Consider the following 72,089-nt stretch of genomic DNA (forward strand, 5'->3'; position numbering starts at 1 on the left):
ACTTGTTGGCTTGTAAGAGGGGTCACATCTCTGACCCTCCCCAAGTTCCTGACATTATGTTGTAGAGCAGCGCTGCCTTGAGGCTCTTGCTCAGAATTTTCCTGGTGTTCTTGCACGTAAATTGTCTATATCAACTTTAGAATGAATCTAGTTTCAAAATAAAAAAATAAATAAAACCCATGAAACAAAACCTTGCATTTCTGTGAGGAGTGTGTTGATTCACACATCAATGTGGGGAGAATCGCTGGCTTCTCTGCTGCGGATTCCCTTTTCCTTCCCAAGGTCTGCCTTGTAATCCGGTTCTTTTTTTTTTTTTTTTAATATTTATTTATACAAGAACCGGGGTACAGGCCAGATGTGCAGGAGGGTGAGAGGACTCACCAGAGACAGAGCGGGGAACAGAACAGGCAGACTGACGAAATACACTGCTGAGGGGAGCAGCGGGCCAGACAGGGGAGGTCTGACACACGCCATGTGGGACCCTCGCCGGCAGGCCGGGATCAAACCAGCACTGCAGAGGCTGCGGACAGCTTCACAGCGCGGCGCTCAACTGCCTGTGCCACCATGGGAGGCCCGTAATCCGTTTCTTATCAACAGACACTTCAACTACTGCTCTTCCTAAAATCAAATCTTGAGTTTTGTTTTAGACACGTGGGGAAAAAGTAACCCTTGAAAGCCTTAGGATGAAAAGCACAGCGGCCAAAGCAGGTCTTGTCATAGCACAGAGGCTGGGCTCTGGATTAAGTGCTGGACCCCAGGGCTGTTGGGAGACCAGAGGGCCGAGTGTCTGGGGATCAGGCACAGTCAAGGCTCAGCAAGTGCTACTGATTGTTATTTCTTTTTTTTATAGCACTGATCTTTCACCTCATTTGGGCAGAAAAATTCCAGTTCTTGTCATTTTAATATGAACAAATCTGTATGAGGAAGAAGCTTGGGATAAATGTTACAATATGAAAAAATGATTTATTGTCCATCTTTCCAACATGGATTCATTAACTTGATGAATCTGGTTATGATCGTCTATAAATAAAATCCTCTCCCTCAAATGAATTTTTTAATTAAAAAACATTTTACATTAGTCATGGAGGCCACTACTTTATCATTCTTACAATTTACTGAGATGAAAGCTCTGCTTGTTCAGAAAGGGATAGTAATGGATGGTTTTATTCTGTACAGAGCCATGATGATAATTCTGAACCCTCTGTCCTTGCGTTTGGCTCTAAATTAAAACTGATAGAAGCCACAGCAACCTTCACAGTTTTCTTTTGTGTGTGTAAAAGATCTGGATTGTAGGCCAGAGGTGTGGGGGTGAGAGGATTCACCAGAGGCAGAGTGGGGAGCAGAACAGGTGGATCTGCGAAACACACTGCTGGGGGGAGCAGCGGGGAGACAGGAGAGGTCTGCCACACCATGTGGGTAGCTCCCTGGCTGGGGATGGAACTCAGGTGGCAGCTCAGGTCCTAGAGGTGACAGCACTGAGACTTAACCCTTGGGCCACAAGCGAGTCCCAGTCGTCTCAATTTGTAACTGGAATTGGGCTGTTTATGCTAAGATATATTTTTCAATTTTCATTATTTAAGTTGGATATAGGTAGTTTTCCCTTTGAGTTCATAATGAAGTCTGAATGATTTCCACGATAACAAGCGTTCCTTTTTAAGCCTAAATCTAAAATGCAAGGGGTGTCGTGAGTTAAGAACAAGCCACTTGGCATAGAACGTTTTCCAGAAGCAAGAGCAGAAATCCTATAGGCTGGTAGGGGCCAAGCAAAAGCCAGGTGAGATGTGAGGCTTGGTCTCCTAGCCCCTCAACACCTTCTATGCCCCCCTAATTCTGGTGGCTCCTTAAGACCCGTTCTAGCTAGGGAAACCACAAAGCCAGCTCACACGGTTGGTTAGCAGGGAGAAGACAACCTGAGGACCACGTTCCTCTGGAAGAAAGATGTTTTATGAGGCGTCTTGGAAAGGCCCTAGCTCAGAGTCAGCCAGGCGAGAGCTGTGTTTTCATCCATTCGGCCTCATTTCCTCCCTGCTCCACCCCACCCCGCCGCCCAATGCATACACTTTAAATAGTTGAGAAGGTAACAGAGTGCCAAAATCTGGAAAATTCCTCTCAAATGGACAAACTGAAAGGCGGTTAGTATCCTGAAATGTCAGGATCCTGAGCCAACTGCTTCTCTAAGAAGGTTCTAGCTGAAACCACTGTCCCTGTTTTATGCTCAAGAATCGGTTCCACAGGCCCTCAGGCGCACTCTCCACCCATCTCCAGCTGCTCGCCCGGAGGCTGGTCTGTGGGAGCTGCAGCCCTGGTCCCCTGGTTCCTGCTTCTGCCTGGGCGCTCGGTGCCGAGGTGGGAGGAGAGAGATGGGTATGCATGAGGTGGGAGGAGAGAGATGGGTATGCATCCAGCTTGCCCTGGGTGGCTGCAGCCCCCAGCCAGCACTCCCCCGGCCCGCAGCCTGGCTGCTGTGTAAGGTCTAGACTGGTGCCGAGTGCCTGTGCTCCCGGTTGGCTCACCAGCCTCACCCACACTCTTGCTTGTGGTCCCTTCATTAGGCATTACTCCTTTCCCCGGTCTGAAAGAACCATCTGTTTTCTTCCGGTGGCCTGTCTTTCATTCCCAGGGCTGCTGGGACAATGGCCACAGCCTGGTGGCTTACAACAGCAGAAACTGATTCTCTCACAACTATGGAGTCCGGGAGTGCAGTGCGGAGATGGCTGCAGCTGCCGGCAGGCCTGGGTCTCTCCCAGGCCCTGGGGACAGAGCTTCCAGGCATTTCTCTCAGGTTCTGCAGCTGCAGCCACCCTGGGCAGTTCCTTGGCTTCCAGAGGCACCCCCCATCTCTGCCCCCTCCCACGGGACCGTCTCCCTCTGCGTCTCTGTCTCTCTTCCCTAAGGGTGCCGGTCTCCTTGGGCTTGAGGCCACCCTTCTCCAGCCTGAGCTCATCACCTCCACAAAGGCCCTTTTCCCAGAAAAGGTCCCGTTCATTTGGACCAGGGGTTAAGACATCATTTTGTTTGCGGGGAGGAGGCACCATTCAACCCGCAGTAGCGCCTGCTGGATCTAGTGCCCTTCGGGCCTTTCTCTACCAGCTTCTCCTGCCCTCGCGTTCTCCTGTTGGATTTCCAGCTCCCTAGCGACATCTCTCGAAGCGCTGCTTTCTGTTCCAGTGCTGTTGGCCCCTGGGTGTGAGGGCACCTGCTGCCTTTGCCCTGTCCTGCTCTCTGATGAACGCCACCTCCCAGACCCCCAGGGTGCGCGTGGCAAGTCATGATCACGGTTGTTTGCACAGATGTGGTTGGCACGTGGTGTGTCACCAGCCGGAAGGGAAGGAATTTGGGGGAAGTCTCTTCCCTTCTCCCTTCCCTCCCTCCCCCTCCAGCGCATTAAGGGAGGACACATTGCCAGGGACACAGCCTATGCCCACAGGCGTCTGGGTTGAGAATGAGCAGGAACAACGGGCATGGAGACAAACCGGAAGGAATGAAAAGGGCAGCTGGATGGAGCAGCCCCGGAGGCCTCCTGTCCTCAGATGACCAGGTGCACAGGCCCAAACATGCTGGGCCACCCAAACCGGCGCAGGTGGGGGTGTCGGGGACTCTCAGCCCAGGACAAATACACCATTAGGATTGTTTCCTATCCCTAAGTAGGATAAGCAGATGGGGGGGGGGGGGATGAGAAACAAAAATAATAACTTTCTCGGTCTATATTCGAGGCTGCTGGCTCTCGGGGCTCAGTGTCAAGGGGTAACGTGTGTGACCCCCCGCTCCCTGGATCTCCGCGGCGGGTGTGAGCTGAGGGGATGCAGCGAACTGGCCATGGAGAGAACGGGAGGGGGGTGCCACCCCCTGCAGACCAGGCCCCACTCTGGGTTTGCGGAAAGCCGGTCCACACGCAGCACCTGGGTGAAGGCAGCTTTTCCACGCGTTGGAACAAACTGCCGTGACGCACGAGGGACAGGAAGCACGTGCAGGCCGCTGCAGGCGGCAACCAGGCCTTCTGGACAGAGACGAGGACAGAATGCAAATATCTACATCCTCGCCCTCCCTACGTTCACTAAATGACAATCATGATGGTGAAATATTGTTTTAAATGTATAAACCCACAAGAATTGGAAAGAAAGCAATATTGACAATTTTGGAAGCTGAAAAACAGAGGAGCAGTAAGTAGCTTAGCCGACTTCAGAAACCAGACAGAGTCTGTCATAGGGAAGCTGTAAAAACAACTCAAATGGCAGCACACCCCCATGCACACACGCACATGCATGCATGCACGCACACGCACACACACACACACCCAGGAATCCACAGCACCAGGTACCCTAGGAAGCAGAGGTAGAGGCGGCCACGAGTGGAATGGAAGCATTAAGCCCCCCCCCACCCCTACACACACACAGGCGGGTACTTCTGCCCCACAGCCTCAGTGGTGGTTTAGCCTTAGGATGAAGCCAAAGCGCAGGGCAGAGGGGACAGTGGGCACAGTGTGGCCCAGGGGGGTGGGGACACACATGGGGTGTGCCTGAAGGTTTGCACACCAGCCGCCCCTCCCCCAAGAGCCCCTCCCCGCTGAGTGCAGAAAGGTCACGCTTCTCCGAAGAGTCCCCACCGGCCGAAGGGAGGAATGTCTGAAAATGCCACCTTCTGGGTTTCTGCAGCCAAGCGGCTCATCCAGATGTCCCCACAGAGAGGACCACGGCCAGGCGCACAGAGCTCCGGCCGGCCCTCCCCGCCAGCTCGCCTTGCAATAGGAACGGCCAGCCAAGAGTCTCAAGACATTTGAGGAAATCTGTGACTTGAAAAACAGACGGAGAAACAAGCCAAAAAAAAAAAAAAAAGCAACTAAGAGGGGATTAAGGCGATGGGGAAGAGGCCCCTAAGTCCCCCAAGAGTCTACAGTGGGGGAGGAGCTGCTGCCTCTGGGAAATAAAAGGCGGGGGCTGTCTCAGAGACGGGGAGATTTTGGATTAAAGACACGCTGGCAGAGACGGCTGGCACCACATCACCTCTGGAAAATAAGTTGGGGACATCTCAAATGCAAAACAAAACAGAAAAAAGTAGAAAGGCTGGGAAAATGAGAGAGCGGGTCGAGGAACAACACCTAAACAGGAGGCTTCTAGAGAGAGCAGGGGGCGGGGGATGTTTTTAAAAATTCATGAAAATGGCCCAGAATCCAAGATCATCTGTTCACAGACTGGAAAGGGCCACGGAGTGTCCAGCAAAATGATGCAAATGGACCCTTCATGGAAAATGGCATGGAGGTTCTGCAGAAAACTGAGCCAAGGACGGCCACGTGATCCACCTAGTTCACTTCTGGATGTTTAGCTAAAGAGTAGCTGATGTGAAGAGGCACAGGGACCCCATGATGACCGGGCACTGTTTCCAACAGCCAAGTCATGTGAACAACCCAACCAGTGTCATGGGAGGACGGGGCGCAGGAGAGGTGGCGTACAGACAAGCAGAACACCGCTCAGCGGCTTCAAAGACAAAATCTTGCCATTTGCACAACATGGCTGGGCCTTGTGGGGATGACGCTCCGTGGAAGAAGGCAGGAGGAAAACCAGGTGGTGTGACCCCACCCGTCTGTGGGATGTAAAGGGGGAAATGAGGCAAAAGAAACAAAAAGTAAAAACAAACCTTTAGACGGACAACAGATTGCTGGTTACCAGAGGGGGGCAGAGGGACTGGACACTGGCTGGTGGGCAGGTGGGGTGCACACAGCTGCTGAAATGAGAACCAGCACAGGGGCAACCTTGACAGAGTTGCAAAGTGCTATTAACCTTGACAAGAAGATAAAGAAACGTGCCCCATTCGCGCAGAGAGTTCAGAATGACCTACTGGGTCTGGACGAACTTTTGGTTCTGGTGGGCGTGTGTGGGTTTCATGGACTCGAAGCTCTGGTGAGAAAAGCCCACTGGGGGCCTGGCCTCCATGCTGTAAAATAAACTTGAGGTTGCAGCTGGTGCTTTCAGAAGGGCATGGGACTGGCACGGCGCCCTCTCCCCTCTCTGCTGCCCGCCCCACACTGTAGGGTCCACCATTCTTTGATTTCCACCCCCATGGCAAGGAGACAGAAACGTCAGCCGCAGTCAAAGCCTTCATATGTACACTCTGGTCTCTACTATAGGCCACACCCAACTGAAGTGATTTTTTTCCCCATGGATTTGAACCTTCAGCTGGCGGCGGAAGCAGCAATGCCAACATCATGGTGAAGGGCTCCTCGGGCCCAAAGGGCCTCACGGCTCAGAGGTGGGGGCTTGGGATCAGATAGAGGGGCCCAAGAGAAGAGGGACTTGCTGGGCTCAGCAGAACTCCTGGAGAGAATTCCAGCAAATGAGGGGATGTTCTGGCCTTGCAGTGATTGTCCCAGGCAGAGCCGGAGAGCCTGACTCAGGCCAGGAGGGAATCTTGTTTTCTACTCTACTTTGCAACAAAATGGGCTCCAAGCAGGGCCTTTGCACATCCTAGCCACGCTCCTGTGCAGAGGCTCTGAGACGAGGAAGGAAAGGCACAGTGACATGGCTTCATCCCTTGCTTGATAAAATGATCGACGCATGTCTGGGCAGGAGCTCCAGGTGCCTCTGAGCAGGCTCCTGAGGAGACCATCCTCCTACCCCCAACACATTTTTTTTTTTCTAGAGCAAAACCAACACATGTTTTCCCAAATAAATACACATCTGCATTCCCATAGCTCCTTTTGGCGGCAGCACCAGGAAATCCAGGCCTCGCCTGGACAGTACAGAGAAGCACACACATGTCACATCCCAGCAGTGTCACCAGACTTAATGCTCCAGAGACTGCACTGCATTCCCCCAGTAGATACTGATGTGGGTGGGTGGGGGGCCAGAGGCCCAACTTAAAATTCATGGTTTTATTAACAGCTCGGTCTGAGCCATCTATGCTGTTACGATGCTATGTTACTTCAATAAAAAAAAAAAAAAAAAAAGACAGGTTTCTCTAATAAGGATAGTGTTTCTGGAGATGTCCATAGTTTTAAAAAAATGAAGTGCATGGTTGAAACATCTGTTTTCAGTGACCCACACTGCTTCTCCATCACATGCTGGATCTGAAGTCGTTGTTCTGGAAAAGCTCGAGCATCAATCCTCGCGTCTGCATCTTGACTTGGGTTCCTATGGGGCTTTCTGCCAGACCCAGGGCCCCAGTTTTCAGCCTTGGTTGCTTGTTAAAATCCCTGGGAACATTTTACCAAAACCCATCTTGCCTAGCTTCACCTACAGTTCTGACTGCAGTGGTCGAGACTGGGAAGTAGAGTCCTCGAGATTCTGATGTTGAGAACAACAACTCTGGCAGCTTCCCAAACACACAAGGCAAAACCAGGGTTCCAGCATAGCTCCCAGGACCCTACATGGTCTATCTGAGTCTCCCTCTCCCATGTCCCTGCTCAGCACACTCTAGACACTGGGGTGTCTTTGCTGTTCTCAAACATTCTAGGTACCATAGCACCATCTCAGGCATTTTATCTTGTTAGGACCCCTTCCAGAATATTCTTCCTCAAAGAGGCACTTACCTTGCTTCCTTACTGCTCAAATGTCACCTCCTCCCAGAAGCCCTCCATGGCCATCCTATCTAGAACACCTACCTTTACCACTTTTTGTCCCCTTACTCGTTAATTTTTGCTTCCGAGCACTTACTAGCACCTGACAGTTGTTAAATATTTTAGTTTATTTTGGCCCACATCCGGGCCTGGAAAACAGTACAAGCTTAGTAAATATTTGTTGAATGAATAAACGAGTGCGTGAGGGTATGTGTAAAACAATGCAAACTCTACATGCAGAAAGTGTTCCTAAATCTGAGTTTCTTTTCCAAATCACGCGTGGCTTGCAGCCAGCCAGGAAAACACAATTCCTGCTGGAATTTGTATCTAAGTCCCAGACAGAACGGAAGCCCACTCACGCCAGAACCGAGTGGGCTATCCGACAAGGCCTGCTGATATCTACGCATGAAAAGTCCCCGCTAAGAAAGGCACTTCTGACGCCAGCACAGCCTGTCGTCAGGGCTGCTGTTCCCAGGCGCGTGCTCTCCTGCCACCTTGTGGCTAAAGCAGCAACTCCCTGACCAGGCGCCACCCCCAGGCTGCTCCATGGGGGAGTCGAGGGCCGCCGGCCTGTCCGGAGCTCTTTGGCAAAGCACCTGTGGTCATCTGAGCAGGCCCTGGCCGCCCCGGCTCTCAGGATCCCAGTTTTCAGCAACAGGAAGCAACCGGGGTGACTGCTGGTTTGGCAGCTTCTGCAGGAGAGGCGGCTGAGCAGCCTCCCGAGAGCCCGACCCTGTGTGACCTTTGTCCTCCTCCGACGTGGCCTCACCCTGAGCCAGTCCCGGGAAACCCTATATCTAGTCTGGACGATCAGTGAATGCTCCTGAATGCCGTGCGGGCAGGCTGGCCCTCCGGGGCCTCCTGGCGTGTCACCCAGGGGAGCAGGGAGCAGGGAGCACCTCTCTCTGAGCACGAGAGCTGGGGAGGCAGTAACGAGCACCAGCATTTTGGGGCCACTTAATGCGCACCGGGGCCACAAGCTTCACCCACCGGCTTCCAAGCCGAGGCGGCCAGAACCCGAGCCCCTCAGAACCCTCCCCCCTGACGGCAGGGACAGCGGGTCCCTGCGTCGTCCTCAGCTGGGGAGCCCAGCCCCAGCCCAGCCCCGCAGAGGGGCTCATTGCTCACAGTTCTGGAGGCTGGAGGTCCAAGCCCAGAGGCTGCAGGGTTGCTGTCAGGTGAGGCCTCTTCCTGGCTTCCAGATGTTGGGCTTCTTGCTGTCGGGGGGGGGGGGGGGGGACATGGAGGGGGTGGGAGGGTGACCGAGAATGAGCCGGAGCCCTGTCCTTTTCTGCAGTTAAACCCTGAGAACCCTGAGGCCTTTCAGGGACTGGACGCCTGTGCCCAGCCGGTAACCAAGAGGGCGGAGGGAGCTTGGGTTTCCCACGTCCCAGCTGTGCTTCCTCTTTGCTCGTTTTCTCTGGACCTCGCCTCACAACACAGCAAAGCTTCCGGTGGAGAAGCCACATGGGTGTTAAAAGTAGAAAGAGCAGGTCCATTGTGGGGTTGTTCATGCCCCCCCCCCCCCGCCCCGTTTAGTTCCTAATCTCAGGGCAGTTTCGAGCCGTCCCCACGTGTCATCCAGGCCCAGCGCGCAGGCCGCTCCTGGTCAGCAGGGGAGGCCCTTCTGCCCCTGCTGCCCTCCTGCCCGGCCTCTAACCCTGCCCACCCCCTTCCCGTCCGCAGCTGCGCCGCGTGTTCTGAGCCCCGAGGTCTCCCCCGGGTGCTGTCCGGCTCGGGGCTCCTCAGGAAGGCACGAGAGCTTGACTCCTGTCAGCGCTGTCTTGCAGCGGTGCAGGCGACACCGGGCAGCCGCTGAGTCGGGTCTGCCCTTCCCTGCACTGTCACAGCCATTTCCTTCTGTCGGGAGCAAACTAGGACCCCGTTCTCCCTGGGTGTGGGCTCCCCGTGAGCGCGCAGAGCCCCAGGAAAGCCGCCTTCAAGCTGGGCTTTGCCTCTCGCTAGTTGTGGGGACACAGGCAAGTTCCTCAGGTGCAGCAGCCTCAGTTTCCTCCTCCGCAGCCCCAGGAGCTGGTTACCCTTGCCCGTGGGGCTTTTACTGCGTGTTTACCAGGTACATGGCAGGCCGGGGTGCCAGGGGGGCGGGAGGCTGGTAGGCCTCCCAGCCCCCAGCAAGTCTTCACTCCGTCTGGGCTCTCCGGCCTTCTCCGGTGGTCTCCGCTGCTCTGCTCTCCTCCTACCGTTTGCTCTTCTCGTGGTTCTGCTCTCCCTGCTGGCATCCCCGTGACGCCGCCCTCATAAGCCCAGCCTCTCAGCCCAGGTGTACCCGCTTGTGCACGCCCACACCCCACTCCAGGTGCCGCCATCAGGCCTGCATTCAGGCCCGCAGGGTTCCGTCATCCATCCTGATGGCGGGAGGGCAGAGAAGCCTGAACTTCACAGCCCTTTCTTATGTTTCTTGTCTCAACCCTTCCAGAAATTCTCTGGAGGAGGAGGGGCTTGTGTGTGTGCACACATGGGTGCACGCACGCTTACGCCAGGGGGGCCCGCCTTGGGCCTTAACATGTACTGCACATACATGGGTTGTGACTTTAAAAGCAGAGACAGGTGACAGGGGAGCCTGGTGGTTAGCACACAGGTCTTCCTCTTGCTCACAAAAGTTTGGGTTCAAATCCTGCCACAGTCAATGGCTGGGTACATGGTCATGGGAAAATTATTTCAGCTGGTTATTCCTCAGTTTTCTCATCTCTCCAATGGGGATAGTAAGACCTTCGTTGGTGGTGTTACAAGGATTCAACGGAATTAACCCATACTGTCAGTAGGAGAGAGGTGGGGCCACAGGGGTAGGTGCAAGGCTCAGGAGCCAGGTTGTGGGGTGAGCTTGGGGGATTACCTTGTTTCTCCATCCGCTTTCCCAGCTGTGGGTAATTTAGAAGCCAAACGAGTAATCCCTCAGAGCTAGTCTTTCATACTTGGGGGTGTTAATCCAGCACATTTATTCTTTTTTTAAGATTTATTTTTATTTATTTATACAAGCACTGGGTACAGTCAGAAGTGCCAGAGGGTGAGAGAATTCACCAGAGCCAGAGCGGGAAGCAGAGCAGGCAGAAGGACCGAAGTACACTGCTGAGGGGAGCAGCGGGCGGCAGGAGAGGTCTGCGCGCCATGTGGGACCCTCCTCCGGCGGCCGGGGAGCAGCCGGGGGTCGAACCAGTGCTCTAGAGGCTGTGGGCAGCTTCACAACCCAGCGCTCAACCGCTGCGCCATCGGGGAGGCCCAATCCAGCACATTTAAATCATTGTTCAGTTGTCTTGCCTCTTGCCTCTCAGTCCTGCTCAACTGAGGTTTCATTTGGCACTTAGAGGCTAAATGGAGCGAAGGACGGGCACACAAGAGAGTTTTCGGCCGAGGGAGGGAGAGCCAGGAGGGCATTGTCCACCCGTGATGGCCAAGCCTCTGGAGACAGAGGCAAGGTGGGGGTGGAAACGCTTGGAGAAAGACGGTGGAGGGCTTGGTCAAGGGGAGGGAAATAGGAGTCTCAGGACCTGACTTTTCTTTTGCCTTTGACTGGCAAGTCAGAGTGGATGCGCTGGAAAAAATTCAGTGATGCTGTTTGGATTAGAACGAGCAGAGAGAAAGGAGGTATGTCCAGAGAAAAAGAGCCCCCAGGTTCACTTATCTGTGCAATATAAATGAACAAAAACCATATACTGGCAAAGCACAGCAAACACCATTGTTAGACTTTGTGAAAAGAAGACAGTTACCCAAAGAAACTGGGGAGGGGTGTGGGTAAGGGGGGGAGAGAGAGAGGATAGGGCATTGGAATGGGAGGTTTGGTGGAGGGTGAGGGAAGCGTGTGCACATATAGGAGTGAAAATGTGCCCCCAAAGTTATAGAGACATGTGACAAGTTAATTAAAAAAGGAGCTCCCTGGACCCCAGTTAAGGAAGGCAGACTCAATTTTAAGTGTAGAAAAGGTGATCAGCAAGGCGTGCTCATTGCATTTGTATTTCTCACTCTGGTCTTTGGTCCATGCACCCACCCATGCATGCAGCCACCCATGCATGCATACAGCCATCCATCCATGCATGCACCCACCCATGCAGGCACATATCCATGCATGCAGCCACCCATGCATGCAGCCACCCATGCATGCAGCCACCCATCCATGCACCCATCCATGCATGCATGCATTCTCCAGTCCACAAAGCACTTAGAAGTCTAATATGGGCAGGTCCTCTTCATCCAGGAGCCAGTTTCAATATTCAGAGCTGCACACAAGTTTATCTAAGACCTGTTGCCTGTTTTTATAGGCATACCAAAGTCAAATCTTCACTCTGGGTGGGCTACCTGGAATGGTTGAATGAGAACTGTGTGTAGGATAGAATTAGGCATGGAATGTTTGGGATGTTTTTGGGAGAATTTTTATTAGGCAGAAAAATGCTCATGAATATTGAGAAAAACACTTTGGCCATAAAATTGCACATGGAGGGCCTTCCCTGGTGGTACAGCGGTTGAGTGCTGGGCTATGAAGCTGCCCACGGCCTCTGCAGTGCCGGTTCCATCCCTGACCGCTGGCGAGGGTCCCACATGGCGTGACAGACCTCCCCTGCCGCGCCCGCTGCTCCCCTCAGCAGTGTATTTCATCAGTCTGCCTGTTCTGTTCCCCACTCTGGCTCTGGTGAATCCTCTCACCCTCCCGCGCTTCTGTACCCAGTGCTTATATATATAAAAAAAAATAATAATTAAAAAAAAATTGCAGGGCCTCCCCTGGTGGCGCAGTGGTTGAGCGCTGGGTTGAGAGGCTCTGCAGCACCAGTTCGATCCCTGGCAACCAGCGAGGATCCCACAAAAAAAAAAAAAAAAAAAAAAAAAAAAAAAAAAATGCACATGGAAAGATCCCAGTCATAAAAGACCAAAGTAGATATAACATCTCTCTGGGAAAACAGGACCAGGAGGAAACCAACCTTAATATTTGGTATTGTATGTGGGTATGGCTTTTACTCACACTTCTATCAAATTCTGATGAAATTTTAATGAGCGTGGATAGCTTTGATAATGAGGAAATGCGTTAAAGATTTCTTACCCTCTCCAAAGACACTGACGTTTAACTTTTTAAATAAGACTTTATTTCATACCATCAAGATTTCCAAGATCATTACTGGCCTTTTACCTGAGTGGCTTTTTGAGTGACAAAATTTAACAAGAGGTAGGGACTGAAAGAAACAACAAAAAAGTTAAGTGTCAGTTAATAGGAACTGGCACCTATTAGATAGACACCATTGCAAAGCCTGTCAATTCCCTTTCCACCTCGGCTCCTGCCTCATTTAACATTGTTTTCCTGTGGTGCCAGGATGCAAACCATATGGAACTTGCAAAAAATTATGTTCATCAAAAAGAACTTCATTTGTGTGGTAGGAAAGGAGAGAGTTTTGGTGCACAGTGAGTGTTGTCTAAGTGTGTGTGCTTTAAATTACATTTTTCTTTAAAAAGACAAAAAGCCTTCTAGAGTTTTAGGATCATTGCTGGCTACTTCGAAAATAGCGGTTTTGGTTTGGGTCACCATTCTGAAGTCTTCCATCCAGCCCAGTCCTACCACCACGGGGCAGAAGTCAGGCCGTGCCTGGGCCTCTCCGTCCTCCACCGGCCATCTGAATTCACATCTGTGTCTGTGCCTGTGCCGTGGCGTCACCCGCCATGTCATGTGGATCAACCATTTCCTGCTGCTTCTTCTTTTCTTCCTCGTCAAACTGGGCTTCTATCTCTGCTGGGTTGATGTAAGTGTAGTATCGAGCCATGATGGCGAATATCACGCAGACCACCAGGAGCAGGGCGGCAAACAGAACGTACTCGGCCCACTTGGAAGGAACCAGAGTCAGGGCAAGAAAAGAAAACCAGAATGCAGAGGTTATCAGAATGCACGTGTTGCATGTCCATTTTCTTGCTTTGTTCTGAGGGAAGGTGTGTGGATAGGAAACTGGTGGGTATTTGGGGCTAGGACAGAATGGCCAATCATTGTCCCACACAGAATGGCCAACTTTCCTTGAATGCTTAAGTACAAAAAGAACATTTTTCTAGTAGCAGGAGGATACAGAAATGTCAGGTTTAGGGCATATGAGAGAGAGAATATTGCTCACACCCAAGTTCCAGCATGCAGCTGGTCTCTGGAAGGATAGGGACCAAGAGGACACCAGGAAATACTCTTGAAAGAAAAGAATGTGCTGGATGGTTTGAAGTTAAGACTCACATGTTATCCTATAGCAAAATTGAGGCCATGAGCACTCTGGCTAATTGGACCCCTTGCGGGGTAAGTAATGAAACCAAAGGGGTGAGGGACAACTCCCTTGGGAGATGGATATGCTGGTCAGTTGAAGGAGACAGTTTCAGATTCATAAACGCCCTCATTTTATTTTAGCTGGAAAGGTGACAACAACTGTTAGAATGGCTTGAATAGGTACCATGGAACTTTCTGGATCACATGTCTAGCTCGGGGCCATTAAGCTGCATTCATGGAAGCTAGGAGAGCTCTATTCTTTGATGGTGAACTACATTAAGGTGTCAGTATGCTCACCAAATCTGGTTATTTTGGTTGTCCATTTCCATCTATAAGACCAAATTGCAATAAGAATCTGGACATGCTTGCCCTTAAGACCATTTGGTAACTACCCAATCTGCGAGGACTGGCCATCAGTTGAGATGACTGTGCAGGCCCTGACAGCTAGGGAGGGTCACCATGGTGACGACAGGATGAGCAAAGGGCTGTGCAACCTCCTTTTCACCCATACCTGCTCACTGAACTGGCCTGCTCCCGCCACAATCAGCACAATGATGTTGCCGATGGCCACGGTCAACAGCCACCCTGCTTGAAGCACTGACTTCATGTTGGAAGGAGCCTGAGGAAGCAAGAGACACAGAGAATCCCAATCTAGAGCTCAGCTTTGGGGCAGGAGGACACAACTCACAAGGCAGCTCACTAAGCAGACCACCTGCAAATGCACGTTACAGGTCAGGCTGGATTAAAGGTATGAAGGGTAATCTCTGGGCTACCCAGCCACCCGAAGTCTTGTGTGGGACGAGCATACACTCTCCACATACTTGTAAAGTTACTATCTCCTTGAAATAGATCTTCAGATGAACTGATTCTATTTTTCCCAATAGAGCTTCCAAGCAAAGCAATCCAGCCAGCTATGCTCCCCCCGGCCCCCAAGTGGAGGCTGTTCTCTGGCTATAAGTTTGCTCTTCTGTGACCTTCTGTGACCAAAATCTCTCTTCAAAGCTCTGTCACTTGTATTATAGCTGTGTCCTTCAGGAGACTGGGAGGTCAGCTCTGAATGGGATGGTCTCCCTCAGTTACAAGCTTCACTGGAGAACTTGGAGGTCCTGGACATTGTGGGAATATGAGGACCCTAATTTGAGAAAATAGTGGGGGCTCCAGGGAGACCTCAACTGAGCCCTCATGATCATGAGGACACAGAGCTAGAAAGGAGCGCTGTTCTGAACAGCCCACACCATGTGGTTATTCCAGAATATAGAATCCACTCACCACACCTCCCTCATTAACAGCCATCAATAGTTTTTCCTGCTCAGGACTTTAACTCTCCCATGTACAGCTGACACAGACTCAAGCTAAACAGAGTAATGTTCTCGGGACAAAACTCAGAAATCTTGCTTGCTGGTTGACACCATAATGCTTTCTAGAATTTTTAAAAATTTTAAATACATGGCTAACCCCCTATTTAACTGAAGTCCCAGCAGCATTTTCTGAAGCCAGGGGAATAGAGGAGAGATGATAAAAGCAATAAACAAGAAACCTGAGAATATGAGAACTCCAATCCGGTGACGGAGAAAACCACTTCGCCGCAGGTCATGAGGAAATACTGGGGGATTTGCAGAAATATGCTCACTTTGTTGGGGCTCATATCTTCTAGCACTTGCAGCTCAGGGCAGTTGTCACTCTAGACCAATAAAGCCAGTGTGAGAAGAAGAAATGAAAATTGAGACTCTTCTAGTCAGGCACGCTGAGTTTGGACTGCTAGGATCACATCTTGTGACTTTTTTAAAAAAAAGATTTATTTATGCATACAAAAACTGGGGTACAGGCCAGAGGTATGGGGGGTGAGAGGATTCACCAGGGACAGAGTGGGGAGCAGAACAGGCAGATCTACTGAAATACACTGCCGAGGGGAGCAGCAGGTGAGACAGGAGAGGTCTGCTGCACCATGTGGGTGACCTCCCTGGTGAGGGATCGAACTCTTGCCAAGGTGGCTGCAATAGCTTGATAGTGCTGAGACTTTAACCCCTGAGCCACCAGGGAAGCCCACATCCTGTGATTTATCAAGAGCACACGTGGAGCGCAAATATGCAATGTCACGTTTCTGTTGGCGATGGGCGGCTCTTGGTGGGGTTTGAAATATGTCCATTCATATTTTCCTTTTAAATAAGAGAGTAGGCGGAAGTCAGATTTGCTTACAGCGTTGCCACCCCAGTCTGTTTAATTTTATTCTACTGGTGAATTTAAGTTAATGATAACTTTAAGAATCAGTGGTGAACTGGATGAATTCTAAGCCCGTTTAAAATGCAGGTCTTAATATTACTCTAGTTAAATCATGACTCTATCAGCATTTGGGGAGGATGCATATCAGCATTTGGGGAGTAGAACCTCAGATCAACAATGACACAGAATGAATCACCAACCTTACTTCTGATGACGTAGGTATATGCACTACCGTATAGAAGGCTGTCCGTTTTGAAACTAATATCACAGTGTGGTGGAAACGTTTTGCTTATTGTGATGTTTTTACTATGAAAAGAAAGAATAATATGTGTTAACATTCTTGGCGGGAAAAGCTGCAATTTATCATTTAAAGAAAAAGAGTTGAAATCCTTGCACTCGGGAGCAGTAGCTAGTAGAGATACTTACACACCAGAACGGAAAAATTTATATTTGCTGGAGTTGTAACTGGTGATATCAGCATAAACTTCTCCATCCACTGTGACATTCAAGGTCTCAGCTAAAGTATTTACAAATCTGAAACAGAAAATCATCTGTCTTGTCACTGGATGATAAGATGATTTGCTCTCAGCCACAGCACATGCACCTGAACTTGGGCCAGGCTCCTTTCAAAAGGAACTGAAGATGTTTACAGATTTTTTTCCATCACAAAGGCACAGAGTAAGCAAGTCTGGCTCTGACGCCATCACCCACTCATGAGAACACACGGGGAAGGATTTATCCAATACAATGCCAGGAGCCCTATGCTTTTAATTTTGACAGGAATCGCACTAAACTTCTCGATCACTTCAGGGAGGATTCACGTCTTTACGGCATTAAGTCTTGCAATCAATGAACACAGCATGTCTCTACATTGCTTAGCTTTTGATTGATTGATTGATTTCTTTCATAAGACTTTTGTAGTCTGCGGCCTTCAAATCCCATATATATTTTGTTATGTTTACAACTAGTATTTCATCTTTTTTCGAGCTGTAGTAATTGGTGTGGTGTTAAAATGACAGTTTCCAATCATTCACTGCTAGTAGATAGAAATAGGGTGGGTGTTACACTGTTGGCTTTCTATCCTGCGACCTTTCCAAACTCACTTATTGATTCCATGAGCTCTTTTGGTCTAGTTCTTGCAACTTTCTCTGCAGACAACTGTGTCATCTGTGAGTGGGGTAGTTTTATTTCTTCCCTTCCAAGCTAGGTGCTTTTACTTCTCTTTGTTGTTTCATTGCATCAAGAAGGACATGGACTAACATAGAGAGAGTGGACAATCTTATCTTGCTCCTGATCTTAGGGGGAACACATTTAGATTTTCATCATCAAGTATAATGTCAATTTGGGTTTTCTTAGATGTTCTTTTCAGAGTAAGGGAGTTCCCTTAGATTTTTACTTTGCTGAGCGTTTTTATCAAGAGGAGATGCTGAATTTTACATCGAATGCTTTTTGTGTATTTAAGGAGATGATGCTATGAATTTTCCTCTTAAGCGTACCAACATGATGGATTTACATTGATTCATTATTTTTGAATATCGAATCACCTTTCATTCTTGGACTATACCTCGTATGCTCATTTTATTCCCTTGTTACAGTTGGATTCTACTCTGGGGATGAATTACTTCTATAAGAAGTGGTTATAGCTTGAGTTTTAAAAAAATAAACATACCTGATTCCATTTTTTCCATCTGGTGGCTTGCTGTTAAGTCCATCATTTATCTTTGAAAAGAAAACATTTTCAAGACTAATTGATTAAAATAATTAATTGATTAAAATGTTTAGAGGAACACTTCGACTCTGCGAAGGACAATGATGCTGGTATTTATCCTGGCGCTGAGGACCATGATGACTGCATCCGAAGGGCATCACTCTTTGGCCCTGATTGTCACTGAAGTTAAAATGAACTCCTACCACTGGTTATACTTGCTGCTCGGAGATTCCACAGAGCACTGATCTCAAAGAACTTAGAACGAGCTACTCAACAGCTCTCTGATTACCCACAGGACCTCAAAGTCTTCATTCTATATTGTAGTTGTATAGAAGCTCACTTAAATTCAACTCACAGACTTCCAACTACCTCTTCACTTACTCCACAGCATCTTTACAGGCTGAATGATATCTAGATACCTATATATTTGTCACAAAATATGCTTTTTATAGCTTTTCTCTGATATATACTATATATATTTTTAGAACTGCTCTAATTTTCTAATTACTCATTTCAAAATTTTAAATGAATACAATTAAAGATATATTTAAAGCTTTATCTCAAAAAGTCCCTAAAAGTATACATGTCTACTTTCTGTATCTTTCTACACTTTCTACAGCTGTACACACACACACACACACACACACACACACACACACACACCCAGGTCACACCATGCCCAGATGTTCTTTTAAAATTTTTTTAAATTAAAATGACAAGTCCCCTCTTTCAACCAAATTTTATTAGAAGTCGAATGACTTGTGTCCTTGAGTTGCAGAAGGAAATAATTTTGAGGATTCTCTAATATAATACTGCATAGTAGTAAAGAAAAGTCAGACTACTAGAAGGTCCAGCATCACAAATATAATAGGTATCCGGGTTACTTACCACTCGGTAGTTATTGGTGTTCCAGAGTAGAAGAGTATGGCGTTGGCCATTTGCAAATTGGTAATTGATTGGAGTGGCTGGCGTTTGACCAGAAGAAATGCTTATACCTGTCAGTTTGTTTGCATCAAAAGTCATATAATCAGGTGTCTAGAACGAGGGAAAGAGGTCATAGTCAGTGCCAGAGTCTTGTTCTGCACTGTGTCAGTGAACATTTCATGGATTACAATTTGAATTTCAAGTTCCCATTCATTCACATGAAAAATGCCTTCAGGGGCCCTAGCATTGGTTTGTCTCAGTTTGTCCCCCGTGGATAAAGTTGTTTAGGACACCTTGGAAAGGCGCTTCTCATATGGCATTTTACTTGCGCTTCATTTGATGAAGACGGATGTTACGGAAATCATTTCACCACTGGGCCAAGCAGCATTCCTGCTGGAAATCTACAGTGGGCAGCCCCAGAGTATGTGTCTGACCAGCTATAAGGATGTGGTTCTCAGTGATGCCTGGCTAGGAATGAGACTAGTTCCACTGAAATATCTGGCTTGGGTACCAAGGTTCCAGAATTTTAAAAGCTCCCTGAGTGATTCTAATAGGGCTCAGGCCAATGACCATTCTACTGGCGTTTCCAATCTTGGTGCTATTGACATTTGGACCAGATCATTCTCTGTTGTGGGGGCATCCCTGGCCTCTAAATAAGACACCAACAGCACACTCCCAGTTGTCTCCAGAGGTTGCCAAGTGTCCGCTGAGGCACAAAGTGGCCCCTGGTGGAGAGCCACAGACCCAGAACCTGACTATCTAAAGCTAGGTAAGTGGCGGCACCAGCCTTGCTAATAAGGCAACATTTCAGACCTACTGATCAGGAATCTGCATTTTACAAGCTCCCCAGGTGATTTGTGTGTGCCTGAGAGGTGGAGGCACGTGGGTCCAGAGTGAAGGCCGAGAGACAGAGGTCAGGACACTGACATTTCACTGTTGGGCTCATCCTGGAACTGATCTAAGGACCAGGAAGATCAGTTTCTCCAAATCCTGTTACAACTCAGGCCAGAAGATGAAAAAGGAAGTTGCATCTCCTTCTACTTACTCGAAAACTGCTGTTAACCGTCACTAACTTGTCAGGAAAAGACACGTTCATTGGATAGTTTCCTACATTCAACACGTTAATTTGGACTTGGTTTGGTTTGGCGAAGACTGGAAGGGTTTTCTGAGCAAAATAAAAGGAAATTGGTGGTAAGGGTTTTAGCACATATTGAAAATACTCTTCAACATGGTGCTGGAGTCATTGCCCCAGCCCCAGCCCTGGGTGCACGCCAAACAGGCACCATGGAGCTTCTGATGGTCCACCTCATGGTGTAGAAGATGATGTTTGTACAGAGCATGGAAGTGACCTGAAAGCAGCTGCTCCAGGCCAAAGGATGGCAGGTTCTGACATCCTAATATCTGACACCCTGATATCTGGGGGGGGTCAGAGTAACCGCTGGCTCCTGAGGGCTGCCCTCCCCCAATGCTGTGCCATGGAACTTGGAGAGCCCAGGGCTCAGGCCTGCACACAGTGCTTGAATCATCCTTTCACAATTGCTGTATGCCCGCCCATCTCCACCCCGTCATGGGGGTCTGCCTTTGCCTTACGATGCCCGCTCTCACACCCCAGTCTCACTGAAACAATCCATCTCTCTCTTAGCCCCACAGCTCACCCTCCACAAAACTAGCTGCATTCAAGAGATAGTGGGTCCACCACACAGCAGCATTATTCACAACAACCCAGAGGTGGAACCACTCAAATCTCCACCCGCCGATGATTGAGTAAGCAAAACGGTGTCCACACCCCGGAATAGTCTTCATCTTTACAAAGGAAGAGACTTCAACGCCAGCCACAACATGGACGGACGTAAGGCCTGATGCTCAGTGAAAGGGGTCAGACACAAAAGAAGAAATATTGTCTGATTCCAGCTACCAGAGGTGCCCAGTGCAGCCCTGTCTACAGCTACAGGAAGCACAAGGGTGGCTGCAGGATCTGGGCAGCAAGGATGGGGGGAGTGGGGCTTAGCTTTGCAAGATGAAAGCTTCCTGGAGACCAATGGGAACAGACTCAGCATCATGAACTGTACACTCAGAGGTGGCTGAGACGTTAAATTTTATATTATGTGTATTCTGCCACAGTGAAACATTTTAAAAAAGAAATTAAGAGGCGAGGGAGCAAGAGAGACAGAAACAGAGAAAGTGACATGGGGGGGCAGAGGGGGAAGGGGAGAGAGAGGTGGGGGACATGAAGAGGCTGACAGAGGAAGAGGGAGGAGGGAAAGGAAGAAAGGCAGAGAGACAGAGAAGGAGAGAGCAAGAGGGAGTAGTTCCCTGTGTCTTGCGCCTGATCTAGGAGTAGGGACCTGAGGAATCTATTCACCCCACTGTGGATCCAACAAATCTGTTAGCTTGGGGACTAAGTACCACTCGAGACATTAGAACACAAAGGCACCTTCCAAAGACCATTCACACATATTTGAAGTACTGCCTACTGTGAGTGTGAGCTTTTGGAACCAGATTGCCTATGAGATAGAAAAGGAACACGTTCCAGAAACTTCCCGTCCCTTATAAACACTGTATTACAATGGAAGGTCAACTGCATGGAGCTCTGCTCTAACTGAGTGCACCCAGGCGAGCCTCTGCAGCCTTGGCAGTGGCAGCTGGAGAGGACTACTTTGCCCCAGGAGCACATCACCCGTAACTCCAGGATTTAGTCTAGTGGCCAAGACCCAGTATTCCCTGCGCGCCTACAGTCCTGCACTTCTGAACACTGTGGCTGAGCCACTGGAAAAAGCCCTGGGGAATTTGAAGGGCACTCACGTCAACTTCCATCTGCACAAATGTGGTAGCCACAAAGGCCATGGACGCCAGGAACATCCCCACTACCATCTTCCTCAAAGGGCTGAGGGAGCAAGAGAGAGCGTGAGGGTCAGCCAGTCTCCAGCCAACCAGCTGGTGATGATTCCCCAGAGGTCATCCAGTCCCACCATCCCCAAGACCAGGTGCTCCCCAACACATGGATAGAAAGCCATTTTTTCTCTTATTCCAGAACCAGACTGAGGAGGTTAAAGGGGACACTTTCTCATTTGCAGGTTTACATTTAATTTCGAGAAACTATGGTTCGAGCAAAATGTTGTTTAGAGTTAACATTTCTATCATCAGAGCGATGAGAGCGCCTCCATTAGGGGCTTTTTCAAGTTGCCATAATAACAATTTTTTCAAGGTCAAATTTTCAGAAACCTGGGCACAGAGACAAGGAATTCAAATACCTGTTTTTAAAAACTCCATCGGGGAGAAGGCATGGAGGGGAGGGGGTCAGAGACACAAAGGGGAGGGCAGCTGCAAAGCCCTAGGACTCCCGAAGTCTGACCCTGACCCCCAACCACCGTCACTTACGTAAAATTGAAGCATTTGGCGATCAGAGGGTACACCACAGCATCCACAATGGGGACCAAGATGACAATCAGGACGGCATTAGCGGTCTGCAGAGAAATGGCAGGTGCTGTCAAGGCTGTCTCAAGGCCACCTTGACCTCTGAGAGCTACTTAAATATTTTCTCCTACCTGCATTTGATCCGGCTGGATTTCAATACTTCCCTAAAAAGAGGGGGGGAAAATCTCATTGATGTTTCCATAGATGATAAATGGGGGCTGGGGGTGGGAGAGTCATGACAGGGAAGGCAAAAAGGCACAGAAGGATTAAAATAGAGGGACCAGGGAAGGCCAAATATCTGGATTCCCGAACTTACGACTTTCCCGTTCATAGTAGTTGCCTGCAGCGTCCATCTTGAGCCCTTAAAAACAAACAAGTTGGCTGCATCACTTGGGAACATGGATTTCAAACATGTTACAAGTCAATGCTGAGCCTTTTCCAAACCAGCAATGACTTCTGAGTTGTCACAGGCTTTAAGCATTTTGTAAACATCAGCTTAACCTCCCATTTCCACCATCATATTGGATTAAACCAAGCCACTTGCATTTCTGCCATACAAATGAATCCAATATACCACACCTCCTTGAAAACAAACTACAAATTACCTCTCTGAGATCAAGTTGTCCATATGAAATACAAAAAAAAAAAAAAAAAAAGCATTTCTAGAAGCACTGACATCACCTGCAAGGTGAAAGCAGCTTCACTCCTACAGATATTTTATTTTTCTCGGCATCAAAGTTTCCAGAACATTAACATTGTTAAGAGCCATTTCAACAGCCCAATCTGTCCTAAAATGGAATTCCACTGAAAGGGTATTGGGGGCCTCCCTGCTGGCGCACTGTGAAGCTGTCTGCAGCCTCTGCAGCACGAGTTCGATCCCTGACCAGGGAGCTACCCACATGGTGCAGCAGACCTCTCCTGACTCGCCCGCTGCTCCCCTCAGCAGTGCATTTCAGTCAGTCTGTTTGTTCTGTTCCCCACTCTGTCTCTGGTGAATCCTTTCACCCCTCCACTTCTAGCCTGTACTCCAGTTCTTATATGCATAAATAAATAAATCTTTAAAAAAAAAAGGGTAGCCCAGCTATGGTCAACCTATTTTAGAGCAAAAGATGACTCAGGATGATCCGGTGAGAATGATTATTTCCCTGGGGGACTAAACACGATCAATCACCACCATGGGGGGATGATGTAAAAGTCACGAAATACATTGCCAAGTAAGTTCTTAACCTCTGCCAGTCACTGGTATCGGTGAGGTTGCATCCTCACAGACTTATCCGGCTTATAACCCTCCAAGGGGTAAAGGGATGACCACCAGGCCACCCAGCTAAAAGGTGATGATTGTATTTCCAGCATAATCCTATACCAATAGCCAGTTTCCAGCCAACACGCCAAACTGCTTCCCTGCTCCTTAAGATGCTGCTTTAAATTCCTTATTTACAAAGAAGGAGATATGTGTGTGCTCATTTCACCCCAAGAGATGGCTTACTCTTACAATAATCCTTCCTGCACCATCAAACCACATGTGTTTGTCCATTTGTCTTAAAACTCCAGTTTCCAAAAGAAACAATATCTCTGGCTACTGACTCTTAAGCATTCAGCTTTTGAACCTTATTTTTAAGAATTCCAGGGCACGCCTCTATGGACCTCAAGCCAACGATCTGGCTCTGGATCCCTGCTCAGGGGAACATGGTTCTAGCGGTGTCACTCAGATCCCTGGCTGGCGCTGCTAGCGTCTTCCAGTTCAGAGTGGAAGGTGGAATCCCCTTCGTTGAAATGTTGTGGACCCCATAGGGGACCATACACCCATCTGCCAGGACGTGCCAGTGGGAAAATGACCTCTGCCTCCTTAGTTTTCATTGGCAAGAGTCCGGGCTACTTGGATGGAACCTTGCCCAAGCCTCCTTTCCTTGACCCTACTTCATTGTTTTGTTACAGAAATGTGGAGAGAACCATCTAGAGTTTGGTTTTTATTGTTAAAAGAACACAATGATCTAACAATGATCAAATAAATGAACTATAAAAATGAAACTGGGAAGAACATTTTTAGGAGTGAAATGCTAAGTAGGGTTTAAAGACAAACAGACACAAAGCTTGACCTTACCTGCTGATCAAATAAGGCCCAGAACATCGGGAGTGGAATGTACAGGAACAGCACCCTGGTAACCATCTTAATTTGGGCGATAAGCCGAGCCTATGATTGGGGTGGGAGAAGACAATTCAGCCCTGCCGTGTCACGCATGGTGGTCAGCAGTGTCAGGCAGTAGAGCAGACCCATATGCATCTAGAGACAAGCTGGGAGGTGATGAATGTCCCAAACACCCACCACTGGTTTCTTTAGACAACACTTAAATTGTGAACTATTTAAAATATGAGTAAATTGGGCCTCCCTGGCGGTGCAAGGGGTTAAGCACCACACTGTGAAGCAATCCACAGCCTCTGCAGCACGAGTTTGATCCCCAGCCGGCCAGGGAGCAACCCACATGGTGCGGCAGACCTTTCCTGACTCGCCTAGTGCACCCCTCAGCAGTATATTTCGGTCAGTCTGCCTGTTCTGTTCCCCACTCTGTCTCTGGTGGATCCTCTCACTCCCCACCTCTCTGGCCTGTACCCCAGCTTTTGTATGCATAAATAAATAAATCTTTTTTAAAAAAAATAAATAAAATATGAGTAAATCATCAGTTTTAGAGGTAAACGCCTCCAGTTTAAATAATTCCACTTCATGTGACTCCCACCACCATCACCACCTCCTCTCTTCAAACTAGTTCTGTGATCACAACTACATGTAATTGATGGCAGGTGATTCCAAATGAAAAACCAAGAGAAAATGGGGCCTCCCTGGTGGCGCAGGCAGTTGAGCCAACACTGTGAAGCTGTCCACAGTCTCTGTAGTGCCAGTTCGATCCCCGCTGACCTCAGAGCAACCCACATGGCGAGCAGACCTCTCCTGTCTCACCCGCTGCTCCCCTCAGCAGTGTATCTCAGTCAGTCTGCCTGTTCTGCTCCCCACTCTGTCTCTGGTGAATCCTCTCACCCCTGCACCTCTGGCCTGTACCCCAGTTCTTGCAATAATAAATAAATAAATCTTTAAAAAAATATTATATATATAAAAAGAAAAACCAAGAAAAGATAATACTACTTCTAGATAAATCACATCCGTGGTATAGAAAACATTCGGACAGAAAGTAACTTAAAATGCTAATGGAAGTTAGAGGACACAGGTGAGAGTCTGGCTGAGTAGCCTAATAAGAACGTCTTAGGGACATTCTTAGGGATGTCATGGCCAGACGTTCCCTCTCTCCAGGAAGGTCAGCGGCCTGTGGAGGTCGGCGGTCACTTACGTCGTATTTCTCCTTGGCCCAGTCCAACCAGTGCTCCCTCTTGGGATATTGTTTACTCCGATGCCGGAACCTATTTTTGATGGCAAACTGAAGGGAGGAAGAAAAAAACCAAATTTTGAAACAGAACTCACTGCTTTATCTTGAAAACACATTTCATTTGAAAACTAGACTTGAGGGAGAAGCAAAATATAAGACAGTATGTACGAGTGTGGTGATGCTGTTAGCAGGCCGACTGGGCACTGATTTCTCCTAATCTCTTTCTGACGGTGAGCGTTTGAGCTGGGTGAGCAGGGTCCCACTGTTACTACCTTATACCCCGCATCCTCTAGCAAGGAGAACTTTGCAATCTAAGTATTAAGAAGTAAAAGCAAAAAAGGTGAAATTCATTCAAAACATTTTTTATTTAACCTAAGATATATCATAAATGATCTTAACGTGTAACCAACATTAAAAAACTAGTAAGAATTTTTCAAAATCCAGAGTATATTTTCCACTTATGACATGTCTCAATTTGGATGCTAATTTTTTTCAAAAATATTTCATCTGTATTTAATTTTCATAAAATTTATGCTTGAAGAAAACCCAAATTTAGTAAGTTCTCCCAAACCAACTTAAAAGTTCTTCAAGAACTGAACTGAGCAACAGTTGGAAAATTCACTACATGGCTAGATGTAAATAAAAAATTAGATAATTAAAATTAAGTGAAATTCAATTAGAAATTCTGTTCCTCCACTGCACTTGCCACATTTCAAATGTTCAAGAGCCACTTGTGACCAGTGGGACCCTCGAGGACAGGTGTAAAATACAAGTACTATGGCTGCACCAGGGACAGTGAGCACGAGCTGCTTAGAAATACATTTACAAGAAAATCAAAGTTACAGTTGAATAGATGTGATAACATCAACCAGAAAAATACGCTGACCCACTCTTCGTAACTTTAGGGGCTTCTAAGAGTCCTGGTGAGTGAGCTTTTTAGGAAAAGCAAAGTGCATTGACAATGATCAGTGCAGTAAGAGGGGTGATGAGGATGATCACCGAGGACAAGCAGGGGGCTAAAAAGCAGTAACTCAAAGCCGTGGGCTGACTTTAGGGCACTGGGAAATACGCTGCACATGGCGGTAAATAGCCTGAAGCTGTTCTTCAGGAATTTGAATGAAGTTGCCAATTACTTGGGAAGGAAGAACTTGGAAAGATAATTCTTAGCTTGGGAAAAAAGTTTTAGTGGGAATCTGTCTGATGTTAGAGGAAAGCTCAGGAGGAAAACGGGACAGCTGCAGAGGAAGAGAAATTTTGTGATCCTCAGAGGACACGTTTATTTCATGAAATAAACTACACCTGTCTAATTTAATGCAATAAAGTCAGGCCAAGGGAAAGTAAGACCGAGAATCAACGCAATCAATGAGCACATGAGTGCAGTGTTTAAAGGAAAGTGAAAGCTTCACTGATTTTAATGTAGAGGAGATAGAAGGTTCAAGGGGGTTACGTGTCGCTGAGACTGAGCCACTGCAATACTCACCCCAATGCACTTGACCACTTTGGCCATGATGTTCCCCTGGGGCTGGAGCTTCTTGTACATCCCGCTGCCCATGACAAATACAACTGGAGAGAGTAAAACGGGTGTCAGCGCGGCGCTGGCAGAACTGGACCTAGTAGGTACTCTTTCACTTGAGTTGTCACCCTCTTAGGGGAGTCCTGGGCCACTCACGGGATGGGTTTGCCCACCCATCCCCGTCTAGGAAGTCGCAAGAGCTTCTGGGTAAGGTTATGTCTGTGTCCTCTTGTACAAAGGCTGAAACCCAATAGTATGCGCTTCCCCAAACTCAGGGCAGCCCACAAGACCCTCAGCACAGCCCCAGAAGTGCAGACTCTATCCCTCTTTAAAGGGAGACCAGAGGAGTGCATGCGTTCATATAACCGATTTGATTAATGTAATATTTTGCAAAAGTAAAAGCGCAACTCTGATTTTCTGGTTGTAATGACAAGAGAAATTTCTTCTTTTTTCTAAATTGTCAGAAAAAATAACAACTAATCTGTTGAAATGCTTACTTACACTTATTAATTTATTTAAAATATCTATAAACAAACATTTATAAACTTAATTGTAAATATATGTATAAATGAATGTTTGAAATTTATATACAAACACATATATTTATAAATTTATGTATACATTTATTTACAAATAAATATATTTATGAATTTATTTTATCATCATGGGATAGAAATATAATAATTGACATCTGGAGTTTAACACTGAGGCAATTTTGCCATCAATTTTCTTAGGAAAAGCATTCTGTGAAGGTAACTTAGAAAAAATGCATTTCTGCAACAGACTCTGAAAACATAATCCCTATGTGAGGATTTACCTATTTTTGGATGTTTACCTAATACCACAGCCCAATAATTTAAAAACACTGGATTGACTGGATTCTACTTGTTTCCCTTGGCTTAAGAGGGTCTGAGTTTTTGATAGGTGCCAACCCTTCAGAAGGTGTCTGTATTACAGCTGTTCTTCAGAGGAGAATGCTTTATTTTCTCGATGTTAACCTTCCTCAATCCAGACTTGATGGCAAAGATGATTTACCCAATAGATTGTATTTGTATTTGTTTGCTAACTCTTTAAGAGCCTGTTTAACTGACACCTGCTTAACTCATTCAAGCTTCAGATGGTTGCAGATAAAAATTTCCAGAAGTGGTGCTGGTGCATACGATTTTGGCCTTTTCTCCATTCCTCCATAAGAAAAAAAAAACACACTCTTTGATGTCAGAGTGACTTACACAGAATAAATGAGAATTTACCTAATATCAATCTAATCCAGAGTTCTGATATAAAACAATAGGTTTGAAATCTTTTCTATCTTCTTGCCCAAAATTAGAGCGCAAAAGGCACTATTTCTGTGGGACGTGGCTCTATTTAAATAATTATGGAAGAAAATGGACATATAAAAAGGGGAGAACACTGAGCTCTCGCTTAATTCTAAGGGTAAAGCTAAATCGCTTAACGTGAGCAAAAGAGGTTCAAAAGGGACATACTTGATGCCATCAAGACCTGCGAAAAACATCAGGGAAAGTGCCAGAGCTGGCGGATTGCTACCTCTCTCGAGTGGGAAAGAGCTGTGAAGACATGAGATGGTTGCTGGACTCTGTTCTTTGCCCACAGTGAGAGGCTGAATTGTGTCCTCACCCCACAACTAAAGATGTTAAAGTCCTCATCTCAGTCCCTCAGAATGTGACCTTACTGGTAATAGGGTCTTTGCAAATGATCAAATTAAGATGAGGTAATGAGGGCAGCCCTATTGCAACATGACCGGTGTCCTTATAAAAAGAGGCAATCTGGACACAGGTGTGCAACTGGGGGAAGCCATGGGAAGACTGGCGTTCCGCTGTCCTAGCCAGGGAGCTGCTGGAAGTAGGAGGGACCTACCCAGTGTGACCCTACCCAGTGTCTTCAGAGGACCACGGCCCGCTGACGTGCTGATCTCCAGAACTGGGAGATAATAACTAAATTTCTCCTGCATAAACCACTCAGTCTGTGGTATTTTGTGATGGCAGGAAACTGGGATACCTACCATCTTTTAAGTTAGACTATCTCATGTAGTAAACTCTAGATACTTCCTAAAATGCCAATACCCAGAAGTGCAAATGAATGCAAGTAATACACAAATATTCCTCCCAGCAGGAAGGCATTTTAGTAGAAGCATTTTGAGATGATAACACCAAAGAAAGGTAGATGATCAGTAGGGTACTGACAACTGGACAGGTTGCCATGGCTTCAGGCAAGTTGTAGAGGAGCACATATTGATAAAAATGATGTCCACTGTCCACTGTCCACTGTCCACTGTCCGCCAGGGGCTCATCTAGTCTAGCAGATTCTATCACCTTCATCTTCATCTGCTAAACAGAACCAACCTTTTAAGTGTTCAACCTTTGAGCTCAATTGATGTCTATTCCAGTAAACCCTCTTTTTGTCCCTATTCTCTCTGAAACAACAGATCAACTCTACATTCTTTGAATCCTCAGAACATATTTAATACAGGATGGCAATTTGCATACTATTTATTACAATTTTTCAGATGGTTTTAAGAAAATTGGTCTCAATAGTTAATGTGAGGGCCTCACTGTTACAGGCTTGTGATAACTGATTTGTTACTTACGCAGAGCCACAGCCATGAGAGCAGCAGGAACCCCGAATGCCAGTGGGTAACAAGACTCTTGACCTCCACATTTTTGAACTGGGGAGAAATTAGGAGATTAAAATTCACCATGGGCATGAGTAATACTTGCATGGTTACCATTTTTAAAAAATCCCTAACTGGTTACTACAGACTGTTGTTACTTGATGTTCTAGATTTAGCCATACGCCTTATTGATGTCCTTGCCAAATGAGACAAGGACATCAGTAGTAAGAGCAGGCAGTGGAGACAGGCTCTAATCTTGGCCCCTGAGGAGGGGTCTCCTATTGGTCAGGCCAAAACCATTGGGTGCTGGTGTTCTGTGGATTGTCCTACTGGGGGAGATCTAAGGGACCTGGATACCTTAACTTGAAGACAGTGAAAATTAGTAAAGGAAATCAGAAGTGCCATGTGAAATGAGGATTGTTAATGCCAATAAGAAAACAAATAACCCAAGGCAGGAGTTAACAAACTTTTCTGTAAAGTTTGTAAGTAAGTAAATATTTGAGACTTTGTGGACCATTATAAGGTTAGATGGTCTTTTTTTTTTTTAAGATTTATTTATTTATGCATACAAGAGCTGGGGCACAGGCCAGAGGTCTGGGGGGTGAGAGGATTCACCAGAGACAAAGTGGGGAACAGAACAGACAGAATAACAGAAATACACTGCTGAAGGGAGCAGTGGGGAGACAGGAGAGGTCTGCTGCGCCATGTGGGTTGCTCCCTGGCCGGCTGGGGATCGAACTCGTGCTGCAGAGGCTGCGGATTGCTTCATAGTGTGGTGCTTAACCCCTTGCACCACCAGGGAGGCCCCGAAGGTTGGATGGTCTTGATCAGATTTCTGGATTTGGCCGATGGGCCAGTTTTGTAACCCCTGAGTAAGCACCTATTTTTGCTCTGGAATCCTAGGATTGATAAGGAGAAAAAGCAAGACTTTGGAAGGGAAACAGAGATTACCAGAAGTCCTTTCAAAGGAGTGCTGGAGCCTCCAGAATAATCTGATCCTTAAGGAGGTTTGACTTTTGTTTTTGACTTGTTATTGCATAGTTCTATAAAGAACTGGGTAGAAAATGGACAGTCATGCAAATATTTTCTCCTAGTAGTTGTACAAATGGTTCATGGCAATGCAACATAATTTTTTTCCTTGCAAGGAATATAAATCTCTGTCAGTCAAATCCTCATTTGAGCTGACCCACATGGCACAGCAGACCTCTCCTGTCTCCCCGCTGCTCCCCTCAGCAGTGTATTTCAGTCAGTCTGCCTGTTCTGCTCCCCACTCTCTCTGGTGAATCCTCTCACGCCCCCAGCACCTCTGGCCTACACCCCAGCATAAAATAAATAAAATAAATCTTTAAAAAAATAAACTGATTATAGTGGCCTCTCAGGTCCCTCATAAATCAATGTTAGGTAAAACCTAACATATGCTCATTTTATATTTGTATGAGAATCACGATTTTACCTTTAAAAATAATCCTTTAACACGTTCTCTAATTCAAACATTCATAGTACATATTCTAGTAGAACCAGGAAGGAGGGGGAAGGATGCAAAGAGAAGAGGCATCTACAAGAATAGAAGCTTCTAAATTTTTATACAAAACAAGCAGGAATGGGTTGTGTCATATTTAAATATGTATCCTTTGAAGAAATACATAAATCCCCAGAAAATATTTTATTTCGTATTTTAATGTGATTCGTTGTGGACACCATGATCTTGTTATGGTCTAATTTGTTCCCAAATATTCTCTTCCACATGGGAATCTAAATGGTACTTTAGAAAGTACAAAAATTGGGGCGCTATTGATAGTTGCTGACTCATTCACTTTCCTGGGGCATTTCTAGAAATATCCAAGATGACAGGAAAGCAAAGATGAAAACCTTGTCCACTAAGTTGTTCCTAGGCCCTGCACATCAACGCCAGCAAAGCCTGACAAGAGAAGGTCATTGACAACCCAGCAGCCTGTGTGTCCCAAACAGCCTCTCCTGGCTTTTCTCTTAGAAGGAGCAAGGACTTTGCATTAATAGTAATTTAGAAAATTGAACTGTGATGCCGAGGGTGTTCCCGATCCTTGAGGAATCATTGGGATAAGTGATTCAAGCATGATTAGGAAAGGAAATAAAAGAAACTCATATTCTGGACTTCAAGGTGGGCTCCTGCTTTCATCTGCTCACTGAAGCGTAAAGGGAGACTAGACAAGATGAACAAAACAAGGACACAACCTTCTACCTGACTATCTCCCACAAGCAAAAACAAAAACAAAAACAAAAACAAAAACAAAAAAACCCCCGAAATCCCATGAGATATGTTTACCTCTGAGCATAGGGGTGATGATAGTAGAGAGCAAACTTCCGGCATTAATCGCCAAATAAAAGATGGAAAAAAATCTGTTTCTTTGTTTTTCCTGTAATCAAAAGGATAAAGTTTCAGTAGGATGACACTGGTTTTATAGCTACTGATGGAATGTAGTGGTCATCTGACGTTACTCCTGAGTCCTGGCGCACTTTTAAGAAAGAACAGAATGGAGAACAGACTCCAGCCGGGGGACTGGATTACCTGGCCCTCTTCAAACTGGTCTCCACCGAATGCAGACACGCAGGGCTTTATTCCTCCAGTTCCGAGCGCTATCAGGGCCAGGCCAATCATGGACAGCACTCTAGGGAAAGAAAGGGGGTTACTGCCTAAGCCAGTAAAAGCAGGAGCCTCTCTTTCCCCTAATTTCCTTCAGGGCACCAGGCCCAGGGGTGGTATGAGAAGAAAATTCACAAGAGTATAGTCTTCAATTATTGTTGTTGTTATTTAATCAAATTTCATCAACTGTTCCACTGGTAGCCTTCAAATCTTAAGGAAGAAATGTGCACGGCCCAGGAGCTCATCCAGCCCATTGCATTTACACATCACCTGTTGCACCTAGATGTCATGTAGATTTGCAGCTTTAGAAAAGATACTGAAGGTGCTTATTATTTGGTAGCGATCTTTGACTTTATTTTTTCCTTTTCTTGCTGTTGTCGCGAGCGGTTTGCTGTTAAAAGGTTTTCTAAGGAATATGTCTTCACAAGTTGAATGACATTTGAACTGATGGCCCTTTAAATTGACACCTTTATCTAATCATTTAATATCCAGAAAATATTAATGCAATAGTTTGAATACTGAAAAATATTTATGATTGGAGTTTAGAATAGCTACGTGAAATGTGTAAGCTTCACCTCATGGTGGACTCATCATGGCTACTACTAGACATTGGAAAACATTGTTTAATTGCAAAGCAGAATATTCGGTTATGTAGCATGATGTTAATTTGTTTATAGTGTCCAGATGACTAGAAAAAAGTACAGCAAAAGATTTATTATAACCTTTAACAATAACTACAGGAATTATCGACAATAATAAATAAAGGTTATTTACTTGTATTTGTTTTGTGATTTCCAAGTTATTTGTGTATTACCTGCTGAACTGAAAGAAGTTACTCATTTGATGTACCAACCCTCATTTTGTAGTTTCATTAGATTTGTAATAGGTATGCCAGATTTCAGGTTGTATATGTATTTCTTTCCATATCTTTATGGTTGCTATTGTTACTTAAAAATACTATAAAAGGTATTTCATGAAACAGATAAAGTCATAGAGAAAGAATTCTTTAAAAATCAGCTCTGGATTAACTGGCTGCTTTCATTTTGTTTGCCTCTCAACAATTAGGGAAATTTTTCAGAGAAACCAGAAGGCATGCAGAGAGGTGGAGCGAGATTGATTCGGCATACTGGTGGGCTCAGTGGGATTGCTCCCAAAAGACTGGGCCCTGACTAGCAGGAACAGAAAGGGTTTATACAATGTGTATGAGGAAGCTTGCTATGCTTGAGCTACAGCTGGTAGCATGGGATATGTGGGAGTTTATCAGGAACTTTCCATGTTATCTGAGCAGGGGTCATGGCAACCTCGACCGTTATTGTGGGCAAGTTGTTCAGCAGCCCTTAGCAACTTTCCGCTTCAACACAACTTGGGTTTAGCGTTTTCACTCTAAGCATTTTAAAACACAACAAAAATGTGGCCAGTTGAATATTCTATTCCACGCGCTCTTGTGAGAATTTCAGGACTGTTCTGGCACGAACTCCATGAAATGAATTCCACATCTCAGCTCTCTTAGCCGAGCGCTTGCCAGACAATGTCCTAGGAGCTTTATCCCAAATAATGCCCAGCAGTCTGAGATGAGGTAATATTGGTAAACATGAGGAAACTTGGCATAGAGGTTAAGAAACTTGCTCAAGATTACACAACTAGGAGGGTTAGCATTTGAACCCACACCACCTGGCTCTAACACACTGCCTGGCTCTAAAGTCCATGTTCTTAATCAATAGTATAGATTAACACACTGAGATGTGGAGAAGATGAATTGCCCGGGGTCACAGAGCTAGGCTATGAGGGACCTGGGCCCGGATGCCGCCACCTGAGCTGTTGGGCTGTGTCTGGCCCCTGCCCCCACTGACAGCCTCCTTGGGCACCAAGGCGTGATCTCATCAAGGGACCTAGTCTGGACGCAATCTGACTAACAAACCAGAAATACAGGGATTGCAGATATTAATTTGCATTTCAATTCTATTTCCCAGTCCATAAGATGGCTGACTAATTGACTAATTGGTCAATTGATTTCCTGCACAAGGGCAGGAAGTAAATCTTGACAATCTGTGTTCTAGGGCAGATGGCAGTGAAGGGAAATAAATCTCAAAGGAGGATTTGCCAACAGGATTTTCCATCAAGAACTCAGAACACAGGGCTGGAATAAATGTCTATGAAACTGAATGACTGAAAATTAAGTGAAAGAAAGGTACAAAACAGGACCTCCAAGGTGCAGGGTCTTGAGGAAACCAGTGCAATTAGGACTAAGGTCTGCAAGTTGTGTCCCACTAGGGAAGCTGAATCTACCCAAACACCCCATGCACTCAAGTGAGATGCGCCCAAGATAGAATTGAGTCTGGACAATGGCGAGACTGGTGACAAGCTGAAGACCCAACTCTTAGTCAACCAAATAGCTTTCTCAGTATTGCTGATGAGAGAGAAAAGGCCCCCTTGCGTTTATGGTGAAGTTGGAGGGAAAAGATAAAAACGAGAGCAAGTGGGGTGGGGAGGGGCGAGGGTAGGTCAACGGTCAGCACCAACTCACATGTGCACGGGCAGGTTGTCAGGCTTCCCATCCTTATTGGTGTCAGTGAGTTCAGTAATTGAGCTGACTGCCGTCACCACCTGTCCCAGCGTGTAGACAATGGAGAGCGACACAATGGTCCTGTGTTCAAAGGGGTTCAGAGAATCCAGATTAATCACCTAATGGCAGTCCACTCCCTACCCCACCACAAAAAAGTTCCCTGCCTCTAACTTTCCAGCCATGAAGATACTTGCTTCTCAAACTCGAGTAAAACTGGTAACTCTTCAAAAGGCAACGTTCTGGAGAATGTGTGGCTTAGTGGGCATGTTAGAGCAGTCTTCGCTGGCGGTACCGGGACAAGGCAAAAGACCCATTTTATCTTTGAACAAAGTTGACTTTGAACTACTCATTTGACCTTCATTTTGCTGCTTCTTTGTTATGGACACATGAATTGTTCCATCTGTAAATGACGATGAATCTCTTTCTCATGTTATCTTTTCATCACTGGTGTCTGGAGTTGGTAACCCGCGTCACATCTACAGTGCAGATAAGGTGGTATTGACAGAGGTACTGCTGGGAGATTCGTCTTGTCAACAAACAATGTAAACTTACAGCAGCAATGGAAATACTGCCCAGTGCTGCAATTGTATGTTCTCTTCCTTATGGTTTTCTTTTCTTTTCTTTTTTTTTTTAAAGATTTATTTATTTATTTATATAAGCACTGGGTACAGTCAGAAGCGCGGGAGGGTGAGAGAATTCACCAGAGCCAGAGCGGGGAGCAGAGCAGGCAGAAGGACCGAAGCACACTGCTGAGGGGAGCAGCGGGCGGCAGGAGAGGTCTGCGCGCCATGAGGGACCCTCCTCCGGTGGCCGGGGAGCAGCCGGGGATCGAACCGGTGCTGCAGAGGCTGTGGGCAGTTTCGCAACCCAGCGCTCAACCGCTGCGCCACCGGGGAGGCCCCCTTATGGTTTTCTTGATGCTTTCTCTTCTCTAGCTGACTTTATGGTAAGAATACAGTATATAATACATATAACGTACAAAAAATAGGTGCTAATTGACTCTGTTACTGGCGAGGCTTCAGTCAGCAGCAGCAGTTACATTGTGGGGGGTCGACAGCCGCTCTTCTGCCTCTCTGTGGCTGCAGGTGTGTAGGTGGCCTCTTCCCCGCCTGCTCCCTTTGCAAAGCAGCAGAGGCGGCTCCCTCCTGAGCTGCCACCTGCGGCTACGCAGGTCTCTCTTCTAACAACCCTGTGCCTTTCAGGGGCAGCTCCTTCTGCCCGCTTGTGTCTGTGCAACCCTCCTTGACTCCCTTCCCTTTTTATAATAAACTTGCCCTTTTGAATATTAAAAAAAAAGTTCTGTGCCTCCCTGGTGGTGCAAGGGGTTAAGCGTCAGCACTATGAAGCTATCCGCAGCCACTGCAGCCACATGGCGTGGCAGACCTCTCCTGTCTCACCCGCTGCTCCCCTCAGCAGTGTATTTCAATCAATCTGCCTGTTCTGCTCCCTACAATGTCTCTGGTGAATCCTCTCACCCTTCCGCACATCTGGCTTACACCCCAGCACAAAGAAATAAATAAACAAATAAATAAATCTTAATAAAAAAAAGTTGCAAGGGAGTCAAAAGGGGTGCTGGGATTTTCGGATGCCATGGCGCTCAGTGCTTTCATCCTACCCCTTGCTGTTCAAGGGCCTCCTATATTAGAAAGACTCAATGTTTTATGGAACTACTGTAATTAGTGCTATGTCTTTAAACAGTGAGAGACCCTTATCTTGTGCCTGGTAACTACACTGACCCAGGAACAGACCCACTGGTTATTTTTGTGTCATGTTGAATATTTTTGAGACAGTCAGTGATTATTCCTGCTTCTCCCCATTCCTGCTTGGGCCTGGCAGAAACTTTTCTCCCTCCCTCATTAAGTCCTAGGACTTCCTGAGAACCCCTACGGGGCATGCCCTGGGATCTCGTCCCATAGGACCAGGTGAGCAGCTCCTGACAAGGCGGCGCGTCTACTAGGGGTTTGCTTGTTCCCCCAGCCCTCAACTCCACACTCACCGACACTCCAGGAGGAACCCCTAACTGGTCGATCGTGCCCCTGCTACGATCTCAAGATGAGACAAAGGTAAGTGTTGGCAGGAGGAAAACAATCCACCACTGCCACCTGGCAGGCCGGTGCCACGACTGAGATCCGGGGATGAGCAGGAGCCAGGAGCGGGGCTGACGCTCTCCTCAAGAGTTCACTGAGCCTTGAGTCCTTGCTCCCACCCTCCGCCATCCCGCGCCACCAGCTTGACCCGCCTCTGTCACTTGCTAACAAGAAACCACTCACTTGAACTTGCCCAGCCACGAGTCGGCAATGATGGCTCCGAGAATGGGCGTCAGGTAGCACAGGGCGACGAAGGTGTGGTAGATGGCGGTGCCCAGGTTGTCCGTCCACAGGAAGAAGTACCGGAAGTACAGCGTCAGGATTGCTTTCCGCAGAGGGCAGGTGGAAGAGAGGGGGGCAGATCAGGACAGGGTTGGGCCAGGGCAGCTGGCCACGGAGGGGGTGGGGGGGTGGGGCTCGTTACCTTTCATGCCATAGTAGGAAAACCTTTCGCAGAACTCATTGATGACGATGAAGAAGATGCTCAGGGGGTAGCCCAAGCAGGTCTGCCAGAGAGAAACAGTCTCAGGTTGAGATGTGCCAAGAGCCGCTGGCAGGAAGGGTGGCCCATGGGCATCTAGGAACGGGGAGCCGCTGCCCCGGGGGCGGAGGGGAGAGCATTGAGGGTGTTTACATTTTCATGTCATCCCTTTCCACGTGGAGACATGAACTCAAGCCCCGAGTTTCAGTGTTAGGCTGAGCAGGACCACACATATGCAGAAGTCCCCCCAGAACTCGGCACTGCACCCCCCACCCCAGGTCCGAGGCACCCCCCTCTGTGAGTGAAGCTAAGGGAGCACAGCTACGAACACTCAGGAGCAAAACCTCTTCGAGGTCCTCGCTGGAGAGGAAGGGAGGGCGCTCACCTGCGACTTGGACATCCCTGAAAGGAAAAACAAAAGGCCAGCGTCAAAGTCCAGTCTTTGCAAGGCTCCTGCTCGGCCTCAGCCCAGGCCCTGCATGTTCCCCGGCCGGCCCCCCGCTCTGCGCCAGCCCCTTTTAGCCGGGGTGGGGCTGCATCTGTATTTTCTTTAAATGAGCCCCTCGGGTCATTCTCCTGTGCACCTCGCAAGCGAGACTCCCGGCTGGTGCCCAAGCCACTTCCTCCTAAAAACACTTGAAAGGCTGCCTGTCGCCACAGGCCACCACCCAGACCCGCAGCCGCCCCCACTGTCTGACCTCGGAAACCAAAGATGCAGAGGGTGGCCCGTCCTGCGACCTGGGCCCGCCGCCTTGCAGCTCTGTCCCTGTGCGCAGAGGGCTCCCGCCACCCCAGCCGCTGCCAGCCCACCCCGCATCCTCAGCACACCAGACCAGGACGCCTCCACCAGGAAGGTGCCCCTCATGCACCCCTCCCTCCTGGAAGCTGCCTCTGACCTCCTTATTTGCCAGAGAGTAATAACAGTATCTTTTTGCCTCCCCCCACCACAGAATCACATGCTACCGCCCCATCCCCACACCCCACCCACCTCTTTCCAGAGCCCATGCCCCAGCAGGGCCTGTTGTTAGAAACATGATTTAGGGAGCGAGAAGAAAAAGGGTTTGAGCCAAGTGCCACCTGCTTCCTTCTAGATAGCAGATGTACCCCTGTTCCCACTGCCCTAGGCCTGGCCCCCCTGCTCATCTCCCCTAAATTTTGACAAGAGCTGATCCAAACCCTCATCTCGAGTCTTAACATCCCCGGGTGCTGCTCCCCCCTGTCCCTACGGCCCCGTATCGATCAGTGTCTGTCCTGCACGCCCCCTCTCCAAGAGGAGTCATCTCCCTTCCCCTCCCCAGCACCCACTGGCCACATCTTAGGGTTCCCTGTTGTCAGGGTCCCCTGGATACCCCCTACCTCTAATGGAATCAGTGACCCCACAGCAGTGGTTCTCAATGTGGAGTGTACCTCTAAATCCCCCACTCCCCCAGGGCTTCTGACAACAGGTTGCTGTCCCCACCCCCCGAGTCCTGACTCTAGGTCTGGGGTGACCCTCAGGCTTGCATTTCTGACAAGTTTCACTGTGATGATGGAGCCCGTGCGCCAGGGACCCCACTGAGAACCACACACAGGCCGTGACGCCCATCAACCTGATGGGGTTTCGGAAGTACGTCTGTCTGACTCTGAGCCCCCGTCAGGCCAGATGCCTGTGCAGGATGGAAGGCCCCGGGGCCAGCACCCTGCAGCCCCCATCGCAGCGCCTACCCCCACCTCCGCACTGCTCTCCCGGGGGCCCACCTCGCGCATCTGTCGCGCTGTGCTTTCATCTGGCGCAAGCCCAGGGCCCCTCCACCGAGAACCAATCCCCAACCCTGCAGGGGGTCCTTTCTGGGCCTGGACCCCGGAGCGCTCTGTGATGTGGGCATCTGCACTTCCTGGCCTGTGTGGCCTCATTCCCACCCACTGAAGAGCAAGGACGCTATTTCAGTCTTTGACCTGAGGTGGCCTCCCAGGGCTTGGATTCCAAGTCTTCCTGCCACAAAAGTTCTGGAAGGAGATTTGTCAACACGAACAGACTGATCTTCCCCAGTTAGACTTCCTTTTGGGAAGGGGCTGCTCCAGGGGGACACAGGAGGTGAGCAGGGGGTCTGATGTGTGGTTGGAGCTCAGTCTTGTTCCTCACCAGCTGTGTGCCTGGGCAAGCCCGTCTCCTCCCGAAAGCCCACCTTCCAAATGGAGATGGTGCCCCCCACTATGTGCAGTAAGAGCTCCACATAAGCCCGGGTGCAGGCACGCTCAGTGGGAGATGCTAAGAGCGCAGAATATAAGCACCTCATGGTGCTCTTCAGAGTGGAACTCACGTTTGTTGAATGACTATGTAACCTAAAGACCCAGTGGGCTCAGTCATCTAGGACGGGTTCTGCCCACTAGTAGGCTCATTGGCTACCCCTGTCTCTGAGGCTGAGCAGCATGGAATGTATCAGCATCCCCATGTTGTCTCAGTCCTCGCTGTGGTTTGGCCAATGGGCGACTTTGGTGGAGATCGGAGGTCAGGGTGGATACAGAAGGTCACCTCAGGTGCTGTGCCCTCGTGGGGTAGCCCCTGCTCCTCCCACGCCGGCCCTGTCCACACACTCTAATCTGTAGAAAAGGTTCTGGTCACAGTTTTGTGTCACCTCCTCAGTCACTAACAGAGAAACCAGCACTCAAACTCTCCTTTATGGTTCCCTGTATCCCTTTAAAGAATCTTTATGGTTTCCTGGACCCCTTTAGAGAATCTTCCTGTGAAAAACGACTCCTATTTTCAGTTGGCCATCTGTTTCCTGATGGGACCGTGACTGAAGAACCCACCAACTGCGATTCATCACCGGCTGGGGAGAGGACGATCGTGAAGCAAAGGGACCCACCAGGAAGACGCGCTTCTGGAAAGTTCCACACATGCAAACAAGGCTGTGGGCAGTGCTCGATGCCTCTTCCGTGGCTGTGGTGCTCTGTGCTGAGGACGTGGTAGGACGGTCTGATGTTTTCCTATTTAGACCTCAGCTACCACAGCCTTCCCTTGCCTGCCAAAGACCAGGCTCCCAGAACCTCACAAGTGGCAATTGAAGAACTGGCTCCAGGTCTCATTATTTCAAGCCTAAAAGGCCCCATCCCGGGGCCCCAGTGATGGGCCTTCTACAGAAGAGCAGGAGGGGAGCAGGAAACCCCCAGTGCAGCAGAGATCACAACGATCGTTCCTTCAGGTGGTTCTCAGAATTCTGGCTTGCAGGGAAAGACTCCCTCTGACCAGCACTTACAACTTTTTGCTAAATGTTACCTAGCACCTATATTTTGCTAAATAACAGGGCAAAGGTTTTATTTACTTTAGACATAAATAGGGTTCCAGAAAAGAGAGCAAAAGGCTAGGAGGACTTACAGCTTGTTGCAACAACCCTCACACCCAGATTCGTGATGGAAATTCTGAAGTGCTCCGGTGAAAATCTGAGACGGCATTCCCAGGAAGTGTCTTTTCTGAAAGGTGTTCCTTCTAAAGGGCTCCCTTTGTTATTGCAGGCAGGAATTGCTAAACAGTTCTTTTTCTAGAATTCAGAGCTGGTCACTGGATGTAATATTGCATCAGTATTTCCTATTACACCCAGTCCGCCAGGAATGCTCTTAGACAGGTCAGGGTGTTCATGGTCCACATGTTTGATCTGAGATTCCATTCATCTGCACAGCTCCTTGGGATTTCACTCCTGATCAGGGTCAAACAATCCTTAGGAGATGCTCAGCCAGTACCTCGCAAGGGGCAACTGAAAAATTGGTGCCAGCTCTCGTTATTTCAACCCCAAGAGGGTTTCTGCCTTTGTTTTGGCTGAAGAATTTAATAAAATAAGTGCATCATAAATGTCTGTGATTAGTGATTTGGGGCGAAGGCAGAAAGAAGGAACACAGCCCTAGAGACACTCTGATTTTGGCCCCGTGACTTCTGACCTCCACAGCTGGAAGAGAATACACTGTCTTGCTGGAAGTCACAGGTTTGTTGTCTTTTGTGACAGCAGCGACAGGAATCGAACATGCAGGGTCAGCCTCAAGCAGCCATAGTAGGTCTTTATCTCTACTTCCTTCTGTAGAACTCAGATGCAAGCTTCCTACCAAGTTTTGATTTTTTTAAATGTGCCTTTATATCATTTTCCCCCTAAGCAGCATTTTTTTTTTACGCTGGGGCTGAGAAATTCACACCAGGCACCTTTAAACACCTGCAGGTTTCTTCAGTACCACCTCTACAGTGAGGGTTCTACCGCCCTGGGTTGCTCCAGGGAGTAAGGTGGCTTCTTGCATGTGGAGTAAAAAAATATTGATCATGCTTCTCTTAGGCTGTGCAAGTGCTCACGAAGTGCTCACCTCAGACCCAGGGAGGGCGTGACCTCTGTGAGAATATGCCGAGACTCCCTGTAACCTGAAGTGGTCTGTGAGTGGACGCCATAGGCCCACTGCTGCTGAGTCCAGCAGGTGCAAGGACAGGGGCCTTTGGAATCAGGAGGCTGAACCTCAGCCAGAGATAGTCTTCCTAGCCAGGTGGCCTGGTGCCAAGCACTTCACCACCAGAACCCCAGAGGTGCGAGCACCAAGGTACTTTCCATGGTTCCCTGTCAGGGGAATCTGGAATCAGACATTTTGACAGCAGCAGACTGCAAACTGCTTTGCAAGTTGGTTGAAAAGATGGAGACTGCTCTAAAAAGACAAGGTTTGCTATTTACTGAGTCCCACGAAGACAGCTGGATAGTGTCATGGAGATTGGGAATGGACTGCCTTCAAATTAAAATACCATCAGGATTGCACTGTGGGGGTGCCTGCGGGGGGGGGGTGTGTGTGTGAGAAAGTGTCCCTCTGAAAAAGGAGCAGCCTCTCCAGGGTGGCCCACACTGACCCAAAGCAGAAGGGCCATACGATGTCACCCTGGGAAATTAGGCCATGGGGATTAGGCGGGTGTGGACAGGCCAAGTCAGTCCTTTCCAATACAAGCTGCCTGGCAAGCACTGCTTTTCAATCAGCTGCTTTCCAAACGGCAGCCCTGAGGTGTGTGACATCAGGTTGCTAAGGGGCTGGAGGATCATTTGTCATCCTGTAGGGCAGGGTCTTCAAAGTGTGATCTCTGGACCACAGCAGTAGCTGCAGCATCTGGAACTCAGCAGAAACACAAATTCTCAGGGCCATCCCGGACCTGCTGAATGAGATACTCTGAGGGTGGACCCCTGTGGGCAGGTGATCAAGACCTCCCAGGGAGGCTGCTGGACCACTTGCTGCCTCAAGCCACGCCTGTGAACACCGATGGGAAGGATGGGGCAAAGATACCACCTGGTACCTTCCAGGTGATCAGCAAGGATGATGTCATTTTGGCCTCTGCATTCCCATTTTCTCAGCTCCAATCCTGGACAACCCCATAAACAACTTGCTTCTCCTCCTGTGTTCCTTCTAGACACCCACCTGGGCCTCCAGGGATAGAGCGTGTCAAGACCCATCTTGCAGTCCAGCTGCCTGTCAGGTAGCACCAGTGGCTCCCACACATTCCAAGCCCCTTGGCAGTGTGACTTCCATCCTGCTCCCCCCGCAGCCCCCTCATGACCACTGCTGACCTCTCCTAGCTCTCTGGCTTCTTCTGACTCCAGCCTCAGGCCAGATCCTTCTTAATTTTTATTCTTCTTCTTTTTTTAAATACTCTGGTGAGAGGATTCACCAGAGACAAAGTGGGGAGCAGAACAGGCAGATCTACTGAAATAAATACACTGCTGAGGGGAGCGCGGGCGAGACAGGAGAGGTCTGCTGTGCCGTGTGGGTCACCTCCCTGGCTGGGGATGGAACTCGTGCTGCAGTGGCTGTGGACAGCTTCATAGTGCTGACACCGGGGAGGCCCTTGTGCCACCAGGGAGACCCTCCTTCTTAGTTCTCTGCACCATCTGGGCTGTGTCGCCAGAAACATGGCTGAACACTCATAGGTAAAGTTCTCCAAACTTGTGCCCAAGGGATCCAAGGCTCAGAGCAACAAGACAGGGGACAAAAAGAGCCAAAGAGAAGAGGAGGAAGAAACCCACTTGATACTGTTGGAATCTGGTGGACAGAAGCAAACCTTGGTGAAATCTCAGGAATCAGAGCCATTGAAATGGATGAAGGCGCCTATGAACCCACACTTGATGATGGACCGTTCACCCCGGAGCCCTGCTGGTGAGAGCCCCCAACCTCCACAGCAGTGTGCAGCTGTCCACTGTCTGATTCCACACTCACCCTGAAATGGGGCTATGGAAAACACCTTGGAATTGATGCAGGGGGACTTGTGTTTGCTGGGTTTTTAGGTGCAGATGGATCAAGACAGTAATGGGACCCAGTCTTTCAAGTTGAGAAAATGACTTTACCTCAAGTAGCTGCTTTAGTAGGTGCCATGACGCAGGAGATACAGAAGCAAAAGGTAAAACAGGAGAAGAAGAAATGATAAAGATCAGATCCTAAGCTGAAAGAGAGGCTGAGAAAAAAAGATAACATTCTAGAAGAAGACAATGGAAATAAAGAAATTTCAGCGCTTCCAAGATGACAAAAGTAAAGTAAGTGACGAAGACGCAACATTCTTAAAACAGCCTGGAAAGATGGATTTTTACACAAAGCTCCAATTGGAGTTTGGAGACCCAAATTGAAAGCTGATAGATGTTGCTAATGGGCAGGAGCTCTGTCTCTATCTTCTGTTTTCCCCCTGAATAAAATAATTGGTGGAAAGGAAAAAAAAAAAATGCAGGGAGACCAGTGCTGGTGGAAGAGTACAGGCCTCATTACGTGACCTTGGCCAACAGCTCTGCAGGGGAGCCGAGGCCCACTGGCCCCTCAGCACCAGGCATATCACAAGTTGAGTTGCTGTTATCAGCCATGGTATCGGGGGGCTGGGGCCCCAGGAGCGGCACCTCTGGCCAGTCTCCCTCCACAGTCTGTGTGAGTAATAAACTGCCTCGTGGTCTCCCTGACCACCCACCAATCAGACCTGGGCCTTGCCTTGTCCCATGAGTGCCTGAGTAAAAGGCCCTTCCTCAGCGTGGGGGCCTTTGATCAGACTGAAGGAGGCAGCTCTGGGCCAGTGCCTTAGTTTGCAGGTGTTGCCATAACAACACATATACACTGAGTGCCTTCAAACAGGGGCAGTTTATCTTCTCTCAGTTTGGAGGGTGCAAGTTTGGTGTCTTCTGAGGGGTTGGAGGAGACTAAGTCTCAGGCCTGCCCAGCTTCTGGTGGGTGATGGGCCGTCTTTGATATTCTTTGACTTGGAGAAGCATCTCCTGATCTCTGTCTCCATCTTCATGTGGCACTGTCCCCGTGTATGTGTGCCCCCCTAATTTCCCCTCCTTCCCAGGCCCCCAGTCACACTGCGTCAGGCACCTGTCTACTCTGAAGTAATTGTGTACACCTACATCCGAACAGTAGCACGTACTCAGGTACCTGGGTTAGGACCTCAGTGTATGAATTGAGGGACGGGGTAGGAGGTAGAAGTCAGCCCCTAATGGTCAGAGAGCATTTGCAGTGCACAGCCTACTGCTGTGGGTGACAGGTATCCGCCACATGACAGTCTCAAAGCCTAGAACTAAGGGCAAAGAATGGTCGCCTCTGAGGGTTTTACTTGTCGCCTGTGACTTTTAGCATTCTGTTTCCATAACTACAGAGAGTACCATTCCCAGTCTCCTTCAGAGATACGGTCTCCTCAGGGCTCAGGAGCAACTGTCCCCCCTCAGAGACTGGACACCCTCAGAGATTGTTTATTCTTCCATGGCAGGGAAAGAGCAGCCAGGACAGAGGCACACAGTAAGCTGTTAGTCAGAACAGAAAGATCCAGAGATAGCCATCATTTCTGCCTCTGGTGTGGGCAGGGACCCTCACTCCAGGGAGAGGATTTGACTGGGTGTGAGGAAGGCAACCTTTGCTCTTGAGGCTATTTCCCTTATCTTCACCTGTACATTCTTTTGTTCTAGAACACCCTGAATTCTCAACATAGAGAGAGACTTACTTTAAACTCTGTGACTGCTGAGAGTGAGCTAACAAAGATATTTGTGACTTAGAGAGAAGACAGACCTCTCCTCAGACAGAAAATACCATCAAGGGAAGTGGCGTCAGCCTCTAGACACCACCCCTAAACCCCACAGTAAAGGGCCCCCACCAAACACAGAACCGAGTCTATTGAGTATGTTTGTGTCAGCCCGATAATGCTGTACCACTTGGCATAGGAGAAAACCATGCCAATGGCACACAAGTGTCATTAAATTAAAAGGAACCCATCTCCTGGTCTCCTGGGGAGTTTATTTTGGAGGCATTTACCTTAGAGAGTCTAAATTTCAGACACTTTTTTTTTATTCTCAGAGGTTCATGTCTAGCCAGCACAAATGCTCTCTGATGATAGTAAGTGATAGGTCGGGCTACAAATTAGGTACAGATGTGAACTTCCCCTCCCTTGATATTTATGCACCTGATTCCTATTGTGAAACTATCTATAAGAATTTTCTAGAAGGAGAATGCTGGAAAGGCATTATGTGTATTTTAAATTTTGTTAGATGTTACCTAACAACTCTCTATAGAAATGTTAGGTGACTTATTAATTTTTAGTCTTGTCATTTTAGAATGAACACACAGTGTAGAAAACAGCTATAAAAATGGAAATAAAAGTTGAAATACTATTAAAGAATTTAAGGTCACCTGGAAACTCTCTGGAGAGCCTTAGCAGAGTATCAACAGAGTGCGGGCATAATTTTGGGATTAACTTGAGGTAAATCGCCTGTGCCTCCAATATTACCTAATATTATTCTACCCACCCAGTCTGCTTTGCAGGGATCCCTATTTGGAACGATGACTAGAAAATCCATCTGTGAGGAAGAAGCTAGTCTCCAGCATAGCACCTCAGTGGAGGAGGTGGCCACCAGTGTCATCTATATACACTAAGTGTATCTTCTACCTGACTTTCGGGTAACTGCTGTGCCTATTTCAGAGAGAACATTTTCTCCTCCCGTGTGTACTGGGTTGACTACGACCCCCCACCCCTACACTCACATCCTTCCCAGAGTCTCAGAAGGGGACCTCCTTTGGAAATAGGGTTGGCACGGATGTAATGCATTAAGATCCAGGGTGACTGGAGCAGGGTGGCTCCTCAACCCGACACGACGAGCACTCTTACTGAGAAGAAAGAGCCTGAGAGGGCAGCCATGTCAAGACAGATACAGGAGGGAAGATGAGTAGAAACAGGGACAAGATGGCCACAGGCTGATGGAGGCAGAGACCAGGGTGAGGTGTCTCAGGCATGCGAGGGCTGCTGGCCACACAAGGCTACAAGGAAAGCAAGGAGCATGTCGTCCCCAACCGCCTCCAGAGAGCGTGGCCCTGCCATCTCCTTGACTGCGTTTCCATGGGAGTGAACATTCCTGGTGCTTTAAAGGACCCAGTCGGTGAGACAGGAAATGAATCTGCCGGGGAGCTTGTGTTTTGACTCCATGGGCAAAGCTTTGTTCCTCCAAGAACACCTCAAACGTACATCCTGAGGGCCTGACAAGGGCTGGCAATAAAATAGTGCCTTTTGATGCAGCTTGTGGAAGTTGTGGAGGCTCAGCTGGAGAACATTCAATGATCTTTTGTGAAATGTCCAGTCTAAGTCCGATCCTTGAGCCAAATTTCCCTTCGGGCACAGGCGTATCTCCAAGCCCTATCTGGCGGGCTGGCAGCCCTCTTTCAGTAGCCCCAGGCCGCCCTCACTGGTTTCCACTCCTGGAGGAACTGGGCCTTCCTCCTTCCCTGGGAGTGTGTCCTGTAGCTGCAATGGGCCTGAATCGTGACCACCCACAAGCGCGACGGCGACCGGAGAAACGCCTCAGACACGCTCGGTCCGACCCAGGAGCCCACCTGCCCCCATCTCCTCGGCTCCAGCCTCTGAAGTCACAGCACAGCCATTCCCTGCTTCTCCATGTTGCAACCTCAGCACCTGAGTCAAAGGTTCCCATTCATCTCCTGATAACACTGGTCTCATTCTTTCGCCATCAGCAGAGGAACAGCTCAGACTGTTCCACGGATTCCGCCCTTGTTTTTACTTCCTTATCAACTCACCTGGGACACCTACCCACTTTCTCTCCTGCCAGGGCTGGACAGAATCAAGATGCAATTGTGTCCAGCGGCTGCGGCCGCCTGGGGAGGTGTGACACAGCTGACTGGGCACCCCGCTCTGAGTGGTCCCACCCCGGCCCTTCGGCGCCCCCCCCTAGTGAGCAGAATGTGGTCCCTCCTGCTCCGGCACTTTCCAGGGAGCTCCACTAGCCAACTGCCAAGCTCCAATCTGCTCTCTAGTCCTTAGAGACCCAAAAGGCGGCAGGAAATCATTATTCAAAAAATCCCAATAAGCCAGAGACAGACCCGGGGTGCTATGGGGTGCGAGAACTACAGGGGAACTCCTGAGGGGAGCAATCAGACACTGTCCAAAAATGAGCAATGATGCAAGAAATAAATTAATATCTTTTTAAAAATCCCAATAAATTGCATAAGTCCACTCGGCACCATGCAGCAGAAACTGCCTGACAAAGGCAAACCCTCCCACTCTGGTGAGGCGCCCTTAGCTGCTGCTTTCACTGGTGGGAAAAGTTGTTTCTGGGCTTACGGTCCTGCCCCCTGGGATATGAGCTGCTTCTTCCAGGCAGGCCTATGTTATCCCCATGAGTGGTAAATAAACATCCGCATAGAAAGTGCTGGAGGCGCATCTTAGCCAGACCATAGCCACTCAGCACCCCTGCTGGAAGACAGCCTTGCAAAGTGATTTTCAAGTTCTAGCCACTCATTTACCCAAGGTGTGGACAAGGCAGGCACTAGACCTTCCTTCTGTGGTCTCACTTGGGGGCAGAGGAGGCCACTGGCCATGGTGACCAGTACAAGCGAGCCTGTCGGGTAGACCGGTGGTTCTCAAAGTGCTGTCCCGGGACAGCAGTTAGCGGCACCTGAGACCACATGTCGATGCAAATCCTCCAGGCCTGCCCCAAGCTCCTGAAGCAGCCACCAGGCCCAGGCCCCGCAGCTGGGAGAAAGAGCCTGATGTGTTGAAGCTTGAAAACCACTTTTTAAACTTCAGTTCTGTTTTGCGGTCTGAGGCTCCAGGCACCCAAGTGTGGAGGGACTTTACCTTGACACCCACAGCCTGAGGCAAGAATACCAGTTTCCCTGGAATTTCAGCATTGTTCTCCAGAAGGAGGAAAGGAGATAGAAGGGCCTTCAAATGGCAAGGGTTGAGGCAAGACTGTCCATCTTTTATGTTCAGGCCAGATGCCAACCAGGAAAAACTCACTAGAATCATCTACCAGAGGCTTGAGGAGACGGGGTTGAATAAATCAACCAATCATTAAGTGAATGAATTTCTCAAATCAGCCTGGACGCCTTGGCAGAGGAGGCAGAAGCTGGCTTCTGGAGAACTTGCAGCCTCTTCATACTTAATTTTGAGATTAAATATGTGATGAGTCACGGAGAAGGGCCTATGGTTTTTCAGAGCAGCAGGTAGCCTAAATTCTTGCTAAGTTCTGGGTAAAGGAGGGATGGTGGCAAGGAGAGAGTCTAAATATTACAAATCTTCAGCAAAAATGTCCCCACCCCTACAAAAATCTCTGGTCACTGAGGGTCTCCTCACCTCTTGAGAGGTCCACAGCCCCCCCGGGCCCCTGACTCCACAGAGGCCTTAGGGAAAGCACTTTCCCTACTCCCTGGCTGTGGAAAACCACCTGTCCTTTAAAGCAAGGGTCAACCGACCACAGTTCTTGGGCCAAATCCAGCCCACTGCCCATTTTTGTGCAACTGTGCAGCAAAGTAGAGGCTTTCAACTTTCAAATGATGGAAAAAGCAATTTTTAAAGACTATCTTGTGATACAAGACAATGAGATGAAATTCTCATTACCCTGCCCAGGAATAAAGTTTTATGGGACACAGTTCAGCCCACTTATGTTTACATATTTCAAATGACAAGGTCAGAGTTGAATAGTTGCCACAGAGACTGACTGCATGGTCTCCAAAGTTGAAAAGATGTCTGGCCCTTTACCAGAAAGGTTTGCCAATCTCTCTTGAAAGCAAAGAGCTTGCAATTCAGGATGCCCTCCAGGTCCCGGCCAGGGTGTAGCTACTACACATTGCGTACCCCGTTCAACTTCTTATCCAGTTCATTTTGTGGGTCCTTGTTACTCAATCTAACGAAGGCTTGAGTGGCCCAGTCCAGACTCTCATGCACCCCACACTTTCCGTGCCAGCCCTAAACTCTGCCCCTCCATCTCAGGGCGTGAAAGAGCTGAGTGTGCAAACTGCTTCATTACCCCTGGTGAAGTCAGCTCCCAGCATGACCCGAGCATTCCAAAGGTCTGTCTGCAGAGGGGCAGGGACTCGCTATCTTTTATTTTGAAAACGTTTCCTATTTGTTTTCTTTCACTAGAAAGAATATACACCTAGATAGCGAACCTTTAGAACTGGAGTAAACCATAAAAATTTTCATTGCTACTCACGTGTGATCCCAACCTCAGAGCAAACAAGCAACAACGAGAAAACCAACCCTAAGGAGCACCGTTGCTGACTAGTCCATTCAATCCCACCACACTTCAAAGACTCTGAAAATCCAAGTAAGTCCTCCGAGCACCTACCAGAAAAGCTCCAGGAGTGACACACCGAGGGTGTGCTGGCAGCCCAGCAGGGGGGCTGCCTGCCCAGCTGAAGTCCGCTGGGTACAACTGACAGCAGCCAGGAGCAGTTTCTGGAAAGCGCATGCCATCCCCTCTGAGGCCGCTGCTGCTGTTTCTAATGGCAAAGAGGCAGGATCCCAAACAGCTGAACTCGACTGTTTCAGGATCCGGGTTGATTCCTGGATGCCCTGACACTCGGCGCTGTGGGACCCGGGCTGCTCTACTCCCCTGTGCCTTCTCTTGAAGCTTGGGGGCGGTGGCCGTGAGCAGGGCCACTAAGGCTGGCCTCAGTTGCTCTCGGCCCAGGCAGGGCTCCATCAGGAGCTCCACGGTCCCCTGGCCAGCGGCCACTGAGCGCCCACGGGGTTCTGCTGGAGGGTGCGCGGGCTCTGCCTTCACCCGCACCACACAGTCCGGCTTCCAGGCACTCCCTGCTCGCCGCGTGGACCAGCAGGACCGCGCGGATTCCCAACAGGTGGACAGATCACGGTTCCTGGAAGCCTGGAATCTGGGCTCCTCGGGGTGCTGCGCCCGGGTACCCGGGGCGTGCAGAGACCTCCCGCCCCTCGACTTCCCCGGAGCCCACGATCCCGGCTCCGATGCCCGCGCGCGTCTCGCCGTGGCCAAGTGTCCCTGCCTTGCGCGCCCTCGCGGCCGCGGCAGGTGCCCTCCCCGCGCCAGCCCGCGCCGCCCGCCCTCCCGGCCCTGCGGCGGATCCGCGGCCCCCGCGGGGTGGGGGGTCCCCTCGGCACCGCCCTGACCCAGCGGCGCCGGCGCCCGGAGCTCCCCGCACCCCGCCCGGCCCGGCGCGCGGACCTACCCATTGTGGCGGCTCCAGGGGCTGCCTGCGACTGCCGCGCCGAGGCCAGGCGGGAGGACCTTTTCTTTCAGGTGTTGCTCCTGACTTTGTTTCCAGGCCCTGCCCAGCCACCTGCGAGATCCGGCTCTGCAGGCGGGGCGGCGGCTCCACCCTTGGAGGAGGTGGAACAGCCGGGGGCAGAGGTTAGTGCTCCTTGAGCCCCACCAAGGGGACACGGGTCGCGGCCAGCACCCGGACTCCGCCGCTCCGCCCCGGGCCCGTGGCGGGGGTGGGGGTGGGGGGCCCCAGAGGCAGGGCCGCGGGGGCAGCAGCAGCCAGAGACCCGGCCAGGGACGCCCCGACGTGAGCCGCCGGGAGGGCTGGTTCCCAGGCAGGCTCCCCAGATGCACTTTCCATTTGCTGACTCAAGAGGTCGGGACTGGGCCCTGAGAATATGCATTTCTAGCAAGGTGTGAGGGGATGTTGGTGCTGTGGGTCGGGGACCCCAATGGTAGAGCAGCGTGCGGGGGAAGCCCAGGTTCCGGGGGGCAGGCGAGGTGGGTGAACACGGTCACTGTCCCGTGCACGTGCGCAGGGCTTGCCTGGGCTGGAGGAGGGCTGGCTGGAGGAGGCTGCATTCCTTTAAGAACGACGGAATATAACCAAAATGAAAATGTATACATTGTGCAAAAAAGAAAAATGATGTAAGAATTATATTAAATTTTTAAAAAATAATTTAAAAAAAATGACGAAACAGGGGCCTCCCTGGAGGTGCAAGTGGTTAAGCACAGCACTAGGAAGCTACTGGCTGCCTCTGCAGCAGGAGTTCGATCCCCAGCTGGGGTACAGGCCAGAGATGCGGGGAGGGGGGTGGGTGAGAGGATTCACTGGAGACAGAGCAGGGAACAGAACAGGCAGACTGATGAAATACACTGCTGAGGGGAGCAGCGGACTAATCAGGAGAGGTCTGCTGTGCCATGTGGGTAGCTCCCTGGCCAGGGATCAAATTCGTGCTGCAGAGGCTGCAGATTGCTTCATAGTGCAGTGTTTAACCCCTTGCGCCAGCAGGAAGGCCCCGATATTTGTCTTTGTGAGTCTGACTTGCTTTACTGCACATCTCTAACTCCTTCCATTTTGCTGTAAGTGGCAATATCTCTTCATGGTTGTATAATATTCCATGATGTGGAGAATTAAACCACATCTTCTTGGCCAATCCTTCATCAGTGGACACTTAAGTTATCTCCATGTCCTAGTTCTTATAAATAGTGCTGCAATAAACATTTAGAGCAATAGTTTTTTGAGTTGATGGCTTCATGTTCTTTGAATAGATATCCAGGTGTGGGATTGCTGGGTCATACAGTATTTCCATTTTTAGTTTCTCAAGGTAAATCCAGATCACTTTCCATAATGGCTAAATGGCAGCTACTGCTAACAGGACTTTCATGAGTCCAGTTTGTGGGTCTTAATCTATTTGTGTCTTTCTCTGGGATTGGCAGATACCTAGAGAGTAAAAGAAGTAAAAGACAGCAAGAAGAGCTCTTAGGATGTCTCAGCCTTTTTAGTGCTGGAATAAGACTTACCCTTACACACCACTTGTGCTTGTCCATCAGCCACTCCATTTCTAAAATGAGTGACAGTGAAACCATGTGGTCAAAGCCCAGGGTATGAGGTCAAGGGGAGAGTCTGGCATCAGACAGACTGGATTTCAGCCCCTTCTCCACTGCCACTTACTAGGGTTGCAAGGGAAGTGCCAGGACTACAGCTGTTATAAAAGAAGAAAAGGAGAGAAGACCAAGGGGGAGGTGATGGGAAGACAGGAACAGAGATGGGGATGATGTGGCCACAAGCCAAGGCATGACTGGAGCTTCCAGAAGCTGGATGAGGCAAGGAGGGATGCTCCCCTCTAAAGACAGTGTCTGTCAATGCTGTGATCCCCAATTCTGGGCTCCAAAATTGTGAGGGAATACATTTGTGTTATTCTAAGTTATGAAATTTGGGGTAATTTGTTATGGCAGCCTCAGGAAACCAGCACATGGAGGGCCAAGGAGAAAGGAGAGCTAAGTAGAGACTGACACAGTTTTACTTTCTCTTGAGACAGAGAGTGGGAAGCTCCCCTGTGTACACCCCACACCAAGGAACATTGAGTGAGACATGCCTTCCCCCCAGTCTAGACCATGCTGTGAATCCCAGTGGATTCTAGGGATCAGCTGACCTTGTCCGAGTCAGCAGAGCCCCCCCTCTTCTGCCTCCTGCAACCTTTGCTCTTCATTTATATTTCTCCGTCTGGCTGGAGTCCCTTGCCTATTTTGCCCTCCTTAAGAGATATCAAAAAGCGTGAGCCTGTGAGTGTAGGGCTGCTTCTCTATTGCTTATCACTGTTTGCCAATGCCTATTGGTTTGCCCTTGGAGACGATAAATCATGGCTGGATGGAGTAAATAAATGCAGGGAAGAAACAGCATTTGCCCACCTGCTACAAAGAGTCGGCTGCACCCTGATTTGGGGTGAACCCAAGAATCTGCACCTGCCAGTCCCCAGGGGCCGCTTCTGCTGCTGTCCTAGAACAGGAATGCATTGACAGAGGTCCAGGACCTCCAGCTTCGGGAGCTCAACAGCCAAAATACCACCCTGCCCAGAAAACTTTGATCACCATTAACTCACATGTTTCACCTTGAAATCAGGCAGACCTGAGGACCGGTAATGAGCTGAACTTGCTTCCCACCTGCCCAGAGCACGTTTTCTTTCCTTCACTCAGTGCTGCATTTTCTATTTTGCAGTTCCTTTCCTTGCAGCCTGCAAGCCCTTAGAGAACGCCCACCGCTGCCCTGCGTCTTAGTGACACCACTGCTTGGAGAGGTTTCTTTCTCCTTCTCAGGCACCCAGTAGAAAGCCTGGGCAGGGAAGGTCCAGCCACCTTGGGGAAAACTACCTCAGTTTCTCCCTGCACACCACAGTCTTCTAGAAGGCAGGTGTGTGCTAAAAGTCAAAAGACAGAAGAGACAGGTGAGTGGATAAACTAAACATGGTACATCCTTACATGGCATATATGTCACCTTTAAATGAGAAGGGAATTCTGACGTAGCAGTGACATAGATGGAACTTGAAGGCACGATGTTCAGTTACAGAAGTCAGACACGAAAAACCAAATGCTGTGATGATGCCCCCAGCCCGAGGTGCCCAGTCCGCAGACAGGAAGTGAAGGGTGGGCACCTGGGCGGAGAGGTGGAGACTGACTGAAATCTGGTGGTGTGAGTCTTCTAACTATGTTCTTAATGATTACCTAAGCTTCCCAGTCACAAGATTGTTTGCAAAATGCACGTATGTAAACATGGTCTCTATAAAAATTTCTCCAAAGAGGAAATGCAAAAATGGCCAACAGGCATATGGAAAAATGTTCAGCATCACTTGTAATCAGGGAAATGTGAATCAAAACTACCATGAGATACCATCTCACACCAGTGAGAATGGCACATATTAAACAGACTAGCAACAACAAATGTGGGTGAGGATGTGGAGAAAAGGGAACTCTCCTGCACTGTTGGCGGGAGTGCAAACTGGTCCAACCACTATGGAGAGCTGTGTGGAGATTTCTGGACCTACTAAACATAGAGCTTCCATAGGATCCAGCAATTCCACTCCTAGGTATTTACCCAAAGGACACAGAAACATCAATTCCAAAGAGCACCTGCACCCCTATGTTTATAGCAGCACTATTTACCATAGGTAAGCTATGGAAACAACCCAAATGCCCCAAAATAGATGACTGATCAAGAAGATGTGGTACATATATACCATGGAATATTACTCAGCATTCAAAAAAGATAAACTCATCAATTTGCAGCAACAGGGATGGAGCTGGAAGGGATCATGCTCAGCGAAATAAGCCAGAAAGAAAAAGAAAAATACCAGATGGTCTCACTCATAGCAGGAATCTAGAAAACCTAAATAAGGGACCAGGAAAAAACCTAATTCTAATAAAGTAAAAATCAAAATCAACAGCAACTATAAACCAGAGACACAATACTGGGGGTGGGGGGTGGAGGGAGTAGGATCAAAACAAGGGGGTGGGAATTGTATGGGGACTATAACCAAGATGAAACTGCCTACATTGTGCAAAAATGAAAAATGATGTAAAATATATAAAATAAAATAATTTACTGTACTAAATATTTTATAATAAAAAAAAACCCACAACGTCCTTCCAAAATATCGAGGTGCTTGAGTGAGTGATTTCAAACTTTTTGTTGTGAGGACCAGCTAGTGTTAAAATTCAATGTGACCACATAAGCTACCTGCATTCTCAGGCTCTGCAGCAAGAGACTCAGAGGTTTTGCTGACAAGAGCAGGGACTATGGTGAATTGTGTTTTTCAATCTCCTTCAGGACTTTCAATAATACTTTGACCTCTTCTGAATGGGAGATACTGTTATTACAGTCTTACTCTTCTACCTTAAGAGCAAGGTGTGGGGTGTGTGTGTGTGTGTGTGTGTGTGTATGTGTGTGTGTGTATCATTTAGAGTTGACTACATAATTTGTGGATTTGAGCCTGGTGCAAAATGAAAAAGCAGAGCCTTTGTTCAAAAAGCAAACAAACATTCAGTAGAAGATGCTAGAATATTGGGCCTTTTTACCCCCAGTCTCTCACTTGACATGTCATGCTGTTTGCTATTTAATGTCATTTTAAATGAAGACAAATTTTTAATTACTATCATGAACTTCACTGTTCATCTTTGTTATGTGAAGCCAGTTTTAAAAGCAAATATAAATGCATTTGACACATTTGCAAAATCCTTAAAATTATTTGTGTCCCATAGTTCATACCTGCTTGTGTATTTTGTCCTCATATAGCAGTGGACATGACTCATGAAACTAACCCAACATTTTGATTTCACTTCTTGACATGTGCACATTTGACCAATATGCAACCTTTGGCTGAATGATAAGTAAAGTCTGAAAGGAAAAGGAACTCTGAGCTGCTCTATCTTTCTGTTCCTTCTATGTCATCACTTTCAGTATAAGTCACCTGCCAGCACAGGGAATGAACACAGGTGTAATGCCAGTAATGCCACCAAGTTCCTGGGAATGTTTTTGAGGCCCCTACTACCCTCTGTCTGTGTTGAAGCCAGTTCTGGCTGGAAAGGAAAGCATAGCCCCTGGGAACTGCGGGCCCCTGCTTAGTTAGCCCCAACATACCTTGCTGTTATTCCCACTGAACTCCAACATGCTGAGGCCACTGGATCCTGGAGGGTATGGCGTTTCATGACGCTGCCTCCGGTGGGCCGAGGACTGGCTGTAGGTGAGACAAAGGGCAATGTCTCCACTGTTCTTGCGAATGCTCCAGTGTCCCCTTGGATGCACAGAACACAAATATGATCAGAAATGCCCAGAGGTGGTAGTAGAGCATTAAATGAAGTATTGGGCTCTTCTGAGCTTAGGGCCCTGGGCTCAGGGCACATGCACGTAAAGCTAGCGCTGGATTTACTTGGCTCCTCTACGTACGGAACATGTGTAAGTGTTGGTGGCTCAGTCTAAATTCTGTTACACACTCGCCATATTTATGAGCCTTGCAGTTGGCAACCTGTTGAAAATCCCTCTGGAGTAAGATATACCTGAAGTGGGATCTCATTTTCGTGGCGTAGGGCAGGTTACTTAGTTTTTCTGCAGAAAATGTGATCATTAATTCATGAGGTGTTGTGGAGTGTAAGAGCAGAATACAGAAACCTCGTTCCAGGCTTCAGGGAGAACAGGACATGCTCACACAAGGAGCAATTTTTCTTAGAGAGAGGAGGACTTGCAGCTGCGTACCTGTGACCTGCTCCCTGGGGCTTCTTCCCCAGGAAACCATAGGAAAAATGGCACTGACAAGTAGTTCTGAAACCTGGGCCTGATCCCAGCCCAGTTAGGCAGCAGCTGTGTGAACCTGGGTAAGTCACCTTCACGGCCACGTGTGGCTCCCCAGCTGTGAATGAGAAATAAGTAAGATGGTATCAGTCAAAGAGTAAAAGACAGATTTCAGATGGCTTCACTCTCTGCAAAACATAAACACCCAAAAAACAATTACATGCAACAAAAGAAGAAATAAAAATTTGAACTCTGCAAAACAGAGGAGAATGGCTGCTGGAGGGAACAGAGGAAAGGGTGTAGGGGTGGGCAGGAAGGCACAGGGGGTTGGTGGAGGGAAAAAATTATATTTCTATTTTCTTCATAATTATATTTCTACCTTTCCAGAGCCTAGAAAGGTGTAAATAAGCAGCAGAAAGACTGATGGTTCCTGCCTCCCCAACAAGTCTATGTGTCAAATCCCAGGAATTAACACACATATCTGTATTTCAATATATGTCAATATATTTTCTTTTTCTTTCTTTTGATGAAAGAGACTTTACTGATGAGACTGCCATGGGCAGATTATCCATGTAAGGCTCATGTCACAGCAAAGATTCTTACAAGTGAATGAGGAAGGCGAGAGAGACCCCAGAGAGGGAGACAAGAAGGTCAAGTGATGCAACTGTAAGAAGGAAAAAGAGTAATAAGATGATCCAGCTCATGGAATCACAGATTTTAACTGAGATACTATGCATAACAATTCTCTGAAAAGACCAGGAACCCTCAGCCATTGCTTCAGCAACCCCATTTGTCGAGTTGGGGGTCTTTTCAAAGAAGCTGGAATCAAGACAGAAATATCTCCATCCTTTCAGGCTCCATCTTTCTGACTTCCTTTGTTTTAAATGAGTCTCTTGCTAACAACAAAGTTGAGACTGTTTTTGTGCACCACTGGAAACTGGTTAGATGGGTGAGTTAAGCTCATGTACAGATGTCTGCTTTTAGCCTTGTCATATTAGCTCATTGAATATTTTATGTTATCATAGTTTTATAAAAATGTTTTAATATGTCATTTTGGGGTGTTTTAAACAGTTTTATAGATACAATTTACATGATGTGAAATTCATCTATTCCAAGTGTGCCATTTAGTGAGTTCATTCTTTGTATTTGAAGGGGAACATAGTTTTTCTGATATTTGGGGAGGAAGATTTGTATTCTTGTACAGGTGGTGAGTTAATAATTATAACCTTCTTTAATACTCTTAATCATCTTTTTCTTTAGATGGCACCAATTGTTCCTACTCTGGGAAGTGACAATTCCAGTGTTTCTCTGCTCTTCCATGCCTGTCCCCTTCAGCGTGCAATTTGCTCATGTTTATACCTGTACACATGGAACATAACTTATACTTCTTTACTTGATTTGTCAGGTTTTTTTTTTAAGATTTATTTTTATTGAACTAGGGTGTAGGCCAGAGGTGCAGGGGTGAGAGGATACACCAGAGACAGAGTGGGGAGCAGAACAGGCAGACTGACCGAAGTACACTGCTGAGGGGAGCAGCGGGGAGACAGGAGAGGTCTGCTGCGCCATGTGGGTCAGCTCCCTGGCAGGGGATAGAACTCAGGCCAAAGTGGCTGGCGATAGCTTCATAGTGCTGAGACTTTAACCCCTGCACCACCAGGGAGGTCCTGATTTGTCAGTTTGAAGGGATACTTTTGACTCCCAGCCAGCAAACTACTCTCCTCTCCATGCTCTTTCCCCGATGAGGTCTACCAGTTGTTTCCCGTCTGGCTTCTCAAGACACAAGACATGAACTTTCTGATCGATCACTTTTTTTTTCATATTTGTTTTTAAGCATTTAAGTATATTTAGTGCTCACCTTGTGCCCCACTGGTAGGGTTCCCAGCTATTTTTCAGGGAATACATTTCATTCATTCATAGCTCCTGAGGCGTTCATGGAAACAAGACTCTCTGAAAAATACTCTACTAATCGGGCTCTGGGTCACCTCAGAGGGGACAATATGAAATCATAGATCTACTTTCCCTTTCAGTGCGAGAGCCTCTTATTAGAAGAGAAAACCAGCATCCATTAACTTGATGTGTTATTGATCTCTGAAAATAAGATTTTCTGGAACAAAAACAAGGGTATTGTACGGTTCTGAATATCTAATAGATAAGCAATAAGGTCAATACAATGGACCAGAAACTTAAAGAATAAGTTCCTTCTTGATTATACTGAGTCAGTAAGTTCAGAAGAAAAAAGTAATTTTCTGTTCTTGAGTTTTCTTATCTGTTCAACAGACTGTATAGTCCTCATTTCTCATAGTCTAGGAGACTGTGCCCTGGGGGCTTGGGAAGCAGTGTTAGGTAGAACCGAGTGGACCTGCCGAGGTTAGATATACATTAACCCTGCCTACCCCAGTCTATTTACTAAGTAATGTTTGCTCTCCTTGGTAAATGCACTGGGAAATTCTCTTTTTAATCATATAAGCTGCTTCTCCAAACCTAGCAACTAGGAAGAACTAACATCCTTCCTGAAGATAAGAGAGCTACTTAAGTGCTATCAGCAAGTCCAGTGGACAATATTTTTTAGATCTTTCTTCCACCCTCTGAGTATAAAAGTAATGTGTTTTCACAATAAATAAGTTTGGAAAATTCTGAAAAGCATATAGAAAAAAATGCAGAGATAGCTAATGTGATTTTTTTTTTATCATGCCTCTTTGTGGACTTGTTCTTCACACATAAATGGATAAACTCAGCAACACTGGATCATCTCATACCTGTTCTTTTCTGACCTATTTTCACCAACCTTATTGCATGAATATTTTTTCCAGTGTAGTAAAGTACTCTTAAAATGATTTTTTAATGTTTTTATAATTCTAGGAATTAGGCACCATCAATCATTCATTTCCTTTTATTTGGGCCTTTAGGCTAACCCAGGGCCTATTCTAACAACACTTCAAAAAACACCACAGTGGGCCTCCCCGGTGGTGCAGCGGTTGAGTGCTGGGTTGCAAAGCTGCCCGCAGCCTCTACAGCACCAGTTCGATCCCTGGCTGCTCCCTGGCCACCGGAGGAGGGTCCCACATGGTGCGCAGACCTCTCCTGCCGCCCGCTGCTCCCCTCAGCAGTGTACTTCATTGGTCTGCCTACTCTGCTCTCCCCTCTGGCTCTCGTGAATTCTCTCACCCTCCCGTGCTTCTGACTGTACTCAGTGCTTGTATAAATAAATAAATAAATCTTAAAAAAAAAAACAAAACCCACCACAGGGCGGAAATCTTTGTTCCTCTTTCCAATAGGATTCCCCAGTATAAATTCCTAGAAACTGCAATGTCTTGGTAAAAGGACATGAAAACAACGGTAGGTGCTCTTTCACATGATGCCGAGATGTCGTCCAGAAATACCTTCTCCCCAGCAGTGTGTGAAAGTAATTAACCAAATGTACCAAACATGCAAAAAAACCTCACAAACACAAGAATATTCAATGCCATTACAATTTCAGAGGCTCAGGTCCCCCCTGCTATGGGCACCTACTAATGGGAATAAATGTGAGCATTTTACAGTAGCTGATGCCCCCCAAGCACAGGCAGACACCCCTTGTGGGAGTAAGAAGCCCTCTGCGGCCACCTGCCTGCTTCCTCCTCATCTCATCCTCTGACTCTCCTGCCTGACCTGCTCCCACCCCCACCACCACATGCATCCCACACAGCATTTTATGGTTTGTGCAAAACACACAGACGCATCTGCATTGTCCTCGGGTTTGGCTCACACGCTGCTCCCCTGGGGGCAGTTGGGGAACTAGACAATGGTCATTATTTGCTGTAATAATAAGTGACCCTTGTTGGGGGAGAGGGACTCCAGGTAGAAGGACTTGCAGCTTTCCACAGTGGCTGGCCCAGTCTGCATTCCCACCAGCAGTGTAAGAGGGTGACTTTATCTCCACATCCTCGCCAGATGCAATCCAGAACATTTGTTGCTTGTGGTTTTTTGATATGGTAAGGTATGAGGTGGTATCTCATTGTGGTTTTGATCTGCATTTTCCTGATAATAAGTGATGCTGAACATTTTTTTATGTGCCCATTGGCCATTTGCATTTCTTCTTTGTAGATGTCTGCTTAGCTCTTCTGACGCTGGGGCTTTCTTATCACTGGTTCTGTGAGGCATCCCTGTTTCAGAGATGTTTACACGGAAAATGCATGATTTGCATCTGTGAGCGATGGTTCATTATGTTTTACTAGATAATCCCTGTGGCTTTTGGACTCGAAAGAGGGGGGCAGAGAGCAGAGGAAGGAGACAGGCGGGAACAGGAAGGACCATGGTTTTTAATGCACACACTCACACTCACACTCACACACACACACGAATATGCCTGAACGCCAACCTCCATGCTCACAAGCTGCATCTCCTGTGGAGGTACCTCCCAGAGGCTGTGCTCACAGCACCAGGTGGCAGCTGCAGTTTAACATCAGGACATTTTGTCTTAAACTTTCTGACTCATAAACCACCCTCTGAAATGTCTTCTGTGTCTTTTTTGTGGTGACCCAAGGAAAGACAGAGTGTATACCACCATGCATAAAAAATACCCTGGAGAAGATTAATCCCCTTGTTGAAAAATATTGACTGAGCACCCATTACACTAGTCATATTAAAAATGACAAGTCCCTCCTCTCACAGGAGTGAAAGTTTTGTGGGATGGGCTGGGTACCTAACACGAGACCCTGTGCGTGTTGAGGCCATCTGTCACATGTAGAAAACTACAAGCTTGTAGAAAAACTACAAGCAACCAAACAAGACCTCAGGGAAAGGACTCACCACCAAAAGAAAATCAACCACCAGACTCCAACAACAGTGATTTGGAAGAACGTCTGAGCCTTCCCGATAGAGAATTTAAAATCGCCATCATTAAAAACCTGAAAGAAGTCAAAAATGATAAGGGAAAAATAATCAACAATCAGAAGAATGAAATTGAGTCCCTAAAGAGGGAAGTAACAGAAACGCAGGAGATCAAAGAATTAATGGAAGAACTAAAGAACTCTGGGGAAAGCAATGAAAGCAGAATAGATGAAATGGAAGAACGAACAAGTACTCTCGAAGACACAGAAATAAAAAGAACCAAAACAGAAAAGGAAAGAGAAGTATGAAGGAAAAAGACCGAAGAAAGACTTTGGGAACTATCTGACTCCATGAGGAAAGGAAATATAAGAGTTATAGGAATCCCAGAGGGAGAGGACAGAGACCTAGGAACAGAGAAAATATTCAAGGAAATAATTGAAGAGAACTTCCCAAACATGAAGAAAGAGCTGAAAATAGACACACAAGAAGCAAGAAGAACACCAAACTTCCATGATGAAAGAAAAATACAGCAAGACACATAATAGTAAAGCTCCCAAGAATCCAAGACAAGGAAAAAATAATGAAATTGACAAGAGGGAAGAAGCAGATAACATACAAAGGAAAACCAATCAGGCTGACATCAGACTTCTCCGAAGAAACACTATGGGCAAGGAGAGAGTGGAGGGACATAGTCAACAGGCTCCAAGACAACAAATGCCAACCAAGAATACTTTACCCCGCAAAGTTTTCCTTCCTCTATGAAGAAAGAATAAGGACCCTCCCAGACAAACAGAAACTCCAGAATTTCATTACGAATAAACCCCCACTCCAAAAAATACTACAAGGAGTCCTAAAACCAGAACCAACAGAGAGATGAATAAGAACAAGACAAAAAAATAAAACCACAGAAAAGACAAACAAATGGCAAATACAGACGCCAACCTATCAATATTAACTCTAAATGGAAACAAACTAAACTCCTCAATAGAAAGACACAGAGCGCGGGCTGCATTAAGAAACAAAACCCAACCTTTTTCTGTCTCCAGTAAACATATTTAACTACAAAACATTAAAATAGACTGAAAGTAAAAGGATGGAAAACAATCCTACAAGCAAATGAACCTAAAAAGAAAGCAAGAACAGCTATACTTATATCCGATAAAACAGATTTCAAACTCAACAAGGTAAAAAGAGACCCAGATGGTCATTACATTATGATCAAGGGGACAATACTTCAAGAAGACATAACACTCATTAACATATACTCACCAAATGAAGGAGCACCAAAATATATCAAACAACTATTACCATCACTGAAAACAGACAAGGATGGTTCAACGTCCGAAAATCAATCAGTGTAATCCAACACATGAACAAAAAGAAATATAAAAACCATATGATAATATCAATAGATGCTGAGAAAGCTTTCGACAAAGTACAACACCCATTTATGATAAAGGCTCTTGAAATTCTTGGGATGAAAGGAACATACCTTAACATCATAAAGCCATATATGACAAGCCCATAGCCAATATTATTCATTCTCAATGGTGAAAAGTTGAAAGCATTTCCATTAAGATTTGGAACAAGGGCCTCCCGGTGGCGCAGCGGTTGAGCGCTGGGTTGCGAAGCTGCCCGCAGCCTCTGCGGCGCCGGTTTGATCCCCGGCTGCTCCCCGGCCACCAGAGGAGGGTCCCACATGGCGCGCAGACCTCTCCTGCTGCCCGCTGCTCCCTTCAACAGTGTACTTCGGTCCTTCTGCCTGCTCTGCTCCCCGCTCTGGCTCTGGTGAATTCTCTCACCCTCCCGCGCTTCTGACTGTACCCAGTGCATGTATAAACAAAACAAACAAACAAACAAACAAATAAATAAAATAAAACATGCCTCTAAAAAAAAAACAAAAAAGATTTGGAACAAGACAAGGATGTCCACTCTCACCATTGCTTTTCAGTATAATACTGGAAGTCCTAGCCAGAGCAATAAGACAAGAGAAAGACATACAAGGAATCCAATTAGGGAAAGAAGAAGTAAAACTATTACTAATCACAAATGATATAATATACATAGAGAACCCCAAAAACTCCACAGAAAAACTAACCAAACTAATTAGTTTAGTAAAGTAGCAGGATACATAATCAACACACAAAAATCAGTAGCCTTTCTATACACAATCAATCTGAAGAAGAAGAAATCAAGAAAACCATCCCTTTTATAATTGAAACAAAAAAATCAAATACTTGGGAATAAACCTAACAAAAGAGGTGAAAGACCTATGCAAAGAAAATTATAAAACACTGTTAAAAGAAATAGACGAAGACACAAAGAAATGGAAAGACTTCCCCTGCTCATGGATTGGAAGAATTAACATTATCAAAATGGCCATCCTACCACAAGCAATCTACAGATTCAATACTATTCCAATAAAAATTTCAATGACATTCTTCAAAGAAATAGAACAAATATTGATGAAATTCATATGGAGCCACCAAAAACCCCAAATAGCCAAAGCTCTCCTGGAAAAAAAAAAAAGGAAGAGAATGGAGGTATCACACTTCCAGATTTCAAACTATACTACAAAGCCATACTAGTCAAAACTGCATGGTATTGGAACAAGAACAGACACACAGAACAATGGTACTGAATAGAAAATCCAAAAATAAATCCACAGATTTATGGTCAACTAATTTTTGACAAAGGAGCAAAGAATATGCAATGGCGCAAAGAACGTTTGTTCAATATATGGTGCTGGGAAAACTGGGTCTCTACATGCGAAAGAATGAAGCTTGACTACTACCTCACACTACGCACAAAAACCAACTCAAAATGGATTAAAGAACTAGACTGACACTGCCTTAAAAAATGACATTTATTTTGCATCAAAATGAGTCCAGAGAGAGGGCCTTGTCCTCAGGGCTGTCTCTTCGCTTGGTTCCCAAGTCATCATGGCGGCTTCTCTTCAGCATGGGATCAAGATGGCTGTAGCACTTCCAGAAGAAGAGGAGGCTTTTCCTGAGTCCCTGCAGCCTTCCTGGGCAGAATTGGGTCACACATCCTTTCCTGAAAGCCTTGCTGGGTAGAAGCCTGGGTTGGTATGTGCTTCCACCCAATCCAGAGCAAAGACGGCTTCCTTGCCCCCTCACAGAGGGAAGAAGATGTCAGAACACAACAGGATTCCATGGCAGGGAAGGAGGAGAAGCAGCTCAGTGTGCTCCCCCACGTCATTAACACTGGGGGCTCTACCTTCCCCTCCCACACATCACCTGCTTTTGTTATGCCTCTTTGAGTCATTTCTTTTTTTTTTTTTTAAAGATTTATTTATACATACAAGAACTGGGGAACAGGCCAGAGTTTTGGGGGGTGAGAGGATTCATCAGAGGGAGAGTGGGGAACAGAACAGGCAGATCTACTGAAATACACTGCTGAGAGTAGCAGTGGGTGAGTCAGGAGATGTCTGCTGCACCATATGGGTCACCCCCCTGGCCAGGGATCGAACTCGTGCTGCAGTGGCTGTGGTGAGCTTCATAGGCTGCATCTAACCCCTTGCACCACCAGGGAGGCCCCACTTTGAGCCATTTCTTCCTCAGGTTGTCTCCTCTCCAGCAGCCCACCATCCTCATGAACCGATTGAGCAAAGGTGTTTCCTGTTACCAACATTGGACTCAATAGCCTCAGACCAGTTGATATTTCTTCACTACGTGCCAGACACTGTTACTCATACCTGGTGGGGCTGTGAGACCCCAGAGCAAAGGCCTTTCTTGGGCTGGGGCCTGATGAGGCCCAACAGCCCAGAAAAAGGCCTGGGACATACGGGAGCTGCAGAAAGACTTGTTCCATGACGGTATCGTCTCCTCACAGGAAGCCCACTGGGTAGTGTTATCGTTATCCTCCATTTTCTCAGGGAGAGATACGTTGAGTTAATAGCACCATGTCCCAATGTCAGGAAACAGCAGAGCCCAAATTCAAGTACAGCTTCTTTCACTCCAAAGCCTAAGATCTCACCCCTCTGTTACCCAGCCTGCTACTGTGTCTGAGGGGGATAGGGTGGGGAAGGAGGGAGGTGGGCCCCCGAGGAAGTGGGGAGCTGAAGCAGAGCTGCACTTGGTAGTGAGGAGATTCGATGCTTGGGCAGTGGGCTATGGCCAGGGTGCTGGGAGGTGGTGGTGACTGTGTTTGGAGATCCATAGGTGGAATGATCCAGAGTGAGGCAGCATGAGCTAGGGTGTTGGCAGTGCCCCTTGCAGAACGTGGTTCTATTAACACTTTGGCCTACAAGGTCTACTGAAAGCTTTCGTTGAGATGGCTGTTCTTTAAGGATCTGGGGAGACGGTCAAGTTCTATGCTGGTTTCAGGACCACTTTTGTTTTCCTCCAGCAACTGATTTACTCCCCTCTCGAAAAACTGAACATTTTCCCACTGGCAACTAAATGTGCCAAACGTGTGTACTTCCTGTGGGCAAATGTCCAGGTCTTTGATTTTGCTCATTTTTGTCTCAGTCCCCCGTTTACCTCTATTTTATGTTCAGGGTCTGGTTTTATTATTATTATTTTTAAGTTTTTGTTTTTTTAAAAAAGTATTTATTTTTATACAAGAGCTGGGGTACAGGCCAGAGGCGCAGGAGGATGAGAGGATTCACCAAAGACAGAGTGGGGAGCAGAACAGGCAGACCACCAAAATACACTGCTGAGGGGAGCAGCAGGTGAGACAGGAGAGGTCTGCCGTGCCATATGGGCACTTCCCTGGCTGGCTGGGATCGAACCCGCACTGCAGAGGCTGCGGACAGCTTCACAGCACTGCGTTCAACCTGCTGTGCCACTGGGGAGGCCCCTGGTTTTATTTATTTTCTTCTTCCCACCTGAAATTATCTATGGCACAGCGTGACATATAAATGAACTAGTGAAACACCTCAAAGACAAGATTAATAAGGAGGCCTCTCTTTTCCTGGCTTATCATCTAACAGGCAGCGCCATGAGTCACTCGCTGGCCTGGCTACCAGAACACGGGCACAGTGTTGGGGGCTGGGTCCTGCCTCGGCCAGCAAATCACTGTACCTTTGAGCTCCGGCTCCTGTTACACATCTTGCTCTGAACGAGGAAGAATAACCAGATAAGCACTTGGGTCCAGTGCTTTATCAGCACAGTACCAGGATAGCCGCGGTGGCAGCTCTGACGGAAAGCCAGCCCTCGGGACTGTGCTTACGAGTGTTCACGGAAGGGCAGATGGCTCAGGGGTCAAGTCCAGATCTGTGCTAGCCTGCGGCTCTTGGCCAATCTGGGAGACGATCCTTCTGGGAGTGGTGTGCACTTAGGGGTGCAGGGGGAGAAGGTTAAGGCCTCTAGCTAGGAATTCAGATAGAATGTTCTGGAAAAGTTCTGAAGCCCAAGAGGGAACTGGGCTTTGCTGAGTGGCTTTTTCCTGTTTTCCTGGCCAGACTCTACATGGGCACCTCAGGGGCTTCCAAGCCCTGGACTTCAAGTTCAGTGTCCTGAATGTCTTCTGCAGGGGGCTTCCTCCTTTCCCTCCTCCCCTTTTATCCTTTTACCCCCCCCCTTTCTTCCCCCTCTCTCCCTGCTCCCCCCCCCCCCCCGCTCTCTCAAGTACATTAATCCAGCAAGCGGAGCATTCGTGTTGCCAGGCGCCGCGCTGCGAGCCAGAAGTGGAATGAGAAGGAGACCTCATCTGTGCCCTGTGAAGCTCATTTTCTAGGCGGGTTATTCTGATACTCGGGAACTAGCTCAGCTTTTTGGGAGGGTTTCAAAGCCGTGCCCTCCGTGACTGACCGGCATGTGCTTCCCCCAAGAGCCTCACGGGAGCTTCAAACTTGGGGACATGCTACTGAGAGGTTTATGGGACTTTCTTATTTTGAGATTAAAAATCAGAAGTATGGTGGCGGTTATCTTTACACATTATGGGGTGTGGCTACAGAACCCCATTAGGCTGCCTCACTCCTTAAAATAAGTACCTTGATGATATTCAAAGAGCTGGTTATGGGGCTCTGACTTCTGCTATCGCCACCCCCCGGCTTTGGGTTAGAGATCGGGGGTCACTTACAGTTATGATTCCCAAGTCTTAATGGGCAGGTGAAAGGCCTGGGGTTTGCTGGGGACCAGTCAAGGCATCGCAATGGCGGCACGTCTCCCACGCTGGGCCCAGTCACTCTTCGCTGTGGGGTCTGCCCTGTACCTTGTGGGACCGTTAGCAGCACCCCTGGCCTCAACCCGCTAGGTTCAGCAGCACGTCTGCCCTGCTGGGGACAACTGGAAAAGTGTCTCCAAACACTGCCAAATGCCCCGTGAGAGCAAGTTCATTCCCAGGCTGAGCAGGGCAGGATTACATGACTTTCAAAGACCCTCCCAAATCCAGGTTTCTATCAGCAAAGCCCTTCGCCAAACTGCGTGGTTTGAAAATACATATTCCCCGAGCCTGGGAAAGAGGCCCTCACAGCTGGGCGATACACGTCCTTTTAAAGACAGAAAAAGCACAGGTCCCACCATGTGACCCAGCAACCCTTCTCCTAGGTGCTACCCAAAGGGCACAAAATCCCCAAGCCAGGGCTCCCTGGTTCGTGTGGCACTACTCACAGCAGCCGGGCCATGGAAACCCCTAGGAGCCCGAGGACAGAGGAGTGGATCGGGGAGATGTGGTCTGTACACGCAGTGGGATACTACCCAGCTATAACAAAGACATTTTGAAGCCAAGTGAAGTAAGTGAGGAGAAAGACACACACAAGATGATTTCACTCAAATGCGGAACAGAGAGAACCAAAGCGAGGAGCGGACAAAAACAAACCAGTTTTTAAATAGCAAAAAAAACAAAAATAAGTAAAATGACAGGTTGATCTTTTTTTTTTTTTTAAAAAAAAAGATTTATCTATCCTTACATACAAGAACTGGGGTACAGGCCAGAGAAGCGGGGGTGAGAGGACTCACCAGAGACAGAGCAGGGAACAGAACAGGCGAATCTACTGAAATACACTGCTCAGGGGAGCAGCGGGCAAGTCAGGAGAGGTCTGCTGTGCCATGTGGGTAGCTCCCTGGCCAGGGATTGAACTCATGCTGCAGTGGCTGCGGACAGCTTCATAGATAGTGTTTTAACCCCTTGTGCCACCAGGGAGGCCCCAGGTCGATCTATCTTAACAGCAGCTTCATGCCAAGCTCCCCCTTGTGCCCGCAAAGGCTGGGCGCAGTGGCACTAGCCCCTTAAAGAGTGTGGCCTGCAGGTGGGGGTGGTAGGAGGGGGCGCACAGGTGCTCCTGGCAGGACAGGGTCCACTCAGTCAGCTCACAGCGGCTTTCCTCCAGAGACAGGAGGGCAACTGACTCTGTCAGCAGAACGAGGCCTTTCTTTACAAGGGGACTTTGCCCCCATTCTCGGAGGGACTCGGGAGGTGGGCTTGGGCTTCACCCAGATTGGGCAGCCAGTGACTCAGGGCACACCAGGGTGGTGGCCGAAGTACCTGTGGCTCAAGAGAGGCAGGGGAGCCCTGCCCGATGGAGAACCCGAGAGACACACGGCCACGGAAGGTGGGGGTGAGGCATTCATTATGCCCCTTTACTTGAAAACAGACCGTTAACTTTTATGGTTCGGAAAGAAACTGGTAAATGAAGGGCAAGAGTTACGTGATCGCCTGCTCTTCCTATGTGAATTGTCCCGAGGACTGACAAATGGTGGCTAAAGGGAAGTTTGTTCCTAAGAAACTTTCCATTTAGGAAATGGAGCGAATCGTCACCATTTTCAAGCTCTAACCAGATGACGGGAGCTGAGCATCCTCACTGCCCACGGGCACTGCCTGCCTCTGCATCGGAGAACCACCTCTCCACCTGCAAAACCGTCTTGCAAAACAAAAAGCCAAACCAAGATCCAGTTGCTCACAGACACGCAATCCAAAGAACAGAAGAACACGTCACAGGACCCTATAGGGCAGTGAGTGACTGGCAAGATCCAGCGAGAAACCCTAAAGCCAAACGGCCTGCCTTCGCCAGCAGCAGAATTTCAGGGAAGTAAAAGGTAGCAGGGAAACCTATAGGTTACAAATGCTCAGAAGACATGTCTGCTTCTCAAAATATGGATAATGATGAAAAATCTTCTTTTTTAGAAAGCACACGACATTGCTGAGACAATTGGAAATGACAAGGACTGGACACAGATAACACTGAGGCACACTTGTTAATGTTAAGGTATAATGGTGTCTTGATGCTTTAGAGAAACATCCTGAACTCTCTGGGCTTGTCTGGATCGTGCTTCTAAGTTACACAGGGAGGGACAGGGATGGGACCATGGAGGAACAGGATTGGCCAGGAGCTGACTGGTTTGGAAGCCGGGGGTGGGGAGTTACTGAACTGTTTGCTCTCTTGGGGATGTGTTTGGAATCCTCCATACTGAAAAAGCAGAAGCAGCTAATAGGTGTGGGTCAAGTTCATATGAAAACCACAGGCCAATGCTATTTCATGTGCAAGGGTGTGAATCCTGCAATTTAGGGAGCACCAGTGATGGGTTTGGGGGTCCCAGGGGGGACAAAGAGGAATCCCCAGGATGCCCAGGATGTTTCTGAAAGCGACTTTCCTAAAGCCTACTATGTGCCAAGCTCTGCCTGTGCAACCTTGGATCCTTGTAATAACCCCTGAGATCAGCAGGGTCAGACAGCGTGAGTCACCTACTCAAGGTCCTTTCGCTAGAAAGCAGCCGAGCTGGTATTTCACACAGACCTGCGTTACTCCAGAGGCCCCTTTCACCAGATCCTCCCCAGCCCTCAGACAGGAAGAATATGGCCATGTTTATCAAGTCTTAGTTCAAGAGACATCTCATTTTTATAAGGTGTCACCCTCAAATGGGCGGGGGAAGGCTTCTGTTGAGTTTTGTATCCCGACCCACTTCCAATGGGAGTTGTCAAGTAGACGGGTACAGAGTCTAGAAATTGTCACACTGAGGATGGATGTCAGCGTATCGTCGTTCTAGGAGATGAGTCAAGTGAAGCCAGGAGTCAGTGAAGGCAAAAGGAGTGATGTGTGGAGTGCTAGCACCCTCTGAAAATCAGCAGCTGGGGAGCAGCAAGGCACCTGCAAAGGGGGCCGAGGAGGAAGGAAGACGGCAAGAAGGTCTGTGTCCTGGGACCCAAGTGAACAGTGAGTCCGGGGCGGCCACCGTGTCGGTGATGCCATGGTCAGGTGGGGCCCTCACCTGAGGGCTCAAGTTGACGTGGGACTTGGCAACATAAGTGGCATGAGAGGGCTCGCCAAGAGCAGTGCTGGCAGAGGGGTGGCCGCCTGTGCCTCTGCCCACAGCACCGTGTCCCCAGAGCAGCTCTGACTGGCTATGGCCGTGGTGGGCAGCAGCGTCTCCACGGAGCTTTGCAAACGGACTTGCCTTCAGCCAAAGGAGATGAGACTGGGTCATGTGAGCATGGTCAGAACTGGGGTACCTTCCTGAGAGTGCCCCCAGGGTTAGAGAGGCTAAGTTCTTGGGTGCGTTTCCTGCCACCCACCTTGAGCTCACCACTACTCTCCTGGGGCACAGTGTCAGTGGGCTGGGGAGATAAAGCCACCCAAGACTTCCCATGGCCACCTCTCCTTCCACCAGGCTGAAGAAGACGCTTCCTCTTGGGCAGTGCTCGCCAAAGGGCCAGGCAGTGACCCTAGGGGAGTGCACAGTGGCCGGGGTGGGAGGACACCTGCCATGTAGACAACACAGAGGGGATGGAGTCGAGTAGCTCTTCACAGCAGCAGCTGGGGAAGGCGACCTTCAGAGGTGACCAGAGGATGGAGGTGACCGTGGAAAGAAGGGGTCGCAACTGTCAACAGAGCAGCGGGCGCTTTGGTGCCTCCCACACACCCCAGTGACCAGGCCACATTCACATCAAGATGGATGAGCACATCTGACCTCAGAACGGGATGTTTACATGACATGCACTGATGTGTATGAATCTCCCACTTATTTAAACAGTGAAATAAGGACAGGACAGTTTAGAGAGGTTCTGGAATGGCAATGAGGTTCCAAGCTCCTCTCCTTCCAGATAAATTTCACCCAGAAGCTGGGAATTGTGGGTGACAGAACTGGCAGTGCTTGGAACCAGGTTCCCACTACCCTGGGATCTCTTACCGTCTGCAAAACAGAGCCCACGTGGAAGCGGGAATTGGTTGAAGTGGGTGCTGGTAGACGAGATGTCCACGCGTCAGCCCTGAAGAGGCAGCTGCTGCCCACGGGTGCTCAGTGAGGAGATCCAGATGGCACCAGGGATGGTCTACTCAGCTTCACTGGAAAGGAAATGAGTTCCAAGTCCAGGAGAGGCTGATGAACTGGTAATGCCAGGGGCTCCTACATGGTGTCTACACAGAGCAAAAATTTCCAAGATTGAGTCAAGCCAAAATATGTGGGTCGAGAAACACTAGGAGATTGAAAAGACAGAGAGAAAGTACTAGAATGGAGTCACTGGAAATGCTGATGGCCATTATCTGGAAGGAAGGGAGCAAGGAGGTCCATGGATATTTGGTTCTCATTTATATTTCTCAGTACTTTATGCATTTCCTACTAGGGACAAATTGCTTCCCCAAGTAGAAGAGAATAAATGCTATTTTCACAAAGAGAGGAGACCAAAAATATTTGTTTCCCTAGAACATAAGACTGTGACTGGGAAGAGATCCACAGGAATAAGTTAATCTAGTCCAAGCTAAGTAGGTCTAGGAAATCTGAAACATCTTGAAAGGTAAG

The 72,089-nt window shown here is 48.1% G+C and overlaps 1 protein-coding gene across 1 annotated transcript; it reads right to left on the reverse strand.

Moving 5' to 3' along the window:
• Nucleotides 1-13,167: 13,167 nt before the first annotated feature.
• On the reverse strand, nt 13,168-39,593 carry SLC15A1 (solute carrier family 15 member 1; the record flags this gene model as incomplete). Its single annotated transcript, XM_084234908.1, has 21 exons — nt 13,168-13,368; nt 14,296-14,403; nt 15,322-15,463; nt 16,431-16,538; nt 17,674-17,723; nt 19,682-19,801; nt 21,439-21,520; nt 22,015-22,100; nt 22,182-22,214; nt 22,367-22,411; nt 24,152-24,241; nt 25,389-25,475; nt 26,905-26,987; nt 29,543-29,620; nt 31,869-31,959; nt 32,112-32,211; nt 34,711-34,830; nt 37,020-37,161; nt 37,261-37,342; nt 37,703-37,719; nt 39,440-39,593. 21 exons carry the CDS (start codon nt 39,591-39,593, stop codon nt 13,168-13,170), a joined length of 2,019 nt encoding a protein of 672 aa, XP_084091034.1.
• Nucleotides 39,594-72,089: the final 32,496 nt, after the last annotated feature.

The sequence above is a fragment of the Talpa europaea genome (genome assembly GCF_964194135.1).
Source record: "Talpa europaea genome assembly, chromosome: 6".
NCBI lineage: Eukaryota > Metazoa > Chordata > Mammalia > Eulipotyphla > Talpidae > Talpa > Talpa europaea.